General features: G+C 38.2%; 1 pseudogene; it reads left to right on the top strand.

The window, feature by feature from the left end:
* Positions 1 to 14,532: 14,532 nt before the first annotated feature.
* LOC115515597 lies at positions 14,533 to 35,255 on the top strand (annotated as a pseudogene).
* The last annotated feature ends 36,834 nt before the right edge of the window (positions 35,256 to 72,089 follow it).

Raw genomic sequence — 72,089 nt, 5'->3', positions numbered from 1 at the left:
TCAATTTGGGAGTGTGATAGTGATGGCTAGTTTGCTTCCCCAATGGCAGTCTTTCCTTCTGCTTTAAGACTACGATTCTCATTTGTTTAGTAGTGGAAATATGTCCAGCTCTGAAAACTGTATTTCCCATTCACATAGGATGGTCACATAACACAGTTCTGGCCAATAAAATGTCTGTTGCAATTATTGTGAAATTGTTAGGCGAAAACTATTTAAAAGAGTGACAACTCATGGACCTTTTGTTACTTGCCTTTTTCTTTCTTCTTGATTGAAATACTGATGCAGCTAACTTCTGATAATAAGCTGACAAATACTTGTTTAAGAAGGCTGAACAAAATGATAAAACAGGCTTGGAATATAGTTACTGTGTCAACTCAGGACTATTTATCCCCAGATGTCATATATCCTGAGAAAAGCCAAACCTCTCATGTGTTTAAGCTAGCATTCATCAGCTTTCTGTCTCTTGCAGCTGACTCCAATTCCTATCTGATACAGTGTCATTAGCATCAAGATAGCCTATTAGCCAGGATGTTTAGGGTGTAAGTAAGAAAAATATGACTTCATGCCATTTTTAGTCTTGTGTAACTGCAAACTCTGAAGAAGCAGAGACTCCAGGATTAGGGTTCAACAAGGCTATCAGGGACTGATGTACTCCCCCTCTTTTTACTCTATCATCTTTTGCTTTGGTTTCATCTCATTGACTTCCTACTCATGACCAGTGGGAGAGGAAACAACTTTCCACCAAAAAGTCAACAGAAATCCTGATTTTCACTCCTGATGGAGGCAATTTAGGTCACACCCTCATCTCTGAATGAATCATTGGCATAGGAAGAATTTGCTGATTGGCTTGACCCTGGGTTTTGAACTAATTACCAGTAAGGGAGATGGGATTACCCCCACCGAATTGGACAATTCAGGAATTATTTCTGAAACAGGGTCAATAATCAGACTCCATTGCTATTATATAATAGGGAAAGATTGGATGGATGTGGAGGATTTAAGCAAATGTTAAATATAGTTTTCCCCTTTAACTGCTCAACATTCAAACTTAGCTCCTTGTCAAATAAATATGTACCCTTAAAATGCTCACACCAGCATGATATACATTCACTCTTCCCCAAAATGGGACAGCTCAAAGTCTCCGGTATTTTGGTTCTATGTCTATGGTTGAGTTGCTCTTTTTCCCATGAAATCTAGATGTAGCTTCTCATTGTATTAAGGCTAAAACACAGTTATTATCAATCTTCAGCGCATTTTGTATAAGGTAGTGGCAAAAGAACAGGATAAGTGCAATGAACAGTCTATCTGGAAAAGAGCAGCAGCACACAGAGCTCACTGGTACTCAGCATAAACCATAACCTGCTGACAGGAAATGGTGAGAGCTTTCTGACTGGGTAGAGTAGTGACTGCTTTTGTTACATATAGCAACCCTATAAATCTCCTCTCCTGGATACACTCACTTATCAGTTCTCTATCACCCCCATGTCCTGCCTTAGGAAGATCACTCTTTTCATTGCCTTTCATATGAGCTAAATATTGGTTATGATACTCATTGTGGGACTACACAACTTTAGGTGGCTCACTTCCTATAAGTGTGTGTTGAAGGGATTTAAGTCATAGCTCTTGATGGGCAAGCTCAGTAATTTTCATTGTGCTGCAAGTACCATACTGGGAGATTTTAGTGTGGTCATGGTTTGTGAGTGTGGGACTTTGGTCTCCTAGCAACAAGTCTTTCTTTCCTAGAATCTTAGTTTAATGGCTCCTATCTACGATTGGTTCATCCTTGGAAGAGATTTGAGGCCATAACCTTGAGTTGATGGACACCAATATGTGTATTCTTTTTTAGGCAGAGAATACTCAACAAGACTTGTCTAAATCTCATTTTGTTAATTGTGTTTCAATCTTATATACTTCCAAATCACTTACCTCGCAACTTTTACTAGCATTTGTACTTAGGTAGATAATTTAATTTTTTAAGCTATAAAATTCCATGATTTTGAAATACAAAGAGGGCCTTTGTTCTTATTTTTTAAAATTTTTTAATGTTTATTTTCTGAGAGAAAGAGAGAGAGATAGAGACAGAGCATGAGCGGGGGAGGGGCAGAAAGAGAGAGAGAGAGAGAGAGAGAGAGAGAGAGAGAGAGAGACTGACAGAGCTCTCAGCACAGAGCTTGATATGGGACTTGAACCCACGAACTGTGAGATCATGACCTGAGCCGAAATCAGATGCCTAACTGACTGAGCCACTCAGGTGTCCCCAGAAAGCTCCCTTCTTAATGAAGTTATTTTTCCTTCTTCTGTATTTATCATGGGCCACATTCAGCCAGTTTGTCTCTTTCTTGTAAGACTTCGTTGATTTTCTTAAGAAATGTTAAAAATACTCCAAATATGTTTCTTACCAAGTCCCTCATTGCTATAGACTTGTTAGGCACATTGTCTGAGTTTCAACATAATTGAGGCCATAGTTTGACTGACACCTTCAATATGGAATGATAAAATTGCCAGAAAGCAATAATAAATAGTAGGACCTTCTCTGTTCTCAACCCTTCATCTTCTATTAAACTAGTATGTTTTCTGTAGTGCATTTGCTGACATCAAAATCTGTGTTAGTTAAAACACTCTCAGCTGAAAATACAGAAATTTTGCAATGGGGGTGCAGGCCACAATTCAATCAGGACTGAGCATAAGCCTCAGGCTGCAATGATTCAGGGTTATATATGGCAGCCAAAATAGCCCACTTGGACATAATCCTGGGCGATTATGTCCTGGAGCTGTCAGGGGCCATTATGTAAAGGCGGAGAAAGAAGCCAACTCAGTGGAAGATAATGTCAAGAGCTGGAGAGAAACCAAGTTCTAATGACATCACTGGACCTCTGAATCCAATCATGTATGGAGCCAGCACTATTTCTGGTCTTCTCAATTAAGCAAATCAATATATATATATTTCTTCTTAAGCTAGTTTGAAGTAGAGTTTCTATCCAATTCAACAGTTTAGGCTTCTAGGTTGATCTTAATAATTGGACTATGGGAAGTCACTCAAACTTATCTGGTTCAATCATTTTAAAGATGAAAGGGGCATTTAAAATTAGTTAATCCAACTGCTTCATTTTTATGACGTGAACTCACACAGTCTGGCTATATCCAGCCACAAATGGGGTGCAACCCACATTTCTGTCTGGCCATACTTTTGCGGCCTGAACCTGACAGTTGCCAAGACAAGTTCTCAGGACACAAAATGAGACAAACAAGAAGGCAGTTGCTGTCCCTGGGAGAAAACGGATGGAAAAAAACCTGTGGGCTTGGATTTGGAAAGGAAGAAACAATGTGACATTTTATCTTCCTCTCTCAATTGGGCACTAAAGACAGTGACCCAGGAGAGCTGTTAAGAATCCTCACCCTTTGCTGGCTTTTGCCAGCTTTCCCAGGACTCCATCTGCAGGGCCCTGAGCAAGTGAGGCTTAAAGTACAGTGGAGCTCTAGTATCTACCAGAATTTGCCAAGGTTTTCCATCAATTTTAACTTTACCGTGGCTCTTTAAGGGAATACCTGGTAGCAGTTTACTGGAGAATCCGTCAAAGTCTTGTCCATCCTGGGAGGGGCCCATACGGGGATGACTGTAAGTCCACTAACTTGGTGGACTTTGGTTTATGGTCTTGTGATCTCTTCAGAGTGGAACAGCACTTCAAACAAATTATCATAGACTAAACACTCTTAGTAGGAGTAAAGGAGGACAGAAGGGAGTAATAGGAGCCACATCAGTCTTACACTCTCGTTTTAGGTGCCTCTGTGTCTCTAATTTTTCATTAAATTGAAATTTCACCACATTTATGGCAAGTCTTTCAAGGAAAATGTTTTTAAATGTTGAAGTCTTTTGGAGGGTCCTGCATGTCAATGAAAATAGATACCCTATTGTTTATGTTTGATATGGGAACACTGACTTTCAGGTACACTTCTTAAATGGACAATCTTATCAAATTGGAGCATTCCCCATAATGGTCACTGTAATTCTAAGTTGTCTTAGGAAGATTTTGCCATTTTTGGAGCTACAGCCTCCAAGATCACAGTTCTTAGACATAAAATAAAATACTGGAATTGCACACCTAATTCTTTGAAACTTGAGGATTCCATTTCTTCAGCTAAGCCATGGGTCTCTGGTGTTACATGAATACCTAAGAGGAATGTGTCAGTGAGTTGGGAATTTTGTGGTATTTTACAGTGTACCTCATCCCACAGAAGTTTTCTTGAGATTGATGAGTGACCTAGTATCAATCTAACCCATTCCATGACCAACTTAGCCTAGTATGGGTGTCTTAGACTCAGGTAGCCTGCACTTTAACTGCTTTTAAGTGCTCATTCTGTGCCCATCAATTTTGCAGCTTTGGCTTCTGAGACTCTCATAACCGATAGATCTCCTTTTATTCCTTTTATGAGGAGATTTCTTTATTTTGGTGGATGCCATAATGGCTTTTCATAGTCTGACTTGTACCTACTTAGATTTTGATGTGCCATTGGTCAAAATACTCCAAATTCCTTGTTTTAATTTATTTCCCCAAGTCCCCCAGCAATTTAAGCTACAGATTTACCTTGAAACTTTGTAAGTCCCTGTCGCAGACTATGAGTCTGGAGTTCTCTCTTGTCCAGCAACAGAGTGGATGCAGAACTGAGTATGAGAGAGGCTAGTGTCCAGGAGTAGCCAAGAGCCCTAAACAGGGGTTTCATGTCCATATTGAGCTCACAAGATATTACCCATATGGTGAACATGAAGAAAACAAGATCTTACACACGTGAACATGGAGAAAACAATCAGACAGTAATCATTAACTTGTGTGTGTAAGAAGCAAAGGGCCTGGGGAGCAAGTGGAGTTTGTGATCAAGCTCCATTGGTACCAGATGGAAAGTAACTACCCGCAGGTGATATCACAAGTTACTCATGATTCCATTATTATATCTTGGTAGCTAACCTTGGGTGTTTTTGCCCCATGGTGGCGGCTTCTCCCTCTCCCCCCACCCAAGTTTTTTCTAACCCATTTATGTAAGTTGAACCTATTTTCCCACAGTTCCTCCTTTTTTGTTTTTCTTGATCTTCTTAAGTTTACACGTGGGGACCATCATGACAAGCTTCTGATCCTTCTTTTGCTGTTGGGTGGTTTGGAGGCTGATTCTGCAAAGGCATAAAAAGAGACACCATAAAAGTATTCCACTTCCCAGAGTTATCCAGAATTTGAGATGGGCATTAGCCAATAGGGAGAGGGTTAAAGTCTTTCCAAAAGGACCATGAGTCAGCCCATTTGTGTCTTAGTTGTTTGGAGTGTTGTAGTTGTTGGTGTCATGTTACATCTAAATTTTCTATCACAGGGCAAATCCTCCTTAGAATGGAGGATTTGACCATAAGTTGATAAAGCACATGTGCAGTTTGATAGTGTGGTGACGACTAATTTCATCAATGGTAGCAGAAGCTATAATGCTTACCGTGGCTAGGATCCCTATGATTAAGAGGCCTATGAATCACCTGTGCCTGGTTAATGACTACCAGTGATGGACAGCATGGCCATCAGATGCAAATCAGGGGTATATGCAATACCATTGTGGTGTAAGAGGACTCTGGCCTGGTTAGGCAGGTGTTTAAGGCTTCCCCATGTTATATCAGGGGCAAAAACTTGTGTTTGTGCAGTGGCTTCAGGATGAGGAGGACATGAAGAAGATTCTTCCATCTTGAAAAATGGGAGTGGTGGTCGGTCATTCAGAGTCATTCTCTGGAAGTCCTGGTTGATTGGAAGATATTCTGGGGGTCTCCACCATGCCATGATATGGTTTCACCAACTGAGAGGGAATCCACAGAGGTCTGGAATCTGAAAGAACACAAGCATATCCTTGACCCCTGGTGAGAAGTTTGGGCAAGAACCATAGGATGAGAGGGTTCATCTAATTTAGAATGTAGCTCAGCTGCGGTTAGTCCTGGAGGGTCAAGATTTAAAAACTTAAGAATGATCATAGCGTGATCGAGGAGAAGTTGAGGTTGTAATGTAGACAGTCATGGGTAATTCCCCTTTTTTTGTTTTTTTAACATAGTTTTAAGTTTATTATGTGCTTGTTCTACAATTGCTTGGCCTTGTGGGTTATAAGGAAATTTAACTTTATCTGCCATTTCTTTCTGACTTTGTTTCCCACATCATTCCCCCTTGAACAGTTTTGACCCTTAAAATCTCTAAGGTTGCTGAGGGTGGATGATCTTCTCTTCTGTAACTTCTTCCTGCTAAATAGGGGCATAGAGATGTCCTTACCTGTGGGTCAACGTTGCTCAATTGAGGTAGGTATAGGGGAGTTACGAAAGGGAAAGACAGAGTTCAGGGGAAACAGAGCCTCCTTGAGGAGAAAGGATCATCTGTCTACTGGAAGTTATAGCGGTTCAACAAGAGTCGCAAAACTATGACAAAAAGATTAAAAAATGGGCATTATTAAAAGATCTAGTACCACTGACAAGGAAATTGAGTTATTTCTGTGGCACATAATACTTCAGTAATCAGAATATCGAGTGATCACCTTATATAAAAAATATTAGAACTAGGAATTGCATATAGTCTCTAGAATAGTTATAGCATTTACTCAAATGTAACCTAAGGCTTATTATTTGTTTGGCAGTGCTTCCAGAGTAACTTAACATACCAAAGAAGCCTAATTGGTTAAAATGACTTAATTTAAATCTTTGGAAATTTGTTTAAAAAAACAATTCAGGAAGTTATAAAGCACAAAGCATGTTTACCCTCGGACCCAAATATCCTTAGTTTCTCTGCAATAAGAAGCCAAAAGCAGATAAGCCTTGTTAAGTAAGCTTTAGCATACCATCCTATTTAGAGTCCAAAGAACTCAATCCCAATTTATCATGCAAGCAAAACTTTGTAGGTTACTAAAGACTTTGAGGGTTATCTTAAACAATTACCCATGAAAACTATGAGACAAAGTTAACCATTACCTTAAGTCATAACATGAGCTTATTTGACCTTGATAAACAGGTCTATTTCAAACCAACAAACTTACTTTTGGGTCCACTTAAGACAATTTGTTCCCCAAAGTTAATTTTTACCTGGAACACTGGTGGGGAAATTATAAGTGGGTGGTCGTTGCTCCTTGACATCTCTGAGACAATGTTTAAAGGTTGGGAAAAGGTTTCTATAGGTAATAATATGGCTTGCAGTTCTGAATGTTGGGTAGAGCCCAGTCTAGTGTATAATAAATGTTCCCAGTTTTTTTCCAGTTTTCCAAAGGCAAGAAGCCTTGTGAGTTTTCCCCAAGGAGTCTGTAAACACCGTAAGGGCATTCTTAATAGGTTGTTGCATTGGGGTGAGGATGTCCTCAGAAGGAATCTTTTGTTCCTTTAAAAGGTTAGATTTTTCCCAATGACAAAGGAGGGAGTTAGCATTCTCTGGATGTGGGGCGCCGAATGGGGCAGGCTGAAAATAAGGAGGCTTAGTTTTTTGGAAAATTTTTGTTTACTTTGGGTGGGACTGTATCTTCATAAACATGGTCTACAGTCAGAGGGAGAATGGTCGTATGGACAGTAGACCATGTAAGAATAACCTCAGGTGGAACACTGGTGCCTTCTGTTTGGCATGCCTTTATTGTTTTACCTATTTGTTCCCGAATGTCTACGTCAAATGTTCTTTGCTTGAGAAACCAAGGGAAGTGTTGCTGGATAATCATTAATAATTTAAGGAGTGCTATACAGATGTATTGTTTCTATTCTAGGGATAGGGAGTCTCCTATAATGATTCTCTCAAAAGTTCTGTGGCAGCAAATCCTAATACAGTTTCACTTTTCTCTTAACCTCATCAGGAGAGATTGTAGTCAAATGCACTTTTTCTCTTTTAGAGCTATAGCCGTTCCACGGTGTTCTGCAGTCCTTGAGTTATGTGGGCTTATTAGCCATGTTGGCTTCTAGTCATGTTGGCTTCTAGCCATATCACCTTCTTAGCCATGTTGCCTTCTGATCATGTCCCCGTCAGTCACGTTGTCCTCCTAGTCACATTGGCTTTTCTTCTTTTAAAAAAATTTTTTTTTTTTAACATTTATTTATTTTTGGAGAGACAGAGACAGAGGATGAATGGGAGTGTGGCAGAGAGAGACACAAACACAGAATCTGAAACAGGCTCCAGGCTCTGGGTTGTCGACACAGATCCCGATGCGAGGCTCAAACTCATGAACTGTGAGATCATGACCCGAGCTGAAGTCAGACGCTTAACCATCTGAGCCACCAAGGCTCCTCACATTGGCTTTTTTTCTAATAACATTGGCTTCACGTTGCCTTCTGTCACATCTAACAAGGTACTCATGAGTCCATTGCAATATTTCACTAGCTAACCTCTGGTGTTTTCGCCCCATGGTGACAGCTTTCTGTCCTAAGCTTTTCTCTAACCCATTTATGGAAGTAGAACCTATTTCCCCACAAGTCCCCTTGTTTTCTTAGATTGAGTGGTACCCATTATTTTCCCTTGTTGAAATAATGTTCCCTAATTCAGTTAGTCTTACTATTTCTGGTTGCCTGCACACAGCTCCTGAGGCCTGTCAGGATTGCCCAAAGGGGCTTGCTTTGTAGATGAGGTCTACCACAAATCCACATGCTGTGGCCCAGTAAGTTTCATCCAGGAAAATCTGGAGTCACTCACATCCCAATTTTGCACCCAGAAGCATCAGGACCAGCAAACTTGAAGAACGCAAAATAAGCTGAGCTCCATCTGAGAGAAGGTTACCAGAGGTCTGGGAGAGTACCAGAAGAGGCATCCAACCAACAGGGCTCTGTGGGTACTTTCACCCATTTAGGAGCCATCCCTGGAATCTTCAGCAGCTGTCTTTCGGACCCATTTGGGCTGCCAAAACTGACAATGACAAAACTAAAACAATTTCGTAAAGAAGTTGATGCCCTTTATTTGAGGGAAAATAGTCCATGGATTGGAGGACTGCAGTGCCTCACAAGCAGTGGGACACTATTCCCAAGAGATTTGGGCTAAGTTTTGGGGTGAATTTTACAGAATATTAGAAGAGGCAATGTAGAAACAGGACCTGATTGGCCAGGAGATCAAGCCTTCCCTGACAAGCCTAGCATGTCTTATTTTCCAGGATAAGGTAAGCTAGCAAAAGTTGAGTTGGACGACTGCGCTTGGTGTATGTTAGGTTTCCTTGACAGGTTTTTCCCGTAAGTGCAGCCTGATTTAAGTATAGATTTTGTGATGTGGGCTGGGCCACTGGAGAAGCCTCCACACTGTGGGTCTTGATATATGATTGAACTTTATCACTTCCTACCTTGCCTGTTTTGTCTTAGTTCTTTTGGTCTGTTATTTTGCTTACTTTCATGAGGGAGTTTCCTTCACATGTGTAGTAACTTTTCTATGAATTCTTAATCTGGAAAGACTAAAAGTCCCATGGGTCTGGTTGGTTGTGCTTCACTGTAGGATAATGCGGTGGCCAGCTGTTTTGGTGAGGACACTAAAATGTATTTTTCTGGAGTCTTTTCTGTAACAGGACTAACTTTCTCTAGATGAGAATCATATAATATCCAGTCTTCTGATTAGGCTCTTTATTTCATTCTGTAGAACAACACTTTTACAAAAGAGATATTAAAGTAATGGTCAGATGTTACCCAATCTCAGAGTCAGAGAGGTCTCAGGTGACTGAAAGGTTATACATAAATTCTTTTAATATAAAATAATCTGAATGTGTCTTGCAAAGTAAATAATCCTTTAACAAAGATTCTGAATTACGGCCTTTAGACATTTGAAAAAACAAATACCCCTTCTCATAGGATGAAACTCTTATACAATGAGGAAAATACTAAGTTCATTAGGTCATTAGTAGTGAAATCAGGAAAATGCTTCTCATGTCATAAATTAATAGCAAACTCGAAAGAAACTTACTTTTATTTTCCTAGCTTTTATCTAAATATAAAAGAAGGCCGTGCCTGGGTTTTTTCACTTGAGCATCTGAGTGTTGATTTTGGCTCAGGCAATGAGCCCAGGGTCGTGGGGTTGAGTCCCACATTGGGCTGTGCACTGAGCCTGGAGCCTGCTTAAGATTCTCTCTCTGTCTGTCTTTCTCTCTGTCTCTCTCTCTCTCTCCTTCAGCCCCTCTCTCCCTCTCGCATACTCTCTCTCTCTCTAAACTAAACTAACTAATTAAATAAATAAAATATAAAAGAAGAAAAGTAGTATGAAATCAAGGTAAAAACATTGACTAAACCCTAAAGGAGTTATGTTAGTCTGCGTGTAATTGTCTTTGAATGATTCCTATAAGGTAGGAGGTTAATATTTCCTGGTGGTGGCTTGTTTCCCTTGCATTACCCATTATTGCCCCAAATAGATATATTATATTAGATCAGTTGTTTATTTATTTATTGTTTGTACAGCCTCCTGGGTCTGGCTCAGTACTCTGTTAAATGATACTACAATATTTACCTGTCTTTCTTTTTGCATACTCTCTTATTGGATGGAAAATCAAAATGTTGAAGTCATCACCTATGTTATTCAATTAAGTAAAGTCCAGCCGGTTAGTAGAGAATTATACCTGTTATATATTTTTATTGATATATTAATGAGCCTTAGTACTGAATTCAGCTATTATTTCCTTGGTTGTATTGTGTCAGGTAAGGAGGCAGTAAATGCTCCGTCTGTTTTATCATTAGGTTAGCTGTTTGTTTCTTTGCAAACTGCTATTTTGAATTGAGAAAAACAAGACCTTGTCCAAGAAGACAATTGCCTTTACTTAGCATACAAATGTTTATGGTACTTTTGATTAGCTGTGGATTTCTTTTGAATTTCAACGACCCAAGAAAGCTTGGAATTCTAATCCAACTTCATGCAGATTTAACACAACAGTAAATAAGCAATTTCCAGGTATGTAAAAGAGTTCTTCCTAATTGATTGATACATTTCATTATTACATATATTATCCCAAATTCTAAAGTGGCCATTACATGTCCTAGAAATTAAAGCTTGAGCATTTAGATTGGCAATTTTTGAGAAAGTTGGGGATTAGAATATATAAGTGAATTTGAAGTCATTGTTACATGGTCGCAGGGTTGAAAAGCCTGGTGCAAAATTTTCATACGGTTAAACAAAAGTGAAGAAAATCCAACAGGCTACTTATTTCAACTACTGTGAGCCCACATGTAAAGGAATTGCTCAACTTGAAAAGTCTTGCTTTTTCGAGCCTCCAACTTAAAAATCTCTGAGCGGTCTTTATGTGCATCCTCAATCTGCAGTTGTCTAAAGGTCACAGTTAAATTTAAAAAATTGAAATATTAATTTAAAATTTCACATTGGCTGTTAAATTTAATTAGGTCTGCAATAACTGCTTGTTGAAAGAAGGAATATTATGAAATCAAACAAGAACCAGAACCGTTCAACCCTTGGGGTGGCAAAATGCGGCAGTTCCATCAAGAACTAAGGCATAGGTCTTGCCCCTACCCTTCTTCTGGCCATGGGCAATGACAAATAAAGAGGCAGCTGGTTTGCAGAAGGCAGCAGCTTTGCCAGCTGGTGAAAATATAAGAAAAAGGAGAAAAATACCCTTACACTCTTTCTCTGTGTTGGTCTCTCTCCCTCTCATATATAGAAGCAGTAAATTCTCTGTCCCCATATCCGCATCTCCCAAATCACAGCACCTCAGGTGAAGGAGCTAAGTCCATCTTACTCAGTGTCTTTCAGGTTGCATCGATGTTTATGTTAATCTATTTTATAATATTCCTAATAAGAAAGGAAGTAAAGATAACCACTTACCCTAGCCTTTCCACATTCCCTATTCAGTAGTTTTCAGTATGTTGTGGATGGAGACCCTTCATCAAGAGTAGTGGGAGTTTGGGTAAAAATGTACATTTTTATATCGCGTCTGTAAAGTACTGAATCAAAACTTCTGGGAGTGGCTTCTAGATATCTGCATTTTAAACAAGTTTCCAAGGTGACTGTCATGTACCCTTGAGTCTGAGAATCACTGCTTTATGTGTGACATCGCTTTCAGATACTTATTAACTTCTGCCATGTGCACAACATAATTTATGGCTCTTATCTCCAATAAATTTATTATCTAGTAGAGATGCACTAATGAATAAGGAAAAAATAGTAATATGTTAGAGGTAGAAGGAGAGGTATAATGTAATGGAGAGGCTGAGCCTTGTGTTCATTCATTTATTCTCTCATTCATTCATTCTGTGAATTATGTGCCAGATACTCCTGGGTCCCTCATGAATATTTAGGTAGCTACTTGGTCCTTCTTACTTCTTACTATATGGACTCCCCCATTTTGTCTACATGTAATTTGTTTTACAAGGTAATTGCTTTTATATTTAGTTTCATTTCTCTTCCTTATTTGTCTTATTCTCTATAGCAGAATTGAATATTCGTGAATAATGCAGCAAAGACAGATGACAATATAAGAGGCATTTCCAAGTAACACTAACACGGAAAAGGGATGACTAATCAGTAATGTCAGTATGTATGCAAATAGAATTTTACACTAGCTGGTTGAAATCAGGGCTCTGAAAGTGGAGTCTGGACAATCTTAGGATTATATGGGTTGATGACCTTTGAATGTAAATGCAACACCATTTATGTGGGTTCCTTTTGGGGATATATAGTTTTTAATAGAGTGTCTAGAAAACTTTAGAGCTAATAGTCTGGATTTCATAAACCTAATGCCTGCAACAGCCAGACAAGTAGAATAAATGGTTAAAAAATACCCAGGGTAAGAGGCTACAGATGGATGTTCTGGTAAACAGGGAGTATAGAGAATGCATGTCGCATCTGAAGGAAGCAGTTCTCTCTGCCTTAAGACCATTGTTTTGCATTGTGAGAATTCAGGCCCTGATGGCCAGGTATTCAGATTTTTCAAGGAAAGCCAAATATATTATTTTTTCCCGTTTCTTTTCTCCTTCTCCTCTTCCTCCTTCTCCTCCTTCTTGTCACCTCCTTCTCCTCTTCCTCCCCCTCCTCTACCTCCTCCTCCTTCTCCTCCTTCTTCTTGTGAAACTCACTGTATATTTTCACTGGATGTAGGATTCTGGGTTGATAGTCCTTTTACTTCAGCGCTTCAAAAATGTTGGGTGACTTCTTTTTATCTTCCGTTGCTTCTGGTTAGAAATATTTGGGGGGGGGTTTGAATTGTTGCTTCCTCATAGGTAACATACTGTTTCTCTCTTGCTGCTTTTACATTTTTTTCTCTTTAATTTTTTAGTTTTGCGAATTTTGACTATGATATATCAGAGGATGTATTTCTTTGCATTTATCCTATTTACTATTGTTCTTTTTTCTTTGTAGATTTATGTCATTTTTCAAATTTGCGAATATTTCAGCCACTAGTTTTTAAAATATTTTTTTTTTTAGTCCCAGCCTCTTCCTTATTTCTTTCTGGGACCTCAGTGACACAAATGATAGATCTTTTATTATTGCCCCACTATTCACGAGGCTCTGTACTTTATTTTATTTTATTAAAAATTTTTTTTTAAGTTTGTTTATTTTTGAGAGAGAGAGAGAGACAGAGTGTGAGCCAGCAGGGCAGAGAGAGAGGGAGACACAGAACCAGAAGCAGGCTCCAGGCTCTGAGCTGTTAGCACGGAACCCGACATTGGGCTCGAACCATGAACCCGTGAGGTCATGACCTGAGCCGAAGTCGGAATCTTAATCAACTGAGCCATCCAGGCGCCCCGAGACTCTGTACTTTATATTTTTAGTCTATTTTCTCCTTATTCAGATTACATAATTTCTATTGATCTTTCTTTATGTTTATTGATTTCTGCCCCCTCTGTTTATTTCCATTCTGCTCCTGAGCCCATCCAGGGAGGTTTTCAACTTCAGTTAGTATATTTTTAGTTCTAAAATTTTTATTTGATTCTTAGTCATATCTTCCATTTCTTTGCTGGAGCTTTCTATTTTTCCATTTGTTTCAAGAATGTAATTTCTTGATGGAGCATTTTTATGATAATGGCTTTAAAATTCTTGTCAGATTATTCCAGCATTTGGATTATCTCAATATTGGCATCTGATGATTATCGGTTGTCATTTGAGTTGAGGATTTATTGGTTCTTGGTCTGACACATAATTTTGGATTGTGTTCTGGACTTTTAAAGCATTAGGTTATGATACTCTGTGTGCTACTTAAATATTCTATTGTACCAGGCAACAGACCTGTTTAGGTTCAGGAAGCGTGACCTACTTTTGTAGGTGGGTCATAGTTCCAACGTCAGTTTAGTTTTTAAACTTTTGCTCGGTGCTTTTGCTTATCCTGCTCGTGTGCTGCTGAGGCCGGTTTGAAACTTGAGTGGTATTCCATACCGCAGTTCACTTTTCAAAGCTTTTGCTGTATTGCTGCTAGTCAGTTTCACCCATGGGTTGGTTGGGGGTGTGACTGAGTTTATGCTGAGATAGAAGAATCTGTGTACCCAGCTCACTGTTCTGCTCATTCTGATCTCCCGATCTCCCTAGTCTGACGGGGAGAAGGTGGAGTGCCTCCCCTTGGCTGATCTTTCCTTGTTGCACAGCAAGGACTGTAGACATGGTTCCTGTTTATATTCATGTAGAGCAAGACGGGCTGTTGGATGAGGTAGGGGACAGGGCTCGGCCTCTTCTGTAGGTACTGCATAGTGGGGTTTGTTGACAGGATTCTACGCCATAGTATCCACAGCACCTGGGGAGAGGTGGGCAGGAGGAGGGACACTGCAGCCTCTTCTTCATTGTTGCAGTGTGGGGATGTGACAGGCTCTGCTCCACAGACACTGCCAATGCCTGATGAGGAGAGAGACAGGCAGTTTCTTCTGCGGTGTTTGCCTGCAGCAGGGGAGGTTTGGTCCAAAGGGTCTGTCCTAAGTAAGGGGTGTCTTCCTCTCCATGCTCTGGCTAGCAAGGGCAGGCTCTCTTTAATTTTTTTTGTGTTCATTTATTTTTGAGACAGAAATAGAGCATGAGTCTGGGAGGGACAGAGAGAGAGGGAGACAGAGAATCCGAAGCAGGCTCCAGGCTCTGAGCTATCAGCACAGAGCCCGACGTGGGGCTTGAACCCATGAACCACGAGATCATGACCTGAGAAGGGCAGGCTCTCTTTTATTATTTTTTAATATTTATTTTTGAGAGAGAGAGAGAGCGAGAGCTCGCATGCACATTCATGTGCATGCATGAGCAAAGGAGGGGCAGAGAGACAGGGGGGTACAGAGGATCCAAAGTGGGCTCGGTGCTGACATCAGAGAGCCCCTCATGAGCCCCGAGATCATGACCTGAGCCAAAGTCTGCAGCTTTACCGACTGAGCCACCCAGGCAAAGGGCGGCCTCTAATTTTTGCATCACTTTATTGCTTTGTGTTTCAGGTTGTAGGCTGCTCTAGTGTGAAGGCCAAGAAATAAAGGAGACAAAACCAAAGCAAACCAGGAAACTCACTATCCCATTGTTCCTTAAGTCTGTAGGTCCTTAGCCAGTCTGCCTTGTCTACCTCTCACGGTCTCCTGATAATCGCTGTGTGTATTTTGTTCAGCGTGTTTAGTTGTAGTTAGTGAGATTGGTACGATGCAACGTGTTTACTCCATCTCGTTTAGAAGGCTTGGCTCCTCTCTGGCAGCAATGAGTAGGGTATGAGGTTCTCATCTAATCATCCTCAGATTCTTGATGAATTTTTAATCAATCACCATAAGTATAAGTGACCTGTAATTTCAAACACTCAGGGAAATAAATTCGTTGTGAATATGATATTATATGTGCTGTTAATTTAGGAAAAGAATTTAAATAATTTCACTTTGCTAAGTTTGCTTCGCATGTTTTTACTTCTTAGTTTTTTAATTTTTTAAAACAATTTTTGTGTTTTTTAAAGAAGTTTGTTTATTTTGAGAGAGAGAGAGAGGACACAGGGGAGGAGGGGCAGAGAGAAAGGGAAAGAGAGGATCCCAAGCAGGCTCTGCCCTGTCAGCACAGAGCCCAATGTGGGGCTTGAACTCATGAACGTTGAGATCATGACCTGAGCCAAAGTTGGATGCTTAACTAACTGAGCCACCCAGATGTCCTGCTTCTCAGGTGTTTAATGCCATATTTTGGATACACAGAAAGATACAGGAAGGGTAACTTTTCTTCTCTTTTTTTCCTCTCTTTCTTTCTTTCTTTCTTTCTTTCTTTCTTTCTTTCTTTCTTTCTTTCCTTCCTTCCTTCCTTCCTTCCTTCCTTCCTTCCTTCCTTCCTTCCTTCCTTCTACAAATTACCTCTTTCTCTCTGAGGGACTATCTATCGTGCCTTAGCCTTCATATGTATAGGATAGGCATGGGATTCAACCTTGACCAAATGTGTGCTGTCTCTCAGGATTTGAATCATAGGCAGAGGAACAAAAATGACCGAATAGATTTGAAAGTTACCTCCTGTGGCAGCCACAGGGCCCTGCATATAATTTTGTTTTAGCTGACATGTTCCTGAAAGAGCAAGAGTAGAGCCTAGCACAGGGCTTGTGGGCAGGAAGTATGTCTTCGGAAGTGGTTCCAAGCAACAGATGCGGAGGACAGAGAGGCTAAAACAGGGAAGGAGGGAGAGTTCATTCAGAGATTCATGTTCAAGTTGATCACTGCTATAGGCAATTGAGATTTAATCTTGCTGGGGACCATATGGGGTACCATGTGAAAAGCAGCTCAAAATTACCCAGTTGGGGGATGGAAGATGGTAATATTTTTTTTTCCGGCAGCTCATGTCCCATTAATTGCCACATGAGTTGCTCTTCCTTCCCATCTCCATGTTTTTGTGCGTGTGCATGAGTGGCTCTCACAAGCATACTCTGGGGCAGAGAAGACAGTGTACGGAAGAGCCTGTCACATTATACCTGGGTAATTGTGTTCGGTAGCAATGGCCGAATAGAAAATTGACCCAAGAGGATATGAGGTGGGGCCAAGCGGTCTCCAACACGTATTTCCATCAGTGCCCCTTTTCAAAGCCTCACAGGTGCCTTGTTGTCCTTCCTCACCTTAATCCAATGAGCAATTCCCAAATCTATTTATGATGAATTCTCTCTCTTTTGGCATGTGTTAGCCAGAACAAATTTCTGTAGATTGCAACCAAAGAACCCTGACACTTCCATTAATCTGTTCTCTTTCACTGCGAGATAGTTTCATCTGTGGTAAAAGTCTGTCTCCTTCGTTGAATCTTGGCATGTCTATCAAAATGCTTGAGCTACGCTTCAAGGACCATATGCGTGTTGTTAAAATAGAATCTTCTGGCCCCAGATGCCGAAGTTTCCCTGTTAGCTTCTGATCCTTCACAGTTAGGCCTAACTTATTTACATAGTATTTAATGACAGGCAGGAATTCGGTTTTGAATCGATGTAAACAGGCAGTAAATTGAAAATACAAGTTAAAGAGATACAGGTGGATGTTATCACATAAATAGCATTTGGTTTTCTGAAATTATAATTATGACACTCCTGAATGATCTCCGATCCCACTGTATTATAATGTGACAGATGTATATGGCTGTGATTTCTCTAGCGATGCTCGCTGTTGCTTCCTTGTCATCTTTAATAACAAAGCAACTGGACAGATTAAATGGAAAAGATTTATTCTCTGTGAATGCCAGAGTCAAAGCATGCTGTCATAGTAACAGGTTAAAGCATTTCCACGAGGAGGTTATTATGCATGATAGGGTGGTACAGCCAGCCATCTCTTTCCATCCCATTGTATCAACGGCGCACTATATGCATTTCTAACTAGGAATTGATGGAGAGGACTTTTGTGATGACTGGCATCCAAATTTTAAATGCTAATTATAGTGAACACATTAAAAAATGCCCGTATCATCAGCGTATTGAAGTTGTACAAAGTAAACATATTGGCACACAAACCGTACCCAGATTGAAACACAGAACGTTTACCAGTCCTGCAGAGGCTGCCTCATTTCTCTCTCAAGTCACAATTCCTGGCACTGTGTAACTGCTATCTCGACCGCTGTCACAACAGATTCATTTTGCGTGATTTATTAACATCTTTGGGCATTTTATTTAAATTTTTTGTCAAGGGAGAGGTTACATCCGTTGAAATAAATCTTAAATGGTATGGTTTAATGAGTTTTGAGAAAGGCACACAACCATGTAACCAACAGCACTATCAAAGTAAAGAACATTCCCACAACCCCTGATTTCCGTGTGCCCTTCTCCAGCCCCAGAAGAGAAAGCAATGCTTCTCCTGAAAGCAACCACTATTCTGAAATCTTTTGCTCTAGGTTGCTTGGTCTCAAAATCCACATAAATGCGATAGTGTAGTACCTACTCTTGTATTTGGCTTCTCTTTACTCATTGCAAAGTTTTTGAGATTTATTTATGTTGTATGTATAATCCATTTGGTTTTCCTATTGACAGTAGCATTCTACATTATAAATGTAGTACTCCAATATCCCACAACACAAGATTCGATAAAGTATAGTTTTATTTCTTTTTCAATCCTTATAGCTTTCATTTAGGTTTCTTGATTAAATTTTTGGCTAAGGACCTCTAGTACAATGCCACATAGACTTGTTAAAAGTCAGATCCTGGCGGTATTCACAGTATGAAGGGAGAAAGAATTCACTGTTTCACCATTATGTGTAATGGTGGCTGTAGATGTTTTTAGGAAATACGTGTCCTCTATTAATTTATGGCAGTTCCTTTATATTTCTAGTTTGATAAAAGGTTGTATCATGTACGGGTGCCAAATTTTGCTAAGAAATTTTCTGCGTATATTGAGGTACTCATGTGATTTCCCTTTTATTCAGTTTATATGGTGAATGACATCAGTTTATACAAATGGTAAATTAATTTTGCATCCCTGGGATAAATCTCACTTGGTCATGTTATGTTATTCTTTGTATATATTTCCAGATAGGATTTGCTAATGGTTTGTTGAGGATTTCTGTGTTCATGAGAGATACTGGTCTGTAGTTATTTTTCAGTGTCAGGGTTAAGTAAACGTCACAAAAACGTTAGGAAATGTTGTGTCCTCCTGTATTTTTTTTCTTTAAATTTTTTCCCAAGTATGTATAAGAATGGATTTTCCCCCCAAATATTGGACAGAATTCATTAGAGAAATCACTTGAATTAACTTTTTTCTCCTTAAATATTTGGTAGAATTCACACATGACACTTTCGAACTGGAAAGATTTTAAGTAAAAACTCAATTTTTAGCAGATAGATTGTGATTTAAAAATGTTCCTTATTCTTGTGCCACTTTGGCAATTTGTGTATTTTGAGCAGCTGTCCATTTTCTTAGCTGTCAATTTTATTGCTAAAAAGGTCCTTTGTAACATTGGTAGTATATGTAGCGATTAGCCCTGATACTGGTAATTTGAATTTTTGTCCTTTTTCCTGGATCAGTCTTACTAGGTATTTTTCAATTTCTAAAAAATTTTCAAAGTATTAATATTTGGCTTTATTCAGGTTTTCTCTGTGGTCTTTTCCTTGTCATTGATTTCCATTTATTATTTTTGCTGTTTCCTTCATTCTACTTATTTTAAGTTTTTTTTACTCTTGTTTTTCTAACAAAGTTAAAAGTTGGACTTTTAAAAAAATTATTAAAATTTTAAATCCCTAGCAAGACTAATCAAGGGAAAAAAAGAAGGAGAACATGCACATCATCAACCTCAGGAATCAGAAAGAAGGCATCAGTAGGTATATATACAATAGACAATAGAATGAAAACAATAGGATATTATGGATAATTCTATACCAATAAATTCTACAATTTGGATGAATGGACAAGTTCCTGGAAAGACATATATTGCAGAAATTAACATAGAAAGAAATAGAAAGTATGATTAGTGCCATATTTACTCAAGGAGATGAATTCTTGATGACGAATTCCCTCCTCTCTCCCTGCAACTAACTGTCCATTCTTGAATTCTTACCCTGAGAATTCTACCAAATATTTTGTTAAATGTTTATTTATTTATCTTGAGGTGGTGTGGGGGAGCTGCAGAGAGAGAGGGAGACAGAGAATCCAAAGCAGGCTTCATGCTTTCAGTGCAGAGCCCAATGTGGGGCTTAGACTGATGAGCTGTGAGATCATGACCTGAGCTGAAGTGGGACACTTAACCAGGTGCCCCCTACCAAATATTTTTAAAAGATATAATTACAGCCTATACAAGCTCTTACAGAAAAATAACAATAGAGGAAGGCTTCATAATTCTTTTTGTGGTTTTGTGTTTCTAAGACCAAGGTCACCTAAATACTAAAACTTCTCAAAGACAAAAATAATAAAATAAAATTTCAGACAAAATTTTTATGAATATAGATACAGAATTCTCTTTACAAATTTAGCAAATCAAATCTAATAACATGTGGAAAGGTTAATATGTGACCAATGAGTTCATTCCAGGAATGAATGAGCTTGATTTGCCATTTGAATATCAGTCATTATAATTCATCTTATTAACAAAATAAAATAAATTTGTGTAATCTTCCATTGTATGTAAAAAAAAAAAAACACATAACAAAATTTGAAACTGCTTCGTGACCTTTCATCAAGTAACAAAAGGGCAGTGCCTTAATATGGTGAAAGGCATCTATGGGAAATCTATGGCTAATACCATACTTAATGTTAAAACATTAATCCTTTTCCTTTAAATTTTGAAAAAAAGCAAAAATATCTTGTTTTCACTATTTCTATTCAACTTTTGCTAGAAGTCCATACCAATTCAGTAGGGTAGAAAAACAAGATAAAAAAAGTACACATTGGAAAACAAGAAGTAAAACTGTCATTATTTGAGAATGATATGATTGTGGTTCTAGAAGACTCTGTGCTACTTATAAGAAAAATGATTAAACTGAAAAGGGTATTTTGAAAGATCAAGAATATAATATTAACATATAAGTCAATTACGTTTCTATATACTTTCAACAAACCATCTGTAAAGTAAGTTAAAAATTAATACCCTCATAATTATATTTAAAAACATCAAATCCTAAGTAGTAGATCTAATGAAAGTTATGTTAGATCTCTCCATGGAAAACTATGAAACATAGCTGAGAGAAATTACAGAAGTCCTAAATAAATATATAATATCCTCTTCATGAATTGGTGGAGTCATATTGTTCTCTGTTGTACCTCAACTGATCTATAGATCCAATATCTATCAAAATCCCAGCAGGCTATTTTGAAGAAATAAATAGGGTGTTTCCAAAATATATACAGAAGTGCAAACAATGTAGATCAGCCCAATCAATCTCAAAAAAGAACTAAGTTGGAGGACTTAACAGTACTTGGCCTGAAGATTGACTATAAATCCCTAGGAAGTAAGACAATGCATCATAAGTATGTTCAGATGAATAGATTAACAGCAGAGATTAGAGAATCCAGAAAATATATGTATGTGATGTATATTCATATTTCCATATGTGTATATAATAAACATACAAATACACATTTCTATATAAATGAGGATAGAATAATAAGGCAACGAAAAAGAAAAGTAAATTAAGAAATAGAACAGTATGACTGTGCAAATGCATGCATAGCCAGTCGGTCTTTGATCAAAATATTAAATTAAATCAATGAAAAATCAGTCTTTTTTTTTTTTTTTTTTAATTTTTTTTTTCAACGTTTATTTATTTTTGGGACAGAGAGAGACAGAGCATGGACGGGGGAGGGGCAGAGAGAGAGGGAGACACAGAATCGGAAACAGGCTCCAGGCTCTGAGCCATCAGCCCAGAGCCCGACGCGGGGCTCGAACTCACGGACCGCGAGATCGTGACCTGGCTGAAGTCGGACGCTTAACCGACTGCGCCACCCAGGTGCCCCTCTTTTTTTGTTTTTTAAGTAGGTTCCGCTCTGGATGTGGAAACCAACATGGGGCTTAAACTCACAGCTCTGAGTTCAAGACCTGAGCTGGGATCAAGAGTCAGACACTCAACCAAATGAGCCATCCAGGTGCCTCCAAAGCAAAGACTTATTTAAAAAAACAAAAACAAACATAACCAGAATACCTGGGTATCAGTGAGAAAAAGAAACCTTGACCTCTATCTTAAATTTTTATACAAAAGTAATTTATTATGTTGGTTATCTACATGCAAAAAGAATAAAACTGGGCCTTAACACCACAACCAAAAACCTCTGGGACACAGCAAGGACAGTCATAAGAGGAAAGTATATAGCAATCTAGGCCTTCCTAAAGGAGGAAGAAAGATCTCAGATACACAACCTAACCTTACGCCTTAAGAAGCTGGTAAAAGAACAGCAAATAAAACCCAAAATCAGCAGAAGACAGGAAATAATAAAGATTAGAGCAGAAATTAATGCTATTGAAAAACAGTAGAACAGATCAATGAAACCAGAAGCTTGTTCTTTGAAAGAACTAACAAAATTGATAAACCACTAGCCCGTTTGATCAAAAAGCAAAAGGGAAGGACCCAAATAAATAAGATCAAGAATGAAAGAGGAGAGATCACAACCAACACAGCAGAAATAAAAACAATAATAGGGGAATATTATGAGCAATTATATGCCAATAAAAGGGGCAATCTGGAAGAAATGGACAAATTCCTAGAAACATATACACTACCAAAACTGAAACAGGAAGAAACAGATAATTTGAACAGACCCATAACCAGTAAGGAAGTCAAATTAGTAATCAAAAATCTGCCAAAAAACAAGAGTCCAGGGCCAGATGGCTTTCCGGGGGAATTCTACCAAACATTTAAGGAAGAGATAACACCTATTCTCTTGAAGCTGTTCCAAAAAAATAGAAATGGAAGGAAAACTTCCAGACTCTTTTTGTGAAGCCAGCATTACCTTGATTCCAAAACCAGACAGAGACCCCACTAAAAAGGAGAACTATAGACCAATTTTCCTGAGGAACATGGATGCAAAAATTCTCAACAAGGTATCAGCCAATTGAATCTAACAATACATTAAAAAAATTATTCACCACAAGCAAGTGGGATTTATACCTGGGATGCAGGGCTGGTTCAATATCTGCAAAACAATTAACGTGATTCATCACATCAATAAAAGAAAGGACAAGAACCATATGATCCTCTCAATAGATGCAGAGAAGCATTTGACAAAATACAGCATCCTTTCTTGACAAAACCCTCAAGAAAGTAGGGATAGAAGGATCATACCTCGAGATCATAAAAACCATATTTGAACGACCCAATGCTAATATCATCCTCAATGGGGAAAAGCTGAGAGCTTTCCCCATAAGGTCAGGAACAAGACAGGGATATCTACTGTCACCACTGTTATTCAACATAGTATTGGAAGACTTAGCCTCTGCAATCAGACAACACAAAGAAATAGAAGGCATCCAAATCAGCCAGGAGAAGGTTAAACTTTCACTCTTCACAGATGACACGATACTCTATATGGAAAACCCAAGAAATTCCACCAAAAAACTGCTAGAATTGATTCCTGAATTCAGCAAAGTTGCAGGATATAAAATCAACACACAGAAATCGGTTGCATTCCTATACACCAACAATGAAGTGACAGAAAGAGATACCAAGGAATTGGTCCCATTTACAGTTGCACCAAAAAATAAAATACCTAGGAATAAATCTAACCAAAGAGGTAAAAAATGTATACACTGAAAACTATAGAAAGCTTATGAAAGAAATTGAAGAAGACACAAAAAAAAAAATGGAAAAAGATTCCATGCTCCTGGATAGGAAGAACAAATATTGTTAAAATGTCGATACTATAGAAAGCAATCTACATATTCAAAACAATCCCTATCAAAATAACACCAGCATTCTTCACAGAGCTAGAACAAATAATCCTAAAATTTGTATGGAATCAGAAAAGACCCCGAATAGCCAAAGCAGTCTTGAAAAAGAAAACCAAAGCAGGAGGCATTACAATCCCAGACTTCAAGCTGTATTACAAAGCTGTAATCATCAAGACAGTATGGTACTGGCACAAGAACAGACACTCAGATCAATGGAACAGAATAGAGAACCCAGAAATGTACCCACAAACGTACAGCCAACTAATCTTTGACAAAGCAGGAAAGAATATCCAATGGAATAAAGACAGTCTCTTCAGCAAGTGGTGCTGGGGAAACTGGACAGGAACATGCAGAAGAATGAACCTGGACCATTGTCTTACACCATACACAAAAATAAACTCAAAATGGATGAAAGACCTAAATGTAAGAAGGAAGCCAGCAAAATCCTTGAGGAGAAAGCAGGCAAAAATCTCTTTGATCTAGGCCGCAGCAACTTCGTAGTCAACACGTCTCTGGAGGGAAGGGAAACAAAAACAAAAATGAACTGCTGGGACCTCATCAAAATAAAAAGCTTCTGCACAGCGAAGGAAACAATCAGCAAAACTAAAAGGCAACCAACAGAATAGGAGAAGATATTTGCAAATGACATATCAGATGAAGGGTTAGTATCCAAAATCTATAAAGAACTTATCAAACTCAACATCCAAAAAACAAAAAATGAGATCAAAACCACAATGAGATGCCACCTGACACCTGTCAGAATGGAAAACATGAACAGCTCAGGCAACAACAGATGTTGGCGAGGATGCGGAGAAAGAGGATCTCTTTTGCATTGTTGGTGGGAATGCAAGCTGGTGTAGCCACTCTGGAAAACAGTAGGGAGGTTCCTCAAAAAACTAAAAATAGGAGTACCCTATGACCCAGCAATTGCACTACTAGGTATTTATCCAAGGGATAGAGGTGTGCTGTTTTGAAGGGACACATGTACCCCCATGTTTATAGCAGCATTATCAACAATAGCCAAAGTATGGAAAGAGCCCAAATGTCCATCGATGGATGAATGGATAAAGAAAATGTGGTGTATACATATATAAAATATATATATTTTACACACACACACACACACACACACACACACACACACACATATATACACACACACACAATGGAGTATTACTCGACAGTCAAAAAGAATGAAATCTTGCCATTTGCAACTACATGGATGGAACTGGAAGGTATTACGCTAAGTGAAATTAGTCAGTCAGATAAAGACAAAAATCATATGATTTCGCTTATATGAGGACTTTAAGAGACAAAACAGATGAACATAAGGCAAGGGAAACAAAAATAATAAAAAAACAGGGAGGGGGACAAAACAGAAGACTCATAAATATGGAGAACAAACTGAGGGTTACTGGAGGGGGTGTGGGAGGCGGGATGGGCTAAATGGGTAAGGGGCACTAAGGAATCTACTCCTGAAATCATTGTTGCACTATATACTAATTTGGGCGTAAATTTAAAAAAATAAAAAGTGAAAAAGAAAAACACCTCTCTTTCTGATACAAGCAGGCAATTGAGAGGGAGGGAACGAACTTTTACAAATAAATCTTGTAAAATGACAATATTTGAATATACCCTTCTAAAATAAATTTTTTAAATGTTCAATAATCACATGAAAACATTTTATCAGGAAAATGAAGATAGAAAGTACAATGAGATATTGTTAAACACTCATTTGTTGACTAAAATTGAAAGTACCAGCAATACAAACTGTTGGCAAGGATATGGAGTAAATGCAGTTCTCATGTTGCTAATGAGAGTATAAAATTGTCAAATCATTCTGGAAAATGGTTTGGCAATTTCTAAAAAAATGAATTATACAGGGGGGAAAAAAGAATAAAACTGGGCTACTTTCTGACACCATACACAAAAATAAACTCAAAATATATCAAAGACCCAAATACGAGACCTGAAACCATAAAACTCTTAGAAGAAAACATAGGCAGTAACTTCTTTGGCATCAGCCTTAGCAACATTTTTATAGATATGTCTCCTCAGGCAAGGGAAACAAAAGCAAAAATAAACTATTGGGACTACAGAAAAAGAAAAAGCTTTTGCACAGGAAAGGAAACCATCAACAAAATGACAAGGCAACCTATTCAATGGGCGAAGATATTTACAGATGATATATCTGATAAAGGGTTAATATTCAAAATATATAAAGAACTTACACAACTCAACACCAAACAACCAAACAGCCTGATTAAAAAATGAGCAGAGGATCTGAATAGACATTTTTCCAAAAAGATATACAGATGGCCAGCAGACACATAAAAAATACTCAACATCACTAACCATCAGAGAAATGCAAATCAAAACCACAATGAGGTATCACCTTACACTTGTCAGAATAGTTTGAATCAAAAAGACAAAAAAATGGCATGTGTTGGCAAGGACGCAGAAAGAAAGTAACCCTCTGCACTGCTGCGGATGCAAATTGATGCAGCCAGTGTGGAAAGCAAGTATGGACGTTCCTCAAAAAATTGAAGGTAGAATTACCATATGATCCAGTAATTTCACTATTGGATATGTACCCAAAGACAATGAAAACACTAACTCAAAAAGATAGACGCACCCCTATGTTTATTATAGCATATATACAGTAGCCAAACGATGGAAGCAACCAACCCATGTGTCCATTCATAGATGAATGAATAAAGAAAATGTGGTACATATATACAATGGAATACTACTCAACCACAAAAAAGAATGAAATCTTGCCATTTGCAATGACATGGATGGAGCTAGAAGGTATAATGCTAAGTGAAATAAATCAGAAGAAGACAAATGCTGTATGGTTTTAGTCATATGTGGAATTTAAGAAACAAATTGAATGAACAAAGAAAAAAGACAAAGAAACAGATTCTTGAATACAGAGAATGAACTGGTGCTTGCCAGAGGGAAGGTCAGCGGAGGAAGAGTAAAATAGATGAAGGGGATTAATAGTACATTTACCTTGATAACACTGGGCAATGTATTGAATTGTTGAATCGCTATATTGTACACCTGAAACTAATGTAACACTGTATGTTAACTATACTTCAATGAAAAATAAATAAAATAATTTGTGATGGTTAATTTACTGAAAAGTTAAAACACAGCCATAATGCTTACACTAGAAAAAGAAAATAAGAAAATAAGAGAATATCTCTGGGATGTTGGTGGAGTCAAAGATTTCTTGGTTGATGCATAAAAAGGACAAACTTTCAATGAAATTATTGATAAAGTGGGTTTCATCAAAAGACATCATGAAATAAATAAATAAACAGAATATAAAACTAATATAAAAGCCAGAAAGTGGGAAAAATAGTTATAACACATACATTTGAGTTGCCTAAAAAAATACAAGGAACACTGTAAATTCAATAATAGAAGCATGAATGTCCCAGATTTTAAAAATGTGCAAATTGCGTCAATAGACACTTCACAAAAGATGATATATGAACATTCATTAAACACATAATAAGATGTTTATTATCATTTCTCATCAAGGAAAGAAAAAATTCAAACCACAGTGAGATACCATTTCACATTTATTAGAATAGCAGAAAAATGATATCTATATATCTAACAACATATCTATATCTATATATTTATCTCTGTGTCTATAACTGTATCTATATATAAAAATGCCCAATATTGGTGAACACGTGGAGCTCCTGTAATTCTTCGACATTCTTTTACGGAAGATTAAAGCAATGCCACGGCTTTGGAATAATATTTGGCAGTTCTTTATAAAGTTAAACATAGGGGCGCCTGGGTGGCTCAGTCGGTTGAGTGTCCGACTTCAGCTCGGGTCATGATCTCACGGTCTGTGAGTTCGAGCCCCGCGTCGGGCTCTGTGCTGACAGCTCAGAGCCTGGAGCCTGTTTCAGATTCTGTGTCTCCCCCTCTCTGCCCCTTCCCCGCCATGCTCTGTCTCTCTCTGTCTCTCAAAAATGAATAAACTTTAAAAAAAATTTTTTTTTAAAGTTAAACATAAATATCCTATGACCTAGCAGTTTCATTCTTAGGTATTTTTCAAGAGAAATAAAAACATATTCACAGAACGACTTGTAAAAGAATGTTTATAGTGGCCTTGTTCATAATAGGCAAAAACTGGATACAAAATGTGGGTACAACCCAAATGTCCTTCAAAAAGAATATGGATAAACAAATTGTGATGTGTTCCCACATGGAAAAGTCTATAGCAATAAAGCTATGGATGTATGCAACAAGGGGTTTGAAGCTTAATGTTTAATCATGACATATGCAAACAAAACTGGACACAACAAGAATACATGCTATATGATTCTATTTACAGGAACTCCAGAGACAAAACTAATCTATGGTAAAGAAATCAGGGTTGTTGTTGGGGACTGCGGTAGTTATTTGATTGGAAAAGGGTATTAGGAAATTTTTGAGGTGACGAAAATGTGCCGTAGCTTGTTTTTTTGTGTGTATATGTGTGGCAGTTATGGGAATGGGCATACATAATTATCAAAATTCAAATGAACGCCTCAACTCTGCATTTTATGATATGTTAATAATTTAAAACATGTCCACCAGTGCTTTGGATTTGATTCCGTCCATTTTTTCTTTTCGTGTTTTTGAGCTTTGTTGATAGGTTTATACACGTTTAGAATTCCTTACCCCTCCTGCCGCCAGAATATATTGTCTTTCTTTATACATCGGTGTTTTTTCTTTCTTTTTCTTCTTTTGTCAGGCAGTTATTCATGGATCCTCTTGTGCCTGTTGGGCTTGTTTGGAGGCTTGTTTCACTTTGGTCCTTGGTCCTGGGTCATGGCTTTCAATCTAGGGCATAGTCCTGAGTTGTAAGGTGTGACCTTTGAGGATCTCAGCACTATGGCAAATGTGCTTGGTGGCATTCCTGCCCCTGGCTTGGCCAGGACTCTTGTCTCTCTTTGCACTGCTCCACTTGTGGAATGTCACTGTTTACACACATGGCCCTGTCCTCAGCCAAGAGCTTGAGGCAAACTCTCACACTGACCTCTGGGCCCTCGGACTTTCTGTTTTTCTCAACTCTGCCTTATAAAGTCAGCCGTTTCTGCAGATCCAAACAACCACCTTACTCCTCAACTAGGATGGTCTTGCCCTCCAGCCTGTGCTTGGGGTCTCCCCTTCTGTGCACCCTCCAGCAAGTGCTCGTAGGCAGAAAACTATGATAAATGTGGAGCCGGTTTTGCCTGCTCTCTTTTTCTCAGCTGGCTGCCTCTTGTCCAGTTCCTGAAAATCATCGCTCAGATACATATAGTCCAGTTTTACAGTTGTTTTCTCAGAAGGGCTCACTGATACCAGTTACTTCATCACGGTTGGAAACAAAATTCTGTTATTGATATTTAATTTCTTGAATATTTTTTTAAAGTGTATGATGTATTTATTTTGAAAGAGAGAGAGCGAGAGGGAGCATCCGAGCCCGCATGTGAGCAGGGGAGGGGCAGAGAGAAAGGGAGAGGGAGGGAGAGAATCCCAAGCAGGCTTTGCATTGTCAGTGCAGAGCCCGATGCGGGGCTTGAACTCACGAACTGTGAGATCGTGACCTGAGCCCAAACCAGGAGTTGGAGGCTTAATTGACTGAGCCTAGCCAAGTGCCCCCATATTTAATTTTTAAGGTTCATTGATTCTAGAGGAATGCTATATCAATGTTGGTGTTGTGGAGATATAAGATATTTACATATAATTTGTTTTATGGAGCAGGAGTATAACTAAACAGTCTTCTTTAGGAACAAAAAAGCTGGTGACTACTGTTAGCAGGTAAATTTACTTCACCTCTGATACGGCGTGACAAAGCTGTGGCTTAAAGTAACTGACTACGCAGTACTATCCGTCTTTAAATCTCAAGCGAAACCTGAAACCAAGAGTGCCAAAAACAGAAGCAAAAACAAAACACAGCGGTGTAATACTGTGTGTGAGAAACAAAGGTTGTATTTGTTCTCACAAAATGAGTAAACATGAGCCAACAATTCATTTTCACAACTACCCTTTAGCAATTGCTGTTCAGAATTCCAAGGTATCCTTTTAATTGATTTCTTCAATTAGAAAAACCATTTGCGATTTTGATCCTCTGACTTTAGACAGAAGTGAGAGACGATATAGGGCCTGAAGAAACAGCATTCATGACTCTTACTACAGGGTGAACCCCATTTCCAAAAAAATCACTGGAAAACAAACAAGAAGTGGAATCCTGTCTCTCATTTTTAACTTACAGATTTAATTCCACTAACCTACTTAAATTCCTTAAATGGAACTTGCAGATGAAAACCTCAATATACTTCTGTTTTTGTCCATTTTGCTCCTTTCGTTTCCCCAAATTGAAGCATTTCCAAACAAGGTGCAAGAAAACAAACAATACCTTACCTTGTAAAGTTTGGTTTACCTAGGATATCTTGTGAAGGTAGAAGTTTCCTTGGTTAAATTGCCAGATAACTGTATACCCGGTTTTTACAATTTTAGTACATGCTAAAATAGGTTAAATTTGAATGCTGGACTCTTAGGCTTACCCCCTTCATTCCCTAATGATAGTGAAGAAACTGCATTGTGTTCCAGTGGTCCTCAATGGGGGTGGAGGACAAGGGTGGGGGTGATGGCTTGAGATAGGTGGGGCTTTGAAGGGTAGGGAGTGGGGGAGATTTTACCCTCTAAGTGACGTTTGACAATATCTGGAGACATTTTTGGTTGTTGCAACTGGGAGGGGGATTCACTGGCATTTGTTGGGTAAAAGCACAGGGTACCCCACTCACACCAAAGAATTATTTGGCTTAAAATGTCAACAGCCTCAGGGTTGAAAATCTCTGCCGTATTCGTATGGACTTATGCTGTATTCACATACCAGCTGTGCCCCTTGTTAACTACATAATCTTGAGAAGAATATTAAAATGAGACTTATGTTTCAGTGTTGTCGTGAGGAATAGCTTTAAGGAATAGGGATTTAGTGCACCGCTAAGAAGGTAATAGACCTTTAATAATTGGTAGATATTATTAATGCTACTGTTGCTTTACATTTGTTAATTTACATTTACATAAGAGACTCCTTAGTGTTCAGATTAAATTTATTTCACCTTTGAAAAGAGAGAGGGAAATATGTGAGAAAGCCTGTTCGTTTGTGTATAGGGAGTTTTCCACAGCATTTTCCCTTGGAGCATAAAAGGAGACCCAAAGGTTACACTGACAATATGTAGGGCTATATATTGAATATATTTTGGTTTCATATGGACCACAAATCACAGACACCTTTGTGGTGCACACTGAGACCCGACCAGATACATGTTTTGTTTTATAATATTACTGGTCCCACCTTCAAAAACAAGGTAAAATAGTTGGACCAATAACTGGAGCTTACTTGGCTGATGAGAAATAGAGCACTTAAAATAATACCGTTTAGGGGCGCCTGGCTGGCTCAGTCAGTTGGACGTCCGACTTCAGCTCAGGTCATGATCTCGCAGTCTGTGAGTTCGAGCCCCGTGTCGGGCTTTGTGCTGACGGCTCAGAGCCTGGAGCCTGCTTCGGATTCTGTGTCTCCCTCTCTCTCTGCCCCTCCCCTGCTGGCACTCTCTATCAAAAATAAAAATAAAAATAAAATCATTAAAAAAATTAAAGTATTATAATTTATAATATGTTGTATATTTTAGAATATATGTTATGTATTTTATAAAAATGTTTTTAAGTTTATTTATTTTGAGAGAGAGAGAATGAGAGTGAGGAGTGGAGGGGGGAGGAGCAGAGCATGAGGGAGAGAGAGAGAGGGAGAGAGAGAGAGAGAGAGAGAGAGAGAGAATCCCAACTAGGCTCTGCATTGTCACTGCAGAGCCTCATGCGGGCTCAAACTCACAAATCGTGAGATTACGACCTGAGCCAAAATCAAGGGTAGGACACTTAACCAACTGAGCCACCCAGCACCTCTAGAATATATATTAAATATTTTAAACGTGAGGATACAAATGCTGGTCTGCATGTCATGTTTATTCAGAGAAAATAAGATGAAACTCTATCTCTAAAGACTTCTCATGTATAAAGGACAACTGAAAATCTTGGGGCATATGCCAATGTATAATAAATATTATCATCCTATGTCAGGCTCGGAGCCTGGAGCCTACTTCAGATTCTGTGTATCCCTCTCTCTCTCTGCCCTCTCCCACTCACACTCTGTCTCTGTCTCAAAAATAAATAAACATTAACAAAATATTATCAAATAGGCTTGCTTTTTTAAAAAAAAGTTCATTTATTTATTTTACGAGTGAGCATGGGAGCGAGATTGGGGGAGGGGCAGACAGAGAGGAAGAGAGAGAGAATCCCAAGCAGGCACTGCACCTATAGTGTGGAGCCCACTACTTGAACTCATGAACTGTGAGATCATGACCTGAGCTGAAATCAAGAGTTGGATGCTTAACCAACTGAGCCATCCAGGCACCCCTAGACTTGCTTTTTATTGCAGAGTTTTCTTGTCAAATAAAGTGGGGCATAGGACTTTAAAGTAGAGCTTTGATGTCTACTAATTAATGGGCTACCTAAACAGGAGCCATTCATTCCTTGATCATTGTTTACTGAGTGCTTACTAAGTGCTTGCTCCTGTCCTAGAAGTTGATAGTATTACTGTAAGTAGAATAATCTAGTGGGAGAGGTAATCATTAATCAAATAATCATATAACATGTATTGTCACACTATAAGAAGTACTCTAAAGAAAAAATAAAGGAGCTTACAACTGAGGTAAGAAAGTACTACTCTGAACAATTCTAGTAATTTCTGAGACATGTTTTGCACTATTTTCTTTATTCGTTCATTCATGCGTTCATTCATTGATTCATTCATTCACTTGAGAAAACTTTATTAAATCCGCCCTAGTTACATTCCAGGCACTGTGCTAGTAGCTGGGGGAAAAATTGTAAATAAAATATTCATGGTGCCTTCTTGAAATTTATAATTTAGCTATTCGAGTGACCAAATGTTTTAAAGAAGTGAAATTAGACATTGCCATTTCCCTTGCAAAATCACAAATAAGGAAAAAAAAAGCAAACCAGAGAAATTATCTGCAAATTAAATTAAACCACCCAGGTATTATTAGTGAAGTCAATTATATCCTGACCTTCATGACAACACGTGTACCAACCTGCCATTTATTGTCACTGTTTGCAGGAAGAAAGGAGGCACTGTTGACATCATTAAGTAATGACCTTGATTATTAAAAAAGGAGAAGATGCAGAAAAGAAAGTCAGAAGACTGTCCTGACTGCAACATGGTTTTCTAGCAGACAGGAGATTGGCTCTGACTGGAAGACTTACCCTTTGTCATCCGTTCCTAAAATTAATTCTATTTGTTTAAATATTCACAAAACATATAATTGCTTATTTTGCCTCTAGTGAATAGCTACTATAGATAGATTTTAAAATAAGAGGTCTCAAATTCAATAATATATTTTTATAAATGATTATTTCAAATTCCATTTATTAAAGCTTAATTACTGTCTCTCTATATAATGAGTCCACTGCGTACCTTATAAACGCTTCCAATAATCACATGAAATTTTAATGAATACACAATAATGGTCTTATTAATTTTAAATTAAATGTACTTGTTCATTTTTGAAAATAAATTTAAAGTGCCACTATAAATAACTCAGGAAAGCGAATTCATTTTTACACGAGATAGACTATTAGTTTGGAAGTTTATAACTGTAAATACTCTGATTTTTCTCAAAGAATAAGAGTAGATAATGTAATTTGAGTGTTTTTTTTCTTTGTGTGTGTTCTATGCACATATAGTGATTACAGGATATACATTACATGGATTATTTAGTTTAATTTTTATGAAACAGTAAGGCAGGGCTCGTATTATGTTCAACTTAGAGATATGGAAAAGTGGTTTACAGAGGTTAAGTGGCAAGCTCAGAATCATGTCTTCTAGGAATTAATAGGATTTCAGTCTGACTGTCTAAAATCACAGGGACTTAAAAATAAGACAGTCCCATGGACTTAACCACTGTTTTAGTAGAGTAACATTGTTGACCTCATTTCTAATTTCAAATTAAATTTCACTTGGTTAGGGGGCTCTTCAAAGCTGGAAAATTTCTCAGTGAATACATTGTTGAAAAAACTTGGGCTTTGTCAGTGACAATAGGCAAAATGATATCAGGGCAAGCTGAACATCTTTGCCTTAAACGGGGGAAAGTGTGCTGGCACAGACCATATTGGCCCACAGGAGAGGGTTGTTAAATAGTAACTGCCACACCACTGAGTGTAACTAAAATCAACAAAATCAGGCTTTCTGCTCCTCCCCGTTTGACAGACAGCTGCGTCTTCTGGTGCAGTGCCAGCCACATCTGCAAGTCACAGTGGTGAAGGTCGGAGTAAATGGAGTTGGCCGTATTGGGTACCAGGTCACTGGGGCTGCTTTTAACTCTGGGAAAGTGGAAACTGTCACCAGCAATGACCCCTTCATTGACCTCAGCTACATTGTCTACTTGTTCCAGTATGATTCCACCCATGGCAAATTCCACCGCCCAGTCAAGGCCGAGAATGGGAAACTTGTCCTCAATGGACAAGTGGAACCCATCTCCACCTTCCAGGAGTGAGATCCCACCAGCAACAAATGGGGTGATGCTGGTGCTGAGTGTGTTGTGAAGTCCACTGGAGGCTTCCCCACTATGGAGAAGGCTGGGACTCACCTGGAGGTTGAGGCTAAGAGGGTCATCATCTTTGCCCCTTCTGCTGATGCCCTCATGTTTGTGAAGGGCGTGACCCACGAGAAGTAAGACAACTCCCTCAAGATGGTCGGCAATGCCTCCTGCGCCACCAGCTGCTTGGCTTCTCTCGCCAAGGTCATCTATGACAACTTTGGCATCTTAGAGGGACTCATGACAATAGTCCATACCATTACTGTCACCCAGAAAACCATGGACAACCCCTCTGGGAAGCTGTGGCATGATGGCCAAGGGGCTGCTCAGAACATCGTCCCTGCTGATACCGGTGCCAATAAGTCTATAAGCAAGGTCATCCCTGAGCTGAATGGGATGCTTATTGGCATGGCCTTCTGTGTCCCCACCACCAACGTGTCAGTCACGGATCTGCTCTGCTGGAGAAAGCTGTCAAATGCAATGACATGAAGAAGCTGGTGAAGCCGAAATCAGAAGGTGCCCTCAAAGGCATCCTGGGTACGCTGAGGGCCAGGTTGTCTCCTGCAACTTTAACAGCGACACCCATTCTTCCACCTTTGATGCTGAGGCTGCCATTGCCCTCAGTGACCACCTGTAAAGCTCATTTCCTGGTATGATAATGAATTTGACCATAGCAACTGGGTGGTGGACCTCATGGTCCACATGACCTCCAAAGAGTAAGAGCCCCCTGGACCACCAGCCCCAGTGAGAGCAAGAGGAAGAGAGAGGCCCTCAGCTGTTGGGGAGACCTTGCCTCATTTCATCTCACAACACACTGAGAATCTCCTGACCTCTACCCAGTTTCCATCCCAGATCCCCTGAAGAAGGTGAGGGTTTGGGGAAACCTACCTTGTCATGTACCACCAATAAAGGATACTGTATCCAGTCAAACAAACAAACAAAAAAAACAAAACAAACAAACCAAAAAATCCAAGATGCCTGTTAGGGAAGCAGATCCCTGATGTCTTTCTTGTTCTGTTAAAAGTAATCATAATGCCATAATGCTTTGTGATTATTCACATATTAATGGAAATTTAACTCTTTTTTAAAAAGTTTTTATGTTATTATTTATTTATTTATTTGTTTTTTAGAGAGAGAAAGAGATCATGTGTGCATTTACACACATGAATTGGGCAGAGGCAGAGAAAGAGGGGGAGAGAGAATACCAGACAGGCTCTGTGCTGTCAGTGTGGAGCCCAATGCAGGGCTCGATGTAGGGACTCAATCCTGCGAACCCTGAGATCATGACCTGAACTGAAATTGATAGTTGGAACGCTTAACCAACTGAGCCTCCTGGTGCCCTGGAAAACTGTTTTCTACTTTTATATTTAGTCTAGTGGAAAGCCATAGGTAAACATCCTATGAAAAAACCCCAACCCTTTATTTCTAAAAAATGATTTTACTTTCATATATGTGTGTTTTTCATTTTCATTTATACCTTATGTCCTTTATGTCTAGAACAGTACTAAGACTGTCAATACTGGCACAAACTAACATCTTGCATGTTTTATCTTACCTTAACTTATCCCTCCTTTGATGCTCCTGCTTATTTTATGCCTATCTGAGTTTCTGACCTATATTCTTTTCCTTTCCTCTAAATAACTTCTTTTAACATTTCTTATAAAGCAGGTCAATTGGCAACAAATTCCTTCAAGTTTTATTTGTCTAAGAAAGTCTTTATTTCTCTTTTACTTTATTTAAAATATTTTTTTTTTTTAGAGAGAGCAATAGAGAGCAAGACCAAGTGGGGTAGAGGGGCAGACGGAGAGGGAGAATCTTAAGCAGGCTCCTTGGGCCTCGATCCCACAACCCTGGGATCATAATCTGAGCTGAAATCAAGAGTCAGTTGCTTAACTTACTGAGCCACCCAGGCCCCTCTTACTTCTGAAGGATTTTTTCAGGGTATAGAATTCTAAGTTGGTGTTTTTTCCTTTCAACATTTTAAATATTTCACTCCACTCTCCTTGCTTGCACGGTTTCTGAGAAGTCAGGTGTAAATTCTTATCTTTGTTCCTCTATAGATATGATATGGTTTCCCCCCCTGGCTTCTTTTAGGATTTTTTCTTTGTTTTTTTTTTTTAATTTTTTTTTTCAACGTTTATTTATTTTTGGGACAGAGAGAGACAGAGCATGAATGGGGGAGGGGCAGAGAGAGAGGGAGATACAGAATCGGAAACAGGCTCCAGGCTCTGAGCCATCAGCCCAGAGCCCGACGCGGGGCTCGAACTCACGGACCGCGAGATCGTGACCTGGCTGAAGTCGGACGCTTAACCGACTGCGCCACCCAGGCGCCCCTGTTTTTGATTTTTTCTAGTTTTACCTGAGTTTTAACAAAGCTCTGGGAAAAGTGTGTGTGTGTGTGTGTGTGTGTGTGTGTGTGTGTGTATGAGTGTGTGTGTGTATGAGTGTGTGTGTCTATGTGTGTATATTGCTTAAATAAATTCTAAAACAAATTATCTCTGATGCTCAGCAACAAGACAGACAACTTCTTTTTTTATGGATAACTTCTTTTCTTCTTTAGGATATTATTATTATTTCTTCTCCTCCTTCTTTCTTGTATCTTTTTTTAATTTTATTTAAAAACATGTTTTTAAATGCTTATTCATTTTTGAGAGAGAGAGACACACAGAGTGTGAGTGGGGAAGGGGCAGAGAGAGAGAGAGATGGAACCTGAAACAGGCTCCAGGCTTTGAGTTGTCAGCACAGAGCCCTATGTGGGGCTCGAACTCATGAGCTGTGAGATCATGACCTGAGCCAAAGTTGAACATTTACCCCACTGAGCCAATCAGGAACCCCTTACTTTATTTTTGAATTTTATTTTTTGAGAGACTGTGAGTGGGGGAGGGGCAGAGGGAGAGGGAGAGAATTTTAAGCAGGCTCTATGTCCAGTGCAGAGCCCGATGTGGGGCTTGATCTCACATCCATGAGATCATGGCCTGAGCCGAAATCAAGAGGTAGATGTTTAACTGACTGAATCACCCAGGTGTACCACTTTTTCTTTCTTTCTTTCTTTCTTTCTTTCTTTCTTTCTTTCTTTCTTTCTTTCTTTCTTTCTTTCTTTCTTTCTTTCTTTCTTTCTTTCTTCCTTTCTATCAAGTAAATTATACCCCCAATGTGGGGCTTGGACTTGTGACCTTGAGATCAAGAGTGATATGCTCTACCAACTGATCCAGCCAGGAGCCCCTTTTCTTATTCTTTACTTCTTTTCCTCCTCTTAATTCTTCTTCTTCTTCTTCTTCTTCTTCTTCTTCTTCTTCTTCTTCTTCTCATATTCCTCATCTGCCTCCTTTTTTATTCATACAACAATCTAACACTGAGTTCTTTGAATGAAGCCAGAACAAAGCTTTACTGTTTTGTATGGTTGACTATCTTGAGTTATACCTACTCACAGTGCCTGTAAATGCAATAACTAATTTAACTAATTTTCAAATCAATGAATCATACTATTTATTCAAATGCACTTAGAAAGAGGGGTAATGGAATAGGAAAATCATAAGCATAGTTTCTATAGAAAAACACTTCTTTTTTTTTTTCCATGTGCTCAAGTTGCTTTGGCTAAAAATGTAACTGTGAAGGGCACCGTTTAGTATATACAAAACTACACTTTCTTGGGTGCTCTGATTGTTTGATTAAAGACATATCTTGGAACTGTTATTTTAAAAGATTATTTTCTCACATTTTCATGGTTCAACAACTCATAAATATTGGTTATGTTAGTGTTGTTACTGTGTGAAACCTGAGCCCATGCTGACCATTCAAAGCGCACTATCCGAAGGAGGACCACTTCCTAAACATACTGTTTTCAAATAACAAGTACAACTCTGAACCTCAGTCTAGGAAAGCTGAATGTCATGACACTCATTTCTTAAATGAACTGTAAAATTTTGTGTGTTTGTGGGGGAGATGTTTTGAATTACAGGCTGTGAGAGCTTGGTGTTTAATTTTTAGACGAAGTTGCTTTTTCCTTTGTAAACTCACATTTGTCTCTATACAAGGTTAAACTTTGTCCTTATTCTATTTCTTTGGAAGTTAAAAAAGAATCTTCTATAATAAAATTCCTTCATCAGCAATGCTTTTACTTACATTTTGTAATAATTATTGATGGTCAATGCCATTGAAAATAATTTCCATTGAGGAGATTTGTCTACCCTCTTAAAAGTCTGTTTCACTGTTTGGAATCAGTTTTGCAGTGAAATGTTACGATGTGGACCAAAACCAAAAACCAAATCAAACCAAACCAAAACAACACAAAACAAAAAACTGAAAAGAAACAAACAAGAAAAACTAGGGTTGAAACATGCAGGCAGTGTTAACATATATTTGTTAAGCCCTGAGTAAGTAGTAGATATTTGCCAGATGTCGAGTTACAAATATAAATAAGCCCTCAAGATGCTCATGGTAGTAAGAAAGCAGCCCCAAAACTATGGAGTATAATGCTGACTATTGGGTGCCTCGGGAGAGGTATTGATTGTAAGGGTGCTTTAGCTCTGACATTGACCATCTTATTGATTAGTAAGGTCGGTTTAGTTGACTTGGCTAGCTAGGTGCATATTTTTCCTCTCTCCCTCTCTGCCCATGTGTCTTTAGAATCTTATCACAGAGGACAAACCCACAAGGTGAGAAAGGGACATTTATTAGCCAAAACTTAATGTAATTATAAAAAAATATTCAGGGGAATACCACAGGGGAAAGGCATTATTTGGATGAGTCCTTGAAGGATGAGTGCTATTTTGACAGTGGAGAATGAAGATAGGTGTATGAAAGGCATTTCATAGACAAGGAACGGCATGGGCTTGATGGTAAACTACAAAGGGTATTGCAGGAGGTAAAATTATTAGAGAATGACAGGACATGACTATGGCAGTAGATTCAAAAGAGTGAGACCATCCCTCTCTTAAAAAGTGACTCAGAGTGTGTCAGTTTTGAAAAGAAATATTTTGAAAGAATAAGAGATGAGAAAGATGTTGAAGACAAGAATGTGCTCAGTAAAATAATTTGGAAACATCTTCTAGATAGTTGATTTTACATACTTGCCTGTGTGTCTGCCACTTGGGGAACTGGGTAAATCCCATGACAAAATATTACTTTATTCACTCCTTCAAGAAATGAGACTATGCTACGGATCTTAAGATGTTCCCTTATATGCAGTGAAATTCCAGGGCCTGAACTTTTATTTACCAGAGAGTAGAGAACATCAGGTCTACAGTAGAATGAGAACATTCTTCTTCTGTTTAGCATTTTCAGCTGACATTTCTGCAGAAGAACTGTGACTTTTCCATCTCACTGTTGACAAGGGGAGGCTATATTAAAAGTACCCAGAAAACTCTTCCCCTTTAAGATTAATGCTTGTGCAGATGAGTGGGCATTACGGTGTGTTTGGTATCTGAACAGCACATGCTCTTAAAAGGATGTTATTTAAGAAACTATTTCAATTAGGAGGAAACAAATCTGTTTAAAGCTCGATATACTAATAATCACAGTATTAAAAACACAGCTACGCAATTTTGTTTTTCATTTCTCTGGGGTTCAGGCTTTACATGTGGTTAGTCATGTGCAAAGCAGAATGAAAACTTCCACTGTCAATTTACGTTGATTCCCATCTGCCGTGAATGGTAACCCATGATCTTTTCTCCATCGGGTATTTTTGTTGTGTTCTTGTTGCTATTTTACAAAGAATCTGCAATCACTTATTCTGCGCGTCTCACCCGGTTCTTGAAAAGAGACAACACTTGAAAACATAATGGCCAGATGATCTCAGGATGCAAGAATCCTTCAGATGTTTGCTGGGAACTATTGAAAGATGCTTCAGTTTGACAAAAGCAGGAAATGTTAATTTTCAGCTCTTTTATAAATAGAGGAATGATCTGTAAAGGGAAAAATGTTGTCACAGCAAATGTACACTTGAGTGATTCAAACCTCATTAGTGGTTATATGATTCACTTTGAATATATTTACTGTAACAACTGGTAAACTGTGTTTCAAATTCAGCTGTTGAATGGATTATTTTTTTTTTAAAACAAAACAGTTCTAAGAATCTATTTTTCTTCTTTTTTTCTGATACAAACCAACATTTTTTACACCTTTGTCCTTGGTATATATGCTGTATATAACCAATGATGAGCTCCCTCTGTTTTTTGGCTCTCACTCTACTCCTCTAGGCAAAATTCCTAACATATTTACTTGATGAAAACATACTAGCATTTTCCACTCATTCTCAGAGCAGAAGGATGTGGGGATTATCTGGTAGAAGTGTATAGTAAGTAGAGAGTTACTTAATTATTAAAAATAAAGTTGCGATCCTCAAAAGACTATTGAACAAGATGCCCAAAGCAATTGACGTATGGTGATTCTCTTGTTAAGCATTTGTTTGTTGAATACTTGACTAGGTATGGCCAAGAAAAGAGAAATTCAAGCAGTGTGGTAATTTGGTAACTGTAAATGCAAGCAATTTACAATATGGTTAATGAAAAGAAATCTTTGTATAGAGCAGACATAATTTATCTCTTGGATATAGCACAAGTTTATTTGAGGGGAATCCTTCTGATAACCAAATACTCCGAAATTCAGATAATCTATGCTTCAGACCAGCAGTCACGGAAAGAAATGTCGTCTCTTTAACTTCATATGCTTTGAAAAAACATGATTAGAAAAATAGCAGGTTTGTGGCAGATATTTTGGAAAATATAGAAGCATATAGGAAAAAAAGAAAAAAGTGTAATTCTACTACTCATGACATTTAGAAGTATTTTGTTTCCTGTTTCCCGGTCTCTGCATGTGGAATTAAAAAAAATGGAACTGTATTACACATACACTTCTGTAGCTCTTAGGAGCACAGCTTTTCCAAGTGCCTGCTTGAATTTCTCCATGCCTCACTGGGCCCTTTGAAAACCTGATTCCTTGCTCCAGAGATAGACGTGGAATGCTGCTGCTTCATAGCCATGCCAACATGGATTTTCTTTGAAATGTGAGATGCTTGTTGAAAAGAGTAACTTTGCCTACTGGTTTGTGAAGGTTTAAGTATTAGAAATGAACAAGTATTAAAAATAACCATAAACGTTAGTGCGTATTTTAGCAGGGATAGTTGAGGGAAGCAAAGCTTCTGGAAGGCTCATTCGACAGTGAGTGCAGTGTCCTTGAGATGCGTCTCCCACTCACAGTCATCAAGGCGGTGAGAACAAAGTTAGCTGAGTTGGAAGGAATTCACCTCTCCACGAGGTGATCACGCTTAAACGCTACCCGTTCCTCTGTTGGGTTTAAGTACGTTGTGATTAAGCTCTTGATTTTGGCATCTATGTAGGCTATTTAACTTTATACAGAAAAGCAGATGAAACAAAACAAAACAAAAAACCCCATTCCTTGACTGCAAACATTTGTGCCCTGATGAGTTCAGTCATATCACTTTCTTTTCTTTTTGAAGTGTAGCTAGAGAAAGGAAAAAAGGGGTCACACTGACAGCAAAGAGAAAATTACTTTACCACAGTGGGTGGATAATATGCTGTGAGGTCAGATTCTTAAATACTGTGGTTGGAATCTTTTTTTCTTTTTTTTAATTTTTATAAGGCTGAATGATTTTATTGCCACTTATAACCCGTGTGACTCTGAAAGCTAAAATAATCTGGGTAATCAAAATTTATGCTTTAGGACAGAAGATGATTATCTGTGGATGAGGGGAAGTAAATTCTTCTTTCCCCCGTTTTCTCCGCTAATGACTCTGTGGGTGAATAACTTTTGTGAACCTTTTGGCTTTCATTCGGTGGTGGATATGGGGTGGGGGTGAGGAGGGGAGGCCCTCCTGTGAAATATCACATGTTGGTGGCCGTGGACAGTGAATTAGACAAGTGACTGAGGAACTGGAAGCTTTACTCAGAGCAAAAGGACCATTCGGAGTTGCTGCAGCGGAGGCTGATCTCAAGACGTTTGGCCTCCCCTTTGAGGGTCCATTCCTTAAACTGTTGAGTTTTATTTTTCTCATAAGGTTATTTTAAACGAAAACAGCTCTCACTGTACAGACTCACTGTACAGGAGTCACATCATTTTTTAAAAATTTATTTATTTTTTAATTTACATCCAAGTTAGTTAGCCTATAGTGCAACAGTGATTTCAAGAGTAGATTCCTTGGTGCCCCTTACCCATTTAGCCCATCCCCCTTCCCACAACCCCTCCATCAACCCTCTGTTCTCTGTATTTAAGAGTCTCTTATGTTTTGTCCCCCTCTCTGTTTTTATATTCTTTTTGCTTCCCTTCCCTTATGTTCATCTGTTTTGTATCTTAAAGTCCTCGTATGAGTGAAATCATATGATATTTGTCTTTCTCTAAGTTTGCTTCGCATAATACTCTCTAGTTCCATCCACGTAGTTGCAAATGGTAAGATTTCACCTTTTTTGATTGCTGAGTAATAAGGAGTCACATCATTTTTGAGAGTCATTCCTCCCCATGTTCAGTGACATGACTGGTTTGGGGTGTTTTAAATGAGGAGTTGGGGAGAATAGTGTTAAAAATAGGCTGAGTTTAATCTGGGTTCATGGATGACAGGACTTCCTGTTATCATTCAAAAATGAATGGATTCGATTTGTGGATTTCTGTCTGTTAGTTCAAGGAAAACTGTTCAGAGCAGAGATAACAGATTAAAGTATGTGAATTTCCTCCGTAACTCACTAAATCCAATTAAATCTGTCCCAGAGCCCCCACACATGAGGATGACAAGAAACCTCAGTCAGTTCCTGCCCATTCTTCCAGAAATGGACTTGTTTTCCAATGGTCCTACACAGTGCAGAAAAATAATCTCCAAAAAAAAAATCTGTGCATGTAGTGTTCTATTAATATACTTATTACAAAACATATAAAAACAGAAATACAGAGACTTGTGCAATAAACACGTATTTTTTTAAGTCTTTAGATTTTAATATTAATGGAATAAATTTTTGTCATATTGTTATTTATGATTGTTAGCAAAACTTGATTGAATGTGCTTTATAGTTTGGAAGATACTGGTTTTATCAGTGATTCAAATGTTGGCTCATCAGTCCAGTTTAATTTCCCGCTTGGTTTTAATGAAAACAAAGCTGACAAAGATACCTAATAAAGATAAGTAGATTCATATGGATGAAATGCAAACTTGACTCCACTTGTGAAATTATAACATTTTTTCGTATCTAATAATAGTCAGGTTTTGTTGAATTCATCTGGTACATTTCCGTGTTCCATGATGTCATTGAGTTAGTGATTCTTATGCATGCGCACAATGGTGTTCCTTTGTTACATTTTTCACTGAAGGGTTTAAATCTGGTGAAATTTTTTGTATAGATGATTTTAAAACAGCCTAGAAAATTGTGTTTCTAAGTTTTTAAAGTGTAAGAAATGAGGCTTTAAAAAAATAGATAATATGCTTACTTAATTTTGGCAGCAAAATCATGTTTCCATTTCCAAACATCTGTTTTCAAAATGCTCTGTCTATACCTTAAAATTCTTTCAAAATGCGGTCATTTTTTCCCATTCACTTTTAAAATGTCAGCTTTAGGGGCGCCTGGGTGGCGCAGTCGGTTAAGCGTCCGACTTCAGCCAGGTCACGATCTCGCGGTCCGTGAGTTCGAGCCCCGCGTCAGGCTCTGGGCTGATGGCTCGGAGCCTGGAGCCTGTTTCTGATTCTGTGTCTCCCTCTCTCTCTGCCCCTCCCCCGTTCATGCTCTGTCTCTCTCTGTCCCAAAAATAAATAAACGTTGGGGCGCCTGGGTGGCGCAGTCGGTTAAGCGTCTGACTTCAGCCAGGTCACGATCTCGCGGTCCGGGAGTTCGAGCCCCGCGTCAGGCTCTGGGCTGATGGCTCAGAGCCTGGAGCCTGTTTCCGATTCTGTGTCTCCCTCTCTCTCTGCCCCTCCCCCATTCATGCTCTGTCTCTCTCTGTCCCAAAAATAAATAAACGTTGAAAAAAAAAATTAAAAAAAAAAATAAATAAACGTTGAAAAAAAAAAATTTAAAATGTCAGCTTTACCTACAGGGGGCAAAGAAGGGTGTTTTTTGTTTCGTTTTGTTTTTTAAATCTTCTAGGTGGCTTAGTATTGACATTCATTTATTATCACAGAAAGGTAAACAAATTTGAAATATATATCTATTTGTTATATATATATATACATATATATGTATATTACAAGTTTGTAATATAGATTCATCCATATGAATCTACTTATTAATCTACTTACCTTTATATATGCATTTTATATATACCTACCACTCTCCCATTAGGTCAGCTAACTACTGGGGCTGGTGTAGGAGAGTCTGACAAATGGATTATGTTTAAGTTCTGATTTTTTAAAATTGTTTTTTTTAATGTTTATTTATTTATTTTGAGAGAGAGAGACACACACACACAGAGTGTGAGCAGGGGAGGGGCAGAGAGAGAGGTAGACACAGAATCCAAAGCAGGCTCCAGGCTCTGAGCTGTCAGCACAGAGCCGGACATGGGCCCCAACTCGTGAACCTTGAGATCATGTCCTGAGCCCAACTTAAGATGCTTAAGCAACCCAGGCACCCAGTTCTGATTTTTTACAATTAAAACAAATCTAACCCTTAGATAACTATAGGAGTATATTCACACCCGGGAAATGAGTGTTGTGCTCTCTTTAGATGTGCCCTCTGACTTTTGATGCACACTGATGCCAGGGCACAGTGTTTAAGCCCTTAAGGCTCAGTTGCTTCTGTGCCTATCTGGAACCTGGGCATATTTGGTGAGGCTGGGGCTTGGCCACCTAGTGCCCAGCCTCCCTACAGACAGTTGCTCATGTTTGAGGATCAGCTACCTCACTGCAGTCCTACAAGGAAGGGAATCGCTGTTCTCTGGACCCATGGGATGTTCCACTAGGGAGGTGAGAGTGTTTGCCACACATTGGAAGTTCTTTATGCCATTTCAGGCAATCTACTGGGAGGTTGTAGACCCCTAACTTCCGGCTGACCAGGACTTTGTGCTGCCTTGAGAATATTCATTCAGTCTAGGTTTAGTGTAGGGAGGGAGAGGAGAGGCGACAAGCCTGTGTAGTGCATTTCAGGAATTTGAGGAAAGCTTACCTAACTCAAAGCCATCTCTCTCCACTAGAAAGCCCAGAGGTTAATCAGTCCGATTTGCATTTGAATGCCGGATCCACTGCTTACTAGAAGAGGGACCTTAACAAAAGGATTCATATACTTGAAATTCAGCTTCCTCTTCCATAAAATAGGCATAAAAGTCTTATCTTTCAGAGGTGGCAAGAGGATTAATGTCTGTAAAGTGTTTAGTACACTACATAGGTATTCAATAAATAGTGGCCTTTAATGCATTTTTTTTCTTACTTTTCCTTTTCCTTGTGGATCAGATCCCTTCTTTGTGTTTGGAGTGAACAAGGAGAGTATTAAGACTGAGTGTGTCTCCCCAAAATTCATTTGTTGAAGCCCTAAACCCCAGTGTGTTGGTATTTGGGGGTGGGGCTGCTGAGAGGTGATTAGAGTTAGATTAGTTCATAAGGGTGGGGACTTCATTGTGGAATTAATGCCTTATGAAAAGAGGAAGAAACTCGAGATGTGTCTTTCTCTGTCTCTGTCTCTCTGTCTTACTCTCTCTCCTCATCTCCCACCACGTGAGGGTGCAGCAAGAAGGTGGCAAACAGTCTGCAAACGAGGAAGAGAGCTTTCATATTTGATGACCAAAATATACTTATTTCAAGCAGTGGAGCCTTGAGGCTCAGAATGTCTAGATCTGAATCCCAGCCGTAACACTTACTCTGTGTTATCTTGGAGAAATTATTTAACCTCTTCCAGTTTATTTCCTCATCTCTGAAGTGGGTTTAAGTAATACCTTGTGGAGTTATTGTGGAAATTGAATGGGATAATTCCCTTAAAGTTATTGACAACAATAATAATATTATCAGAAGTTGATGTTATTACTCAAGGGATTTTATGTGACATGAGAGTGAAAAAGACATTGTTCTCGCTGTCAAGGATTTTATGACCAGAACGAGGTACTTCTTAGCTTGATGAGTGATGCTAAAAGCAATGACTGTCATACTGGGGGCTGTGTTGTTTGCACTTAGTGGTAAAGTGCATGTGTGTTTCTAGGTTCTTTATCACTGTTTCCTGCACCAGATGTCCTTCTACATCTTACTATTTATTTTCAGCATGCTTTTTCTGATATGAAATCTTTCTTGTATATTGCTCTGTTTTTTCCCTAGGCAATCTTAAGTTTGCTATGTAGGAACATGTGAAATAATTTGAGATTTTGTTCTTATGACTACGGCACCCTACGCATTTCATTAAATACAAACTAGAAATTCAAATACCAAGATAAACATGCATTTTCGGGTTTATATCAATAAAGTTCTTTTTAATCCTTATTATTTTCAAATATAGCAGATGAATAGAAAAAGAGAAAAAAAGGAAACTACATTTCCCCCCTTACTTAGAATTCTAGATCTTGGTTACAAAAGACATCATTTATACTGTTGACACTATGATGTAATATTTTTAGCTAATGAATTCAAAATAAATCATGCTATTGAATTTATAATTTAGACATTTTGCTGTGCTTCTTCATGTGTACATTTTCTTTAAAAAAATTTTTTTTAATGCTTATTTTGGAAGGAGAGAGATACAGAGCGTGAGTGGGGGAGGGGTGGAGAGAGAGACAGACACAGAATCAGAAGCAGGCCCCAGGCTCTGAGCTGTCAGCACAGAGCTCTAGACGGGGCTCAAACTCACAAACTGCGAGACCATGACCAGAGCTGAAGTTGGACGCTTAACTGACTGAACCACCCAGGCGCTCCAACATGTGTACATTTTCTTAAAGTGAGGATGTTTATTCAAATTGTTCTATCTGAGGGTACTTTAGTTACATATACATATACATATACATATACATATACATATACATATACATGTATATGTATACAACATATACATTACATATATATGTACATGTATACATGTATACATGTATACATGTATACCTGTATATGTATATTTTTTCCCAGGAACAGACTCTGCATCCAGCAGCCTCAAGAGTTATGCTAACAGTTACAAGATGTGCTCCTTCTGGGTTCATTGGCCTTTATCACTCAAGCACAAAAGGCATAAGTGGAAACAATCTCCTCCTTCCTCCACTCCCCTTTTTTTTCTCTTTTCTTCTTCTTTTTTTGGAAGGGAAGGAATAAAAAGTCTAGGATTCTATTGAGAATAACAAAGAAAAGAGGCTGGATTATTCTACATGGTATTATACCTGTTGTTTCTGCATTGGTTATCTTTTATTTCCCCCTAAAATCCATGTAAAAGAAGCTTTAAAATTATATTTGTCTCTCAATATTAAAGAGAAGGAATGATTATAGTTGTAGTAAAAGAAAATGATTATAGTTGTAGTTTTTAGGATTCTGAGAAAATTCCTAAACTGAAGGAAATGTATCCACTGAGATTGAAAGACATTGTGCTATTACCCAAGGGATTTTACAGGAATGGAAAAGACATTATTCCTGTTCTCAAGGAATTTATGACCTAAAAGGAAATTAAGAAAAGATGTGAATCTCACTGAAAGTTGATGCTGCGCTTTTCTATAGTATTTTCCCTTTGCACCTTTGTGGACAGAGGAGAGCTAAATATGAACAATAATTATTTTAAAAGTTTCCCTCTGGAGAGAATTAGCATTATGGAAAATACCAAAATAGTGCTTTAGAGGTGAGTGGTGAAGAACAGGGTAATGAAGAGTTAAGACTATGCCTATTCACTATATGAATTCACTATATGAATTGTAAAGAGTTAATGTTTGTTTCTATGTCAAGTCCCTATATCCACCTTCCCTGAGTCAGAAACATTATCTTCACCCCCGGATACCCAGTGTCAGTGTTCCTCTCAAAGTGACCATATCCTCTGTCTTCATGGATGCTGTTTAATTGTTCGCTCACTCCTCAGGGAGAACAAACTGTATTTATTTATTTGTTTATTTATGATTTTAATTTTAAATATTCTCTATACTCAACGTGGGTCTCGAACTCACAACCCTGAGATCAAGAGTCACATGCTCCACTGACTGAGCCAGCCAGGTGTCCCAAACTGTACACACTTAAAAGCTAAGAAATTTATTTTATTAGTGTTTATTGGTAAGGTTGTCTACATATTGCTTCTTCCATAGAGAAGCTAAAATTACAACAAATAGCTGAGGTATAAAATAGAATATGTCATATTAATCTTTTTCTTATTTTGAAATGGTACCTGAATTGGTTTTGAGAAATTGATTTGACTGGATGGAAGTAAAAGTTTTGAAAGTGTATTTAGAAGTTAAAAAGATTGAATGACATAATGGAAGAAAAGAGTGGAAAATTGGAAATAACATTTTCTCTCTTTCAACCACCTTTCTCTCAACACTTCTGCTTTGTGTGAAATTATTTGGGAAGTATTTTAAGATCTCCCTTTTCCTATGTAACCATATTTTGTTATCAGTATAAATATAAACAAGATCCTTTAATTCTTTCTTACCCAATTTGTATAATTTTGCATTTTAACTAAAATCTCTGTAACATTGATGTGAAAATGAATTTAAGTAAGGCTGGATTGGCATAAAGAGGTACTGTGTTGGAGTCCTAGAATCACTGAGTGTTAGGATTTATTGATCTTGTGCCTTCCATTTAACATTGTTTTCCATAAAAAATATGGCACAGGAATGTTCTTCCACTGCCTCCTCCCAACTTTATTAAAATATTATTGACATATAACATTGTGTAAGTTTAAGGTGTACATACACTGATAAATTACAGTATGATTATCACTGTAGCATTAGCTAATACCTCCATCACGTCACACATCACCACTTCCTTTATGTAGCAAGACTATTTAAAATTTACTTTCTTAGAATTTTCAAATATACAATAGGTACTGTTAACTAATACAATACTGTGCATTAGAATTCTAAGACCTTATTCACCTCTAACTGCAAGTTTGTACCTTTTGAGTAACATCTACCTAGTCCCCCCACCCCTAGCCCCTGTTAACCTTCATTCCACTTTCTACTTCTACCAATTCAGCTTTTTTAGATTCCATATATAAATGATATCGTATAGTATTTGTCTTTCTCTCTGATTTATTTCACCTAGCATAATGCCTATATATCTATCTCTCACCAGGCACCCCTCACATTTCTCTCTCTCTCTATGTGCATCTTCTTTATCTGTTCATCCATTGATGGGCACTTGGGTTGTTTCCATATCTTGACTGTTGTGAATAATGCTGCAGTGAAGATGGGAATGCACATATGTCTTTGAGATCTTGATTTAATTTTCTTTGCATATATACCCAGAAGTAGAATTGCGGGTTCATATGGTAGAGATCTATATATAGATATAGATATCTATCTATATCTATATCTATATCTATATCTATATCTATATCTATATCTATACAGAGATATATATAGATAGATATATATACACGCACTATATGTATATATATACACGTATACATACGTATATATGTATATATACGTGTGTGTGTGTGTATATATATGTATGTGTGTGTGTGTGTATGTGTGTGTGTGTGTGTGTGTGTGTATATATATATATATATATATATATATATATATTGGATCCTCCATACTGTTTTCCACAGTGATAACAATTTATGTTCCCACCAATAGTACGTAAGTGTTGGCAGAGGGATGTTCTTGTGAGGTCTTGGATGGAATGTTTTCTAGACGTTCATCTCATATTCTGCCTTTAGCAGGGCAACTGCAATGAAAATCTTAGGTACCCTTTGCCTATATGTTATGGGAATCTCACACCTAGAACATCTCCTAAGCAGCTGGTTCTCTCCTTTTGCTCCCTTGAGATTAATCCTTAGGTCACCACCATCAAAGGTACCCTTCAGGTCTGTGAAATAGTGGCTTTCTGGAGAGCGCAGGTGACATGCCAGTGAAGAGACAGTAGGAGTGTCAATAAGAGAATATAAAACAAAAAAAATGTAGATTTTCAGAGTCCATAGCTAACTGCTCTGTGCCCCAACCATATCTCCATTATACTTCATCATGCAGGTTTTTTCATGGTCTGAAAAGATGTTCAGGTTTTTAGTGGAACGTCCCAATCTTGAGTGATTACCGTTACTGAGCTGTTGTAGTCTTGATGTTATAAGAGGAAGGATTATCATCTTCTATTTACCTGTAATTTTTTCCATTGTATGTAATGATTCCAGGGTAATGATAATTACTATGAACCTCACAAGGGATATTTTAATAATTAAAGTGACAATATCCTAAGAAATATTATATATACAAAACAAAGTGAGTAAAGTAAGACGTATTTAGTGAATAATTTAATGCAACAGATTCCCCTGTCCTTGCAAAACAAATTAATAAGATGTAGTGAACTTCAATTTATTATTTTCAAATGTTTACTCTTGAAAGTCACTAGGGTATTATCTTCAACAAAAAATAAAAAAAATTCTCTTTTTCTCAGTCCCCACAGTTACGATGCTGCCTTTTCTTTTAGAACTCACAAGCATTATATTTCAATACAGAATTCAAATGATAGCTTAGTTTTTAAAAATAATGCTATGAATAGGGAGGTTGTAATGTAATTTGTGGGTGAAATAGTCTCCTAAGACTATTATCTATTGAAAAAAATTCTAATTGTGAAGTCAGGATTTTTTTTTCTGTTATTAATGGATGTAATTTTATGTGTGCACAAACACCTGTGCACATGTATGTGCGTGTGTGTGTGCATATGAGTGTGTGTAACATGGAGGTGTGCTCTGTCCTCATATTGCTCACACATCTAGTATGCTGAGCCACTTGAATATTTTTGATTCAAACTCTCATCTCAAGGGTGGTAGAAGGCCCCAAATCTATAGGCATTGGGAGCAAAGAGGTTTCCATTCCTCTCATCTCTGCCTGTCAATCTTGCATTTACCAATGCAAGAGCTAAACTGTCAGATATGCTCCAAAGAGTCCTGCTGAGCACATCTTCCATCTTATCCTTCCATGATGTGTCCCAAGTCAAGCCTGTGGTGCAACCAGACTTTAATGAAGATTTTCAGAATATATTAGTTAGAGTATAGGTTTGGATGCATGTAAGAGAGACCCACATTAGCTGTGAGCTAAACACTGTAAAAGTGTATTTACCTGGCTTTGAAATAATCTGGAGGCTGATGACCTGAGGCTGGTATGTTGGTTTTGCTTCAAAAGGTCATCCAGAGGCCAGGTTTCCTTCTGTTTTGTAACTCCGCCATCTGTAATGTGTTAGCCTTGTTGTTGTGGTTGAAGATAACTTGCTATCATATCCATATCCTGGGCATCAGGATAGAGGGAGAGTGAGGTAATGGGATATCTTCTTTCCCTTTAAAGGTATATCCTCCAAACTATACAGAATTACTTTTCTCAAATTCCATTGGCTAAAAATTAGGCCCATGTGCAAACCTGGCTGCAAGTAAAACTGGGATATATTTCCTCTGGGTGGCCATGTACTAAGTTAAAAACAGAGTTCTGTTTTATCCAACAACAGCAAAATACACATTATTCTCAAGTGCGCACAGAACATTCTCCAGGTCAGATCATATGTTCGGTCACAAAACATAGCAAATTTAAGAAGGTTGAAATCATACCAATTATGATTTTTAACCACAGTGATATGAAGCTAGAAATCAATAACAGGAGGAAAACTAGAAAATATGTGGGAATTAAAAAACACACTCCTGAACAACCAATGGGTCGGAGAAGAAATCAAAAGGGCATTAAAAATGTATTTTGAAACAAATGCTAAAGTAAACAAAACATACTGAAACTAATGGGATATAGCAAAAACAGTTCAAAGAGGGAAGGTTATAGTGATAAATGCCTACATTAAACAAAGAGAATGATCTCAATTAGACAACCTAACTTCACATCTCAAGGAACTAGAAGAAAGGGCAATTAAACAAAGCTCAAAGTTAGTAGAGAGAAGGTGATAATAAAGATCAGAACCAAAATTGATGAAATGGAGAATACAAAATAATAGGAAACATCAACAAAACTACACTGGTTTTTGAAGAGATAAGTAAAATTTATGAAATTTTAGCTAGACTTATCAAGAAAAAAGAAAGAAGACTCAAATGAATAAAATTATAAATGAAAGAGGAGACCACACAACTGATACCACAGAAATACAAAGTATCTTGAGACTACTGTGAGCAATTATACTCCAACACATTGGACAACTTAGAAGAAGTGGGTAAATCCCTAGAAACATATAAGCTACCAATAGAATCATAAAGAAATATAAAATCTGAACAGACTAATAATGAGTGAGTGTTGAATCAGTAATCAAAAAGCTGCCCAAAAAGAAAAGCCAAGGACCAGATGGCTTCACAGGTGAATTCTACTATGTTTAAAGAAGAATTAACACCAAATATTCTTAGACTACAAAAAACTCATACAAAAAAATGAGTACATCCCTAAACTCATTTTATGACGCCAGAATTACTATGATAACAAAGCTAGATAAGGATACTACAAGAGAGGAAAATTATGGGCAAATATCTCTGATGAGTATAGATGCAAAGATTCTTAATAAAATACTAGCAAACTGAACTCAACAGCGTATTAAAAGGATCATACACCATGATCAAGTGGGCATTATAATTGGGATGCAAGGATGGTTCAACATTCACAAATCAATAAATGTTACACCACATTAACAGAATGAAGGATACAAATCAAATGATCATCTTAATAGGCGCAGAAAAAGCATTTGTCAAAATTAAACATACTTTCATGCTACAAACTCTCAATAAAATGGGTTTAGGGGGAATGTACCTCAACATAATAAAGGCTATATATGACAAGCCCACAGCTATCATCATACTCAGTGGAGAAAGGCTGAAAGCTTTTCCTCTAAAATCAAGTACAAGACAAGGCATATACCATGCTTATTCAACATAATACTACAAGTCCTAGCCAGGGCAATTTTGTAAGAAAAAAACTAATAAAAGGCATCTAAGTCAGAAAAGAAGTGAAATTGTCTGTATTTGCTATTGACATATTATATATAGAAAAATTTTAAAGACTCCAACGAAAACCTTTTAAAACAAGTAAATGAAATCAGTGAAGTTTCAGGATACAAAATCAGTGTACAAAAATCGGTTGCATTTGTATACACTAATAATGAAGTATCAAAAAGAAAAATCAAGACAACAATCCTGTTCACAACAGTGACAAAAACAATAAAGTACTTAGGAATCAATTTGACCAAGTAGAGGAAAGACGTATACACCCAAGGTTATCAGACATTGATAAAAGAAATGGAAAAAGACACAAGTAAAAGGAAAGATATCCTGTGGTAATGTATTGGAAGAATCATTTGTTAAAATGTTCATACTACCACAAAGCCATTTATTCATTCAATGCAATGCCTATCAGAATTCAAGTAGCATTTTTCACAGAAATAGAATGATCTACATTCATATGAAGCCAGGAAAAAATTCAAATATCCAAAGCAATCTTGATAAAGAACAAAGCTGGAGGCATCACAATTCCTTATTTTAAACTGTTTTACAAAGCTGAATAGGAAACAAAACAGTATGGTACTGGAATTAAGACAGACATGGAACAAAATCAATATTTCACAAATATAGTCAAGTAAGATTTGACAAGGGATCCAAGAGTAGTCAGTGGGGGAGAGGGTAAGCTCTTCAATAAATGGTTACAGAAACTGGATATTCATATGCAAAAACATGAAATTAGACCCCTGTGTCACAGCACTCACAAAAATCACCTAGTGATAAATTAAGACTGGAAGCCATAAAACTCTTGGAAGAAAACATAGGGGAGAAAACTTCTTGATGTTGGTCTTGACAATTTTTCTGATATGACACCAAAAGCACAAGCAACAGAAGCAAAAATCAACATGGGGCTACCTTCAAACTAAAAATCTGTACAGCAAAAGAAATAGTCAACAGATTGATAAGGCAACCTGTGAAATGGGAGAAAATATTTGCAAACCACTTATGTGGTAAGGGGTTAATATTCAAAATATACAGAGAATTCATGCAACTCAATAGAAAATCAAAACCCCGATATAATTACAAAATGGGCAAAGGACCTGAATAGACATTTTCCCAAGAAGACATACAGATGGTCAACAGACACCTGGAAAGGTATTCACCATCACGAATCATCAGCGGAATGCAAATCAAAACAAGAATGAGATATCATCTCACATCTGTTAGAATAGCTGTAATCAAAAAGACAAGAGATAACAACAAGCGTTGGGAACGATTTGGAAAAAAGAGAACCCTTGTGCACTGTTGGTGGGCATGTAACTGGTGTAGCCACTATGGGAAACAGTGTGGAGGGTCCTGAAAAAAAGGTAAAAATAGAGCTATTGTATGATCTAGCAATCCTACTTCTGGGTATATCTCCAAAGGAAATGAAATCAGACCTCCAGGAGATATCTGCACCCCCATGTTCATTGTAGCATTGTTTGCATTCTAGTGCAGATATGGAAACACCAGTGCCCATCCATAGATGAATGGATAAAGACGTGGTATGTATATGTATGTGTATACACCACAAAAAAGCGATAATACTTAGGCATGAAAAAGAAGGAACTCCTGCCACTGTGAAAACATGGATGGATCTGGAGTGTATTATGCTAAGAAAAATGAGATAGGGAAAAAATACTGTGTAATTTCCCTTCCATGATGAATCTAAAAAATCCAAAGTCTTGGAAAAAGAGTGGTAGTTGCCAGGGACTGGGGGAATGGAGGACATAGGGTGATGTTGATCAAAGGGTACAAATTTACAGTTGGAAGAAGTTCTGGGGATACAGCATACAGCCTGGTGACTATGGTTTACAATAGTGTGTTGTGTACGTTCAAGTTGCTATAAGAGTAGATCTTAAATATTCTTGCCATAGCAGCTATAACCAAAAAGTGATTATGTGAGGTGGAGGATGTGGTAACTAACCTTGTTGTGGGAAACATTTCACCAGGTATACATGCGTAAAGTCATCACATTGTACACCTTAAATGTACACAAAGTTATTTGTCAATCATATGTCAGTGAAGCCGGAAAAGAAAAAGCAGCAAAAAAACCCCAATCCCTAAAAGTTCTTTTTCAAGTTGGAGGAGGAAAGGATATGAGGAATACTTAGCAGTGGCCTCTACAGATGTCATCTTTGGCTCAGGGTTGCATCACATTATAGCTGAGTCTTGAAATTCCTTATAGTGTTCCAACCAGCTGGGCATTTTCTCTGGTCTTCTGTTCTGTTCCGGCTTCAGCCTCCAACCAGGCTGCAGGAGCTCTTACATCCCCCTTCTCCTCTCTTCCTTAGCTTTGCATCTGTTTCCGTCAACCTGCAAAGTTTTCTTTTCCATATAATCGGGCCAGCTTTTGTCTATCTCCTTACCTAATGCCAGAACCATGCTTCAAACTCACCTGTCACAGGGACCAAACTGATAAACTAAATAAGTGGAGGGGGCCAAGTGTGAGGTAGAAGGGAGTAGTGGAGACGGTGGCAGGTTAGAGGGTGCACGCCCCATCTGTTGGAAAGATAGCCTATTCAACGCTGGGAATAGTGACCTCCCAGAACCCAGCCCAGGTGGCCACATCTCCTAACTTTCACAGGGGAGTTGAAAGTTTGGGTTTTTGGGTGAACTTTCTTATATTTAAGTGTTAGCAAGGGAGTCCTATTTTTTTCAAAACGTTATGGCAGCCAGCAATGAACTTTCGCTGGCTGCCCCTGAGCTGATGTTTTAGACTTGGCTTTAGAACATCCAGGCATTACCCACGGGGACTGAGCTTCATAATTGTCCAATTTGGGCCTTACCCTCATGGAGGCTTTCTCTCTCTTGGTGATTGTTGCCACGCTTCCCATGGATATAATAGTGCCCTGACTCTAAAGTGTGCTTGATAGTTTCCTAAGAGTGCATAGTGCTTATCAACCTTTAACAATAGCCCTGATATTTGGCAGAGCTAACATTATTTTTACTTGAAAGATGAGGAAACTGCAGCTAGCAAGGTTTAAATTCCTTGCCTAAATATTTTAACAAAAATGAGGCAGAGGAGAATCAAGGACTCCTATCTTCTGACATCTTGCCCAGGGCACTTCTCATTCACTTCAGTCTTTTGAGATCTGTGAATGGTTTAAATATATAATATATTGTGAGATCTCAGCTCTCAAGCCCTCAAGAACTACTTGAAAATCATTAAAAACTCACTTCAGTTTCCTGGGAAGTAAACATTATTGTGCTATTTTATAATAAGAAGAAAGGGACTCAGGTTCATTCACCGTGGGAATGTTGTCAGTTTCAAATTGCATTTCTTGTCTTTGTATTTCCCAGTTTGATACTCCACGGACTAGAATTTTATATGTTTATTGTTATTCTCTGCTGTGATTCTAAATGCAGCATCTTCCTTGACACGAGAAATCATTTTAAGCATATAGCGAATGCTTAGTACATAGTAGCTATTGTCAGTGAACCAGAGAAGATAAGTCTTTGCTTGTGATAATTATGAGAGTTATGCAAATCTATAACAAATAAGGTGCATATTCATAAGAATTGTAAAATAAGATTAATGCGTTAATGCCTGTGGGGGAAAAAAACCCCAAAACCAAGGGATGCAGAAGGGATGTCTTAGTGTGGTTTCTTCTTGTCAGTTGATTCTAATGAAAGGGCCTCTGGGAAGGCAGTTTACTTGGGAGTTCCTTGTACAGAGAAGGGAGAGAATAGAAAGAATTTGAAATGAGAGAAGAAAAGTTGATATGAAAGGGGTATTATCGAGCTGGTCCCCACCCTGGGCAAGTGCAGCCCAATCACACAAAGACTTTGTGAGGGATATTTCGAATGTCTCTCAGAATGATCTGTCCGAGGACTGTCTGGAGAAACATTTGCGTACTGACCTCCGTACTCTGCAGGTTGCACATGGATGTGTGAGAGGGCCTCCCACAGGTATGGAGCTCTGTGGCAGCATCGGGGAAGCCCTGAAGATAAAGGGAAAGTCACTGAAGATGGTGTGTGCGTAAGGTAAGGAGCGATCAGGGGCGCCTGGGTGGCGCAGTCGGTTAAGCGTCCGACTTCAGCCAGGTCACGATCTCGTGGTCCGTGAGTTCGAGCCCCGCGTCAGGCTCTGGGCTGATGGCTCGGAGCCTGGAGCCTGTTTCCGATTCTGTGTCTCCCTCTCTCTCTGCCCCTCCCCTGTTCATGCTCTGTCTCTCTCTGTCCCAAAAAAAAAAAAAAAAAAAAAAAAAAAAAAAAAAAAAAAAAGTTGAAGGTAAGGAGCGATCAGTGTGAATTGACGTGAAGCCTGAACAAAATGATCACCCTGAGCGTGGCTGACAAGTGTGGGGCCAAGAATCTGTTAGGCTGTGTACAAGAGGTGTCTGATGCAAGGTCTTGAAAATAAGAACAACGGTGCCCCATTTGGCTATTTCGGTCTTGAGGCTCATGGTAAGCAGTGTAGCATGTAATTCTAAATAATAGAACTATTTCACTATTTCTCAGTGTATCAGCTTTATGTGCCTACTTCCACACCCTCCTCTAAGTTGTTTTTATTTTCAGGTGTTTTATTGGTCGCTTTGTAGTTTTAAATAATATACTGAAATGCATGATTTCTTATTTTATTAAATTTCACTGGTTTATTTTGACTTCATATTAAGTTGAGACTTTGTTACTTCTACCATTGCCTTCATCTATCTCAGCGCATATTTGCCTCCAGGACTTGACAGCTGTACCTTTTATTTTTTACAGAATCAAGGATGATAGCCTTTACATTCCCTTTTATGTCCTTAATTAAGGTATCTGTGCTTTCTCTACAGTTTGATTCTTTAAATATTTATTTATTTATTTATTTATTTATTTATTTATGTTTGTTTGTTTCTGAGAGAGAGAGTGAGGGAGGTCATAAGCGATGGAGGGACAGAGAGAGAGGGAAACACAGAATCTGAAGCAGGCTCCAGCCTCCGAGCTGTCAGCACGAGCCCGACACAGGGCTCGAACCCACAAACCATGAGATCATGACGTGAGCTGAAGTAGAACGCTCAGCTGGCTGAGCCACTCAGGCACCCCTACAGTTTGATTTTAAGAGTTGCTAATAAACAGCATTTAACTATTTTGCCTATATAAATATCACTCTATGCAAGGCTGAGTATTATTCTAGGGTTATATTTTTTTCCAGTGATCCTAAATCATGACTCTTGTACGACCTGAAAACAAATGTATGTAACATTAAGGTCCAAGTAACTTATCTTCCTTAAATGCCATCAGATTGTGAAAATCACTCCATGTGTACTTCACTCTGTGTGGGTAAGTGTGCGTGTGGGGTGTGTATTTCTCTGGAGTTTCTAATTGCCTTTCATTTCTTTCTGTTGAAAGAAAAATAACACCTTATACACCATATCACTTCTAGTCTCTTAATCATTCTATCTGCGGAATCGCGTTTTTCCCTTACATTTTCTTTTTGAAGACCTTTCCAGTGGTCTTTACTTGGTGTAATTTTGACCAATTGTGTTTTGTACTTTCTCAACTTTGAAGATCTTGAGATTATATTTACTATACTTCTACATTACCTCTAGCGTTTCTTGGATCTCATGTTTTCCCTTTCTTGATTTTGACTGAGTTTGCTCGTTTCAATATGTTCTCAAGTAACTCAGAAACAGTCTTGGCAAGAATTCTCATAAGTCTTAGACATCTGAAATGCATTTTTTTGCACTCATATTTGATTGATGATATAGCTTGTCTGGAAATCTAGTTCAAAATAATTTTCTCCAGTTCTTTGAAAAGTACTACTCCATTGTCTTCTTGCATAAAGTTTCCTAAGTGAGAGCTCTAATGCCACCCTGATTCTTGTTGTTTCGTGGTGGTTTTTTTTTTTTTGTATGCAATCTTTTCCCCCGGATTCTACCCTGGAAACTTTTAGGATCTTCTATTTCTTTACCCTTCTATTTCTGAACTTTTAAAACAAAGTATCTAATTCACTGGCCAAGAGCTACTTCTTATAATAGGATACTTGTTCACGGAAATGTTTTGTATTTGAGAGAGAGAGAGAGAGAGAGTGGGTGTGCGTGTGTGTGTATGTGTGGGGGGGGGCGGGTGGCAAGTAGGGGAGGGACAGAAAGAGAGGGAGAGATTCTTAAGCAGGCTCCGTGCTCAGCATGGAACCTGGTCGTGGTGCTTGAGCTCACCACTGTGAGATCATGACCTGAGCTGAAATCAAGAGTGGCTCGCTTACCTGACTGAGCCACCTAGGCGCTCCCATGAAACTGTTATTGATTTTTGCTTGAAAACTTCCTTTCATACCAGCCAGAGCCCATCATGGCCTGGATCCTATGTGCTCCTAATTTAAATATCACTTTGTAAATGATATGATATGAAGGGAATGTCTGGACTTGGCACTGTGAACTCTTCATAGTCCTATTTTTGATGGTTACTGTTGGGATGGCTTTGTCAAATGAAGGTTGGATAACTTTTATTCTTGAACTAGTTCTTTCTTGGGTACTTCTCCACAACATGGATATTACAGTGCAGTGTAGGAGAAGGCCAAAGGCAAGCACAGTTTTACGGTGTCCACCTGCAGAATGAACCTCAACCTTCACCCAGAACCCACTTGTGACCTATCATTCTGTGTATGAGCAGGCCTCAAATGTGCCATACTTTTATTTGTTCTTCTCAAACCTGGAATACATTTTAGTTTTTAATCTAAAAACAGAAGGTGTATGGGGATGCCTGGGTGGCTAAGTTGGTTAAGTGACCGACTATTGATTTCAGTTCAGGATCAAGGTCATGAGAATGAGTCCCATGATGGCTCTGCATTGGGTGTGAAGACTGTTTAAGATTCTCTCTCTCCCTCTCCCTCTGCTCCTCCCCAACTTGTGTGTGTGTGCGTGTGCGCTCTCTCTTAAATAAATAAATAAATAAATAAATAAATAAATAAAAACAAAAGGTGTAAGTGTGTCTTCTGAATCTACTTGGCACTCAGGTTCCTGTTAGTCCAAAGATGTATGACTTCCAAGAGTTCAGTTTTCTTCTTTCCCTGCCCCATCCCATAAAAATATGATGCAGAGTCAACATTCACACCAACAAGCTTTACTCTCCCCAGTTGGTTTATTTGTTTTTTTAGAGACGATCTCTCTGATATATTTGCTCGGACTGCAAATTACCACCATGGGTTGCTATTGCTCTCCACATGGGGAGGGAAGGAAGATTGTGTTGGTTTTACTTCATTAGTTTACCTGCTTAATTTCCTGCTTCTGCTCCTGCTTCTGAGCCTGGTGTCTCTAGAGGGAAGCAAGAAGACTGAACCCTCGTCTCACTGCAGCCTGTACCTAAGCATATTCCTGACTTCCTTTACTCCCAACACTCAACATGCTTCTTCCCCAAATCTATCTTCCAGAAATTTATTGAACTAACAGCTCTGGTCCTTCTCCCAAATGAATCCTCTCCGCTTGCTGGGTTTAATCTCCTCTTCTTGAGGAGGAGATTGTTTCAGGTTGTTTTTTCTGGCATCTTCTTAGGAAGCTGAAGTACTGTCTATTTTTACTTTTGTTCTAACTTCTTAATACAAACCAAAACCTTTTCTTCCCTGCCCTTAATTTCTTCTTGGAAGACACTGATTTCATATGCGTTTCTCACTACAGTCTTGATAATAGAGATATTGGTATTCACTCCTGAGAGGGAAATAGATGTGGTGCTTATGAAGACAAGGAGCACCTTTTCTAATTGTTTCTTTTGTCATGCAAATGGTAACAAAAAACTTTTCACACCTCCGCCCAAAGATTTGATACCCTTTTAGCGCATGGGAAAAAATTTTGATTTATGAGCTCAGTGTAAGAGAAGAGAAAAATGTAAAATTAAATGGTAATGTTTTCCAAAAGTTATTGTTATGTGGTGAGCCTGTTTTTCTGTCAGCTGGGAGTCTTGTGTAGATAATAAATCCCCATCAGTGATTTAGCATGTATAAAACACATCAATCCTTTTTATTATATTTTGTGAGCCTTGACATTTATGATAATTTCCCCATATCTACTTAAAACTCTTTCTCTTATGATTGCATTATTAAAGTGGATTTTTTGCCCTTGTTGGCTTATCTCATTAGCATGTGTTTATCATATATTTTCAGGGTAATTACCATTTTGGAATAATGCACGCAACATTAAATGGATTCCCTAGTTTTAAAAGGTGTCAAGATAAAGGCAGCAGCTTCACCCCTCCTCTCTCTAATCTCCATCCCCTTGAAAGACTACAAAAGACATTTTGATTTCTTGTCACTTGGGTCAATTGGATAATGGCAAGGATAATATGCCCCCCTACTGTGTGTCCACAGTGGGTACTGTTAGGAGAAAGGAATGATGGGAACACATTTCTATGGTGTTCTCATTTTCATTGCCTCTGTTGTCCATCAATCAGGGTCTTGATTTCTGGACTGAAGAATGGACGGTATCCTAATTGCTATTTGTAGGCCACGGGAAAGTCTCATGTTTTTTTCTTATCCTCTCTGAGTCAGAATGACAGTTTGATGTGAAAGTAAAATTTAGGGACAGGATCATTTTTGAGTTTCTAATTATCAACTAAAATGATAAGATCTACTCCTATTTGTCAGGGCCCAAATAATTAAAATGGCTCCCCCTTTGTCCATTCACAAACATATATGAAGCAAGAGTAATGCTGTCTGCTATCATTAAAGAGATCACTGGAAGCTGTTGATGTACCTTCTGAATTATCAAGAAACTGCCAGAGAACATTCTATGTATTTTACCATTGTATTTGTATTGTGTAGCACTCGATTATTTGAGGTCTGTTATCAATTTTTGGCATTCTTGGCATTTGTCAGAGTGTAATGAGTCAGAACTAAATTTTTAATGCATTCTCTTTGTTCCTCTTTAGAGTGTTTTTCTTGTTGTTGTTTTTTGCTCTTCCATTAGATATCTTGGATTAGTTTATGAAGTAACATAAATTATAGAAAGTAATTTCAACATGTAACATAGATTTGAATTATAATCTTGTTACAGGCACAGTATTTGAAGAACGGAATTTAAAAATAATAATCTATCCATACACAAGGATGAGAATCTCTTCAGTTTACAATATTAGACTTGTTGGGGCCCCTGGGTGGCTCAGTTGGTTAAGTGTCTGACTTCAGCTCAGGTCATGATATATCTCACAGTTCCTGAGTTCAAGCCCCACATCGGGCTCTATGCTGACAGCTCAGAGCCTGGACCCTGCTTCAGATTCTGTGTCTCCCTCTCTCTCTGCCTTTCCCCACTCATGTTCTGTGCCTTTCTGTCTCAAAAATAAATAAAACATTACTATTTATTATTTATTATTTTTAAGAAATCAGACTTAAGCTGAGATTTGAAGATTGAGAAGGAGTCAGCTATGCCAGAGGCAAATGCAAAGGCGGGGAGTCCGGGCTGAGTTTGAAATTTTAGTGGACTTCTCAGAAGCTTCTTTAGCTAGTACATATGAGCAAAGAGGGATAAAAAAGGGGAGGAGAAGACCACAGCAGAGGGTAGGGAATACATGACACAGCAAAATGAGAGGCTGAATATACAAACGGAAAATTGCCAGATCAGATATAAAAATGGAATTTTGAACCTACAACCAAATTCTTATCTGCACTAGATAACCCAGGAACATAGCTGGCTACAAACAGACTCACAGGAAACCAGACTGTTGTCTTCAGTGACAATCCCAGAAGCTAAATGATAACTTCTGTAACAGTTGGCCCCAGATGAACAGGACTTGATTAACAACTGGCAGCTTTCCTAATTTTTGTTTTCACTTCCAACTTTGGACCAACCAGAGAAAGCCAAGCACGTCCCCTGAACTAATTACGTAGGATGCCTCCCTTCTACGTAGACTGCCTATAGCCTCCCTATGCCCACAGTCTTCAGTAAGGCACGGAAACCCTCCCTTTTTTCATTATAAAGCTTTCCCACTGCTCTGCCAGTTTGAGTGTCTACCAAAATGTGAGTGATGGTGGCTGATTCCCTTGCTATGGCAAGCTCAGGATAACTAGCCCTGCTTTTCTCACAGGGCTGATCTTTATGTCTGCACTTTAGAGGTGAGAGGAAAGAGTTTGAAGTTTGTTCTGAGGGCAGTGAGAAGTCCTGGAAAGACTTTAAGCAGGAGAGTGACATGATCTGGATGAGGCCTGGAGCTCATCTGTGTGGGTATGTTCACAACAGATAGTACTGGGGTGATAGAAGAAGTCGAGAGACATGTTATAGTGGCACTTTGGGAAAGAGGGGGTGTGGCGAAGTCTGATGGCAGTAGTAGAAATGGAGAAAATTGGACGAATGTGAAATTTATATGTTTGAGGAACAATTGTCTCTTTATAGGAATAGAAACTAAACACTCTGATGAATCACTTCTCTGGAGGTCTGACTACGTCGTGACTATCTATTTAAGCTGGTTACAATTAGAAGGTACAGGGGAACCGGCATTCATTGAATCACGTGGCATCTGAAATAATTTTAAGAACTTTAGATTTCCAGGTCTCATCAGGTTGTTACTCCCTGTTCGTGTTCATTGTTCTGGTTCCATCCTGGACCTTTTCTCTAGTCCTACTGTGCTTCTAAGCCCCAGATGGTCCAGATAACCTCGGGCAATCCACGGATGGCATCTTAATTTAGTACCTCAGCAGAGAAATATGCCCACTGGCCCTGCTTCTGTGGAACCAGGAATAATACCCCTATGTGTTTAAAGTCTCCTTGACAAATACCAATAAAAAAACACTGATGAAGAGACACTCTCAAACCTATTTTCTCTGTTGAGGGTAAAAAAAAAAAATCTACCTTGAAACCTGAAAATTAGAAGAATTCTCACCTGCATTTCTGCACTTGTCTTTCATCTCTGAGGAACGAAATACTGCAGCTTATTTGCCCAAACTGATGTGGGAAGGAAGATTTAAAATGAGAATAAGTATGTAAAGAGGCAACAGGAAATGCCAGGGGAAGTACCAGATAATATTTTATTGCATAAAGAATTCATCCAACAAGTCTTGTGCTAAGCTTATGTGTCACGTACTGATCTTGGTTGGCGTCTTGGTAAATAAGATAGACTAAATTCCTAATCTTGTGACATTTACGTGCTAACAAATATATAAACAACGTGAAAGCACGTAAGTAAATACATAGGTTATCATTTAAGATAACACAGAGTTACTGTCCTGGGGAAAAGGTAAGCAGGAAAGACCTAGATGAGAGAGTGAGCAGTATATATACAACATAGAATAAACTCAGCTTTTGAAAATATGTGTATAGAACATGGAAAGAGGCTTAGCATCATTACTCTTCAGTGAAATACAAATCAAACTGTAATAAGATACCATTTCACATCCAAAATGATGGATAACATAAAAAATACCGAGAATACCTAATATCGGTGAGGACTTGAAGTAAGTGGAATGCGCACATTTTGTCGGTAGGCTTGTAACAGTGATCCTGCCACTTTGAAAAACTGGCAGATTGGTGGGAAGCGAAATGTATATGCACCCAGTGACCCAGAAATAAGAAACTGTGTCCACAATAAGACTTAGACAAAAATGTTCATAGCATCCTTAAAATTTGGAAACAATCACATGTCCGCTAACAGGAGAAAGTGCAAATTAACTGTAGTATATTCATACTATACTGTATGTATATTCCATACAGTGGAATACTCCTTTTTAATAAAATAGGACAAACCGTGATATTCAACAACATGAATGAATCTTAAAAACACTACATTGAACTAGGGAAGTCAGACATGAAAGAATGCATGCTATATGATTCTGTTTAGTTGAAATCCAAGTTCAGGCAAAAGTATTCTATAGTAATAAAAATCAGCAAGTTGACTAGAAGCAGGCATACGGGAACTTTCTGGGAGTGATGACGGTTATGTTTTATATTTTGATTTACATTTTCGGTATATGACTATGTAAAAATAGCCAAAGTCATTGAGCTGTGCATTTTTATTGTATATGAAATAGTCCATTATAGTTATAGGGTACAATAAACTAAAATAAAGTACATTTGGAAAAGAAAAAGTGATTTATGTAGGGAGGAATGCTTGCCATATACTGTCAATAAATAGGAGAGTTATGAATTTTGTGTAGGGTATGATCTAATCCTAATCTTTGTAAAATGGATGGAAAGAATGGGTCTAGAGGAAATTGGCCACAGTGTTAACAGTCATGATTCATTGTTGCTGGTAGGGTTATGGATGATTGTTACTGAGCATCATTATGAGAAGTAGTTGATCAAGAAATGTAAATGCTCTTGAAGGAGAGAATCAAAACAAAAATATGCATACCATAAATATTTTATTTAGACTTTCTACCAATAAATGCTTATTAATTTCCTAGATATTTCTTGGAGAACGTAGGCTTTTTTTTTTTTAAGTAAAGTATCTTTTAAGTAAAGTTGCCACATGTTTTTTTTCCTTATAAAAATGACGCCACTTTGGCTTCTCTAGTAAAAAGAGGTTGTGGAAACAATCTGAGTGTAGATTATCATGATGAAAAAAAATTATACCCACACTTAATTCAACAGCAAATTTTAATTACTTATCTTTATCAAGTCTTTCCTAAGAATTCAAATTATTTTTATAGACTCAATAGCTCTCTTTTTGTACTCATATTTTCTTGGTTTATGTGACATTTAATTACACTTCATAAACACATTAATAGGTACAACTGGAATAAATGAATTTGTGAATAAATAACCTTATTCTGGCAAGCATACAAATCAATCCATGAGATGAGACATTGCAAATGTGTCAGAGATAAACTTCCCAGCCGCAAGCAAATTTGGTACATTCTGGGCATTAGTCAGTAATTTTTACAGAGAAAATGAAGAATGTTGAATAGTATAGCAAGTCTGGTAAGTAGATATCAGTTAGGAGAATTCCACTAAAATTTTCCAATTTCCTGCATTGATCATATAATGTGCCAATCAGAAAAAAAAATAGATGTTTACATTATGCAGAATTTATATTCTTGGCAATAGGAAAGTTAATAACACAAGTAAAAGCCATTTTAAAAATGAATATTTGAGTGAATTCTGTAAATTTGGAAACTATGAGTTACTTCATACTCCTAAGGACTCATTTGACATATTTTTAGCTCTGCATTTTGGGAAAGGGGAAATCTAGAAAAAGGAGAATATTGGCAAATCTTCTACAATCTGATCGCAGACTCCTCACGGAGGGGAATTTGGGCTTCTGCCCTAAAGACAGTGTTGGGAAGATGGCCTTTAGGAAATACAAAAGCATATCAGCCCAGGGACGGTGTGTGAATTTGTCGGTGCATTGGGCCACAGCAGAAGGACACATGGGAAGTGAGAAGCAATTCATGGTGCAAAAAGTAGACAGGCTTTGGGACCAGCTCTTCCACTTTGTTTCCTCACGGACTTCCAGAACTTAACATTTACGAACCTAATTCCTGACTTGTAAACTTCAACTGTAGTTGTCCAATGCAGAGGTGCTCTTGTACAAATCTTGTGAGTTAATTTATCTGAAGAGTTTAGAAAAACATCTGGTGCACTGGGAGGGTTTAAAAAAATCCATTCTTGGGGCACCTGGGTGGCTCAGTTGGTTAAGCGTCCGACTTCGGCTCAGGTCGTGATCTAGTGGTTCGTGAATTCGAGCCCTGCGTCAGACTCTGTGCTGACAGCTCGGGGCCTGGAGCCTGCTTCAGATTCTGTGTCTCCCTCTCTCTCTGCCCCTCCCCTACTCGCACTCTGTATCTCTCTCAAAAATAAGTACAGATTTTAAAAAATGAAAAAAAAAATTCTTATCCCTAAATCCTACTCCATCCTACATATCCCGTAAAAGTGTTGTCTGAGGCAAATGGGAGTGACCCCAGATGTTTTATTTGTGACTCAGACAAGGATACCTTTTGTGTGTCCCTGAGAAATACAGGTGAATTTTCTTGCTGCTAAAACCTATGGAGACAGGAATTTTTGAGGGGGTGAGAGAAACCAGAGTGCATGCAGATCTTTTTCCCTCTCCTTCTGTTTACAGATCAGTTCAGGACCACTGACACTTCTGCTCTATCACGCCTTCCCCAAGTCACATTTAATGGCTTCCTATTATTAAGACCTGTGGACAATTTTAGTGCTTATCTTATTTTCCTCTGAATGACACCTGAGACTTTTGATTATGCTTACCTTTTTAGCTCTTTCTGTTCTCTTGGCTTCTGTAACAACTCTTATTTCTGGTTTACTTCCAGCCCTTCTGTGGCTACATTTTAATTTCCTTTTATGGGGATGCCTAGTTGGCTCAGTTGGTTAAGCGTCTGACATCTTGATTTTGGCTCAGGTTGTGATCTCATGGTTCGTGGTTTCGAGCCTTACATTGGGCAACCTGCTGAGAGTGCGGAGCCTGCTTGAGATTCTCTCTCTCTCTCTGTCTCTCTCTCTGCCCCTCCCCCACTCACACACTCGTTCTTTCAAGAATAAATAAATAAATAAATAAATAAATAAATAAACCCTTTTATTGACAATGCTTTCTTGGCCCATCCCTGCCTGTAATACTGTTATTTGTCAAGTGTCTTTATTACGCCCTTGTGTTTTTGTTTTTCAAACTGTTCCTGATGGAATTTACCTTTTCCCATAGCTTCAGCAGATGCATGATTTCTGATAGCACCCAAAGGCTGCTGTTAACCAGAGATTAACTTCAGGATTTAAGATCCCCGTTTCTTCCCTATGATCGGGCTTCACCACGTAGGTGTCTCCTCAGTTGATGGAAACATATTCTCACTTCTCCACTCCATCTCCATCCACCCACATTATGAAATGATCATTTCTTCCCGTAATTCCTTATTTTGTTGAATGACACATCAACAAATGACTATCCACATACAGAAGATGTGGTATATCTATACAATGCTGAGTATTACTCAGCAATCAAAGAGAATGAAATCTTGCCATTTGCAACTACGTGGATGGAACTGGAGGGTATTATGCTAAGTGAAATTAGAGAAAGACAAAAATCATATGACTTCACTCATACGAGGACTTTAAGAGACAAAACAGATGAACATAAGGGAAGGGAAACAAAAATAGTATAAAAGCAGGGAGGGGGACAAAACAGAAGAGACTCATAAATATGGAGAACAAACTGAGGGTTACGGGAGGGGTTGTGGGAGGGGGGATGGGCTAAATGGGTAAGGGGCACTAAGGAATCTACTCCTGAAATCATTGTTGCACTATATGCTAACTAATTTGGATCTAAACTGAAAAAAATAAAAAATGAAACAAGTTAAAAAAATAAATAAAAATTTAAAAAAAAATAAAAAAAAAATTTCAATTTCAATTTCAATTTAAAAATTGAACAATAATAACGACAACAACAAAAAAACCCCAAAAAACCCCACAAATGACTATCCATGACAGAAATCAGAGTTGTCTCCAGCTAAACAACCAGAAGGCCAAATTGATGTACTTTTTTTGTACATACTAACCCACCCGTGTTAGTTCACTATTTCAGGTGTCCACCTTGCCTCACAATAAATAACTCAGGAATCTATTCTGATTAGCCTAAACCAATTATTTTCTCATTCCCAGCCCTACTTCTGTTTCTTTTAACTTCTTGTTTGAGTAAGAGCCTTTAAGGACTCCAAGGCTTTCTGTTGATTATGCTTCTCAGATTGAACACATTGGAATTCTTTTTTTCCCTCAGTTGAATTAGCAGGATTCAATTCCGTGGGCACTTAGTATTGCTATTTGTACTATTTACACTGGGTTTTTGTTTGTTTGTTTGTTTGTTTTTTGATGACAGTTTCCTGGGATATTTAATACTAACATTGGCCTCTAAACTCCATCCTGTCTACGTTTCAAATTGATAGCTGTCTACTGTGCAGATAAATCTTATAATTGTTTGCTTAGCTAAACCTAGTAACACTCTTTAGATCCTCTATCAATGAAAAAAGTTTCTAATAGTGATAGAATGTTTCAGAATTCCTGTAGAGTTACAATACGGTGAATTTGTCTGCAGACTGTGATGAATTCCATACGTGAGTCTGTTTACACATTACTTTGGTAGTTTAGAGCCTATTTGCCCTAAATAATACTGTATTTGGTCAAAACAAAAACTGGGCTGTAAAACAAACACAGCTTTGTCAAAGACTATGAATATATGTGAGGATTTCTGCTTTAGAATAAAGAGCTTGGCAATTAGCTCTTTGATGTCTGAATACAATTCATGCTAAGTAATGATTCTGTAGGTTTGCACGGGCCCAAAAGCTGAATCAGAGTCAGGAAAGTAGTTAAACTATTGAAGTGAGGGTGCAAATTAGAGAGAGAAATGGAAAGGATATTTGTCTTCCATTTCAATTGCTTTTGACGTGGGAGGCAAATTTCATCTCTCTCTCAGATGGTTAACCATTGAGAAACATTTTAACTTTTTTTCTTGAAAAACTAAATTGTAACTCTCTTCCCAAGCCACTCATTTGCTTTTCATATGAAAAAAAAAATGGCATTATTTTGAAGATTATGCTTAACCAATATTAAAAATATCCCAACAAAGAATAATACCATATGTGACTTTCCATTTCAAAGAGAATGTCAGGCTTAGCTGTTTAAAACAACAACAACAACAAACCAAAACTTAAGTATTTTTAAGTGTCAGACTGGCACTTTATTGCTATAGATGTTAGTGTGTGTGTATGTGTTTGGTCATCATGCTGATAACTTGCCTTGAGTTCACACTTATCAGTACATTAATTATGTATTAATTAATTATTGGCAAATTTCACTCACATTACAATCTCAAATATTTAAGAGGGATGATATTCATCATTATTATGCATTTCTATGTTGACTTTGTCATTGAAACTAGACTTGGCTCAGTTCAGTCAAAGTCTAGTGCCTGAAATCACCAAATGGAGAAGGCTCAACCTTCACCTGCAAAACATTTTACCTATATAATCACAAAAATAATGTAAATTGAAATATCAACATAGCTTTCCTCATATCATATTATTAAGATGAAGAATATAAAATCCAACATATGTTAGGGTTTAAATAAATAGACACTGTTATATATTCCAGGTGGAAGGTACACATTTTTAGTACAGTAGTTTTGAAGACAGTCCAGAAATACCAAAAGCCTAAAAAATATTAAACTTCTAGGATTCAGCCTAAGGAAACAACCAGAAATATTAAAAATAATCATGCATAAGAACATAAGGTAATATTGTTTATAATTACAAAAAACTGGAAGTGATCTAAAGTTTGAATAATAGAGAACCTGTTAAGTAAGTTACGGAACATCCACAAAAGCAGTAATATTATATATGGTTATAGTATGGCATAGTAGATCAAAGAATGAGTGGTTTTTATTACTTTGTAATTTTTTCTAGTGCTCTGATTGGTATTTAAGGTTGGGTAAATGGTCCTTGAACCTATGATTTGTTATTGTGTTTGATCATTGGTTAATTTTGAGTTAAAAATCTATGTATCTTTGGGATGGCCTGGCTGGCTCACTCAGGGGACCGTGACAGTCTTGGTCTTGGGGTTGTGAGTTCAGGCCCCATCATGGGCATAGAGATTACTTAAAAAAGAAATCCATGTATCTTTTTAGAGATTACTCTACCTGCCCTGTTAACAGTGGACTCTCCCCAAACAGAAGTCACCACCTCCTAAGTGTGCCCTGTGAATAGTATTATAGTGAGTGTTGCAAAATATGACCCAGACTATAAGGTATATATACAGAGATAATTTTATGTATTGATGAACAATCTTTCCCATCAGCTGCCACCTGCTGGTGAGCAGGAAAATAAATGTAACAATTTTGAATTTATTATTAAGCTTGAATCTAATAATTTAATCAATTTCTTTGTTAATTTCGATCATTATCTCGGATTTCTCTGTCTTTTGTCCTTCCCTGACACTTCTGCAAGATGACCACATGGGAGAGGCAGAATTTATGGAAGGACAGGAGCCTGAGATTGCCATACTCCTGGTTACTTACATCCTTTTGGTACTCTGCCTCAAAAAACCAACAGCAAAGCCAACAGTCATGGAGACAGAAACAAAATTTTTGTGCATGATTGAATGCAGTAGAGATATGTGAAGTATCATATGAGTCATTGTTTTAGTCTATCGAGCCTGTCACAGCAAAGTACCACAGACTTGGTGGCTTAAACAACAGAAATTTATTTTCTCACAGTTCTGGAGGCTGGAAGTTGAAGATCAAGGTGCCAGCAGGCTTGGTTTCTTCTGAGGCCTCTCTCCATGACTGGTAGATGGCCATTTTCCTGTGTTTTCCCATGGCCTTCCCTCTGTGTGTAACTGTGTCCTCGTCTTTTTTTTTTTTTTTTTTTTCAACGTTTATTTATTTTTGGGACAGAGAGAGACAGAGCATGAACGGGGGAGGGGCAGAGAGAGAGGGAGACACAGAATCGGAAGCAGGCTCCAGGCTCTGAGCCATCAGCCCAGAGCCTGACGCGGGGCTCGAACTCACGGACCCGAGATCGTGACCTGGCTGAAGTCGGACGCTTAACCGACTGCGCCACCCAGGCGCCCCTGTGTCCTCGTCTTAATAAGGATACTGGCCATATGAGATTATATATAGCCCGTCCATATGACTGCATCTTACCTTAATTACTTCTTTAAGACCCTATCTCCAAATACAGTCACATTCTGAGGTACAGGAGGTTGTAATTTCAATATATGAATATTGGTGGACAAAATTCAGCCCATAGAAGTCATGGCCCTGTGTTTTATGAATAAGAGAGGCAGAACATA

This window comes from Lynx canadensis, chromosome A1 (assembly GCF_007474595.2).
Source record: "Lynx canadensis isolate LIC74 chromosome A1, mLynCan4.pri.v2, whole genome shotgun sequence".
Lineage (NCBI taxonomy): Eukaryota > Metazoa > Chordata > Mammalia > Carnivora > Felidae > Lynx > Lynx canadensis.
Note: the sequence above shows the minus strand (reverse complement) of the source record. Positions and strands in the feature narration are given on the sequence as shown.